The 60,948-nt window shown below is 35.0% G+C and overlaps 2 protein-coding genes and 1 non-coding gene across 4 annotated transcripts; 1 reads left to right on the top strand and 2 right to left on the bottom strand.

Moving 5' to 3' along the window:
- Positions 1–302: 302 nt before the first annotated feature.
- Positions 303–14,158, top strand: Uts2b (urotensin 2B). Its single transcript, XM_070028696.1, has 5 exons — positions 303–423; positions 4,858–4,956; positions 7,316–7,353; positions 8,575–8,665; positions 13,905–14,158. Exons 1-5 carry the CDS (start codon positions 327–329, stop codon positions 13,928–13,930), a joined length of 351 nt encoding a protein of 116 aa, XP_069884797.1. The 5' UTR covers positions 303–326; the 3' UTR covers positions 13,931–14,158.
- A 2,349-nt stretch (positions 14,159–16,507) lies between these two features.
- On the bottom strand, positions 16,508–55,864 carry Ostn (osteocrin). Of its 2 annotated transcripts, XM_070028694.1 has the most exons (5): positions 55,748–55,864; positions 40,291–40,389; positions 38,663–38,877; positions 21,356–21,448; positions 16,508–17,196 (listed from the first exon to the last, which is right to left on the bottom strand). In XM_070028694.1, the coding sequence occupies exons 2-4, from the start codon at positions 40,387–40,389 to the stop codon at positions 21,364–21,366; spliced, it is 399 nt and encodes a 132-aa protein (XP_069884795.1). In that variant the 5' UTR covers positions 55,748–55,864; the 3' UTR covers positions 16,508–17,196; positions 21,356–21,363. The 2 variants fall into 2 exon arrangements, with proteins under 2 accessions (XP_069884795.1, XP_069884796.1); XM_070028695.1 differs by lacking the exons at positions 40,291–40,389; positions 55,748–55,864 and adding an exon at positions 38,968–39,011.
- Positions 36,854–36,960, bottom strand: LOC138832747 (U6 spliceosomal RNA). Its single transcript, XR_011373676.1, has one exon. It is a non-coding gene; the product is annotated as a U6 spliceosomal RNA (small nuclear RNA).
- Positions 55,865–60,948: the final 5,084 nt, after the last annotated feature.

Here is a 60,948-nt window from a genome sequence, read left to right as displayed (position 1 = left end):
TATGTTTCAAGCTTTTGATCTTTGCTTGTGCCCTGTGTTTGAGAGCTAGGGCAAGGGAAGAATGACTGCTCTTAAGTGAAATGGACAGGAATGAGAGGTATTGATCAGTTCTTTCTGCCATTGATTGTGTAGCCAACTGTCATTTCTCCAAGTAGTGAATCATGTTGACAGGATGCATTACATTTAATGCATTTTTCTGTATCTAGAAGATTTGTAATTGAAGCACGCTTGCCCTTTAAGAGGAAGCTCTGCTGTGTTCTACAGCCATTGAAATCTTTATCCTGACTGGGAAAGTTAGTGTCTCTGCTACCTAGAGAGATTTTAACATGAAGCTCTCAACTCCTCTTTGCTTTGGACTCCTGACATTTGTATCTGGGATGATCTTTCTAGAATCAGTGCACGGACGGCCATATCTTACCCAAGGTATGTACACAAAAATCTAAAATACTACAGGTGGGCAGATGATCCTTATCTTACTATGTACATCACTCTGATTTTTCTGCCATTAGTGAAGTAAGGTTCTATGGCATTAATATAAGTCAGTTGCCAAACATTATTTAAGTAGTTGTTCTAAATTAAATGTACTCTCCTCAAGTAAATTGCACCAAATTAACTTGACCCAATATTGTATTAAATTATTCCCTAGTATACTTTTTTCCCCCTAATCATGACTAAATTGCTTTGAACATTTCTGAATAAAGATCAGGAATGTATAAATAGTAAAATAGCCAGTCATATAATCTTCGCATATTTCAAAAGTATATCTTGATGAAAGAAAAAAAAGAATTTTTATTGGATAAGAATATTAATGAATACCTGTGAAATGAGAGCCTCTTGGGGACTAATAAACAAAGATAAAAATATATTTGCATAGAGATGAGGGTAATAATACATGGAGAAAACTCCATGTAACTAACCTTCAGGAGGGCAATGCTAGCACCCAGCTTAAATACTCACTAGATTTGGCTAAATTGTAGCAAATTCATAGTACTTACATTATACAAAATATTCTGATCAATCTATAAAACATAAACTTCTATAAAATTAGTGAAATTAAATTGTTGCTCTTATTACAATGTCCAAATAATTTCTTACAATTATCAATGCTCTCTACAGTAGAAGTAGATCTTAATGTAAGATGTGGAGTTAGTATTTGTACTAATTCATTATAAACTAACAATTTAGCCACATTGAAACCTGTATACATTTTTTATGTTTTAAAAATTGTGACTTAAATTAATACCCCTTCTACGCTGAAATTCTGCATTTTTCGCTGACTTTTTTTTACTTTCAATTTACAGAAGGGATCTTAATGGAATATAATAAATCTTGTTTGAGTTACACTAAGTAGTAAAAAGGATCAAGCTTCCCACTTTTGGATGGAATTCAACCTTATTAGGCTTTGTTTCCTACAAAGTGGTTTTTATAAGTTAATGTCTGTCATTATGCAGTGGAAAGAAATTTGCATGGACTTCATTATTTATGGTCAGGGATCATCTCATTGAAAGGCGAATCATAACAGAAACCTAAATAAAAGGCTGGACTCAAAGAACCTGAATTTGTATCCATGACACCCTTTGTTCACACACCTCTTTGTTTACTCAAAAATTAATGCACTTGGTAGCGCTCTTTTGCTATCTCTGCAGGAGATTTTCCCAATGCTTCTAATTCAGTATTAACTTGAGAGAAAGATTATGGTTATTTGCTGAGGACTTTGCAAAATTAGTATATGTTAATAGCAATTGTAAAATTAGTATGTATTAACAATTGTGATTTCACATGTATTTGTGAAATAAAAAATAGAATTCCAACTATAAAGCATTTGCTTGATTATAATTAAATCACCCTTCTGAACTCAGAATCCCAGTGTTTTACTTCTATCATTGGCAGCTAAATAGAAGTATTTTTCTTCCACTGAGATCCTGCTTGATCTCATCATATACAAATGAGATGATTTCAGATCTAAACTGTTTAAGACTAAAGAAAGCTTCTCTACATGCACACATTTTTTTTCAAAGCTATGAATTATTTGATTTTAGTTTTTTAAATAAGCATATATCTTTGGATAGACTATAAAGTTGGAAATGTCTAAACATCCCTCAGTATGGCATATAATATCCAAGACATATAATTCAATCCTGTTAGCTTTTATCTAAAAAGGGCCACTCTCTGTGGATAAGTCTTAAACTTGGAAAATAGCTTAACACAAAAAAATGGAAGAGAGAATATCATAGCCAAGAAGACTGGAAAATTTATATTTTGCTATACTATTATTTGGGTTATCTCTATGTTTCTGATAAAACTTCTTGTTTCTCTTTAGTTAAAAGTGTCTCATGTAAATGAAAGGCTAAACGAGAAGTTTGCTAAAGTTTTGTGCCTTGAGTAATAACGAATCAATGTTTTCTGGCAGTTGCTTAAACAATCACTATTGGTTGTATGAGTAGTGCTACCATTCATGCCAGAGATAAACCTAAATTTGACATTTAATATCGCCTCCCCTCTCAATATTAAATCTGTTCAAAGATAGAAACATTAAAGGTAAAAAGTGTGTTTTTTCCTTAAAGTTATGTTGTAAATTAAAAATGGAGGCAAGAAACACAATTATTTTCTATGATTTTTTCCTTTAGCTGACAATTTACTCTAGCATTGTGAAGTTTAAAAAATGTTGAAAAAAGTCTTTTCTTCAATGATGATTATATAAAGATGTCTTTCTTGTATAGCAGTGGAAAGAATTTGTGAGGACATAATTATGCAGGAATAATCATAGGAAGCAAAATTGATAAAGGCAAATAATTCATTGTCTTAAAAATGTTCCACATACATATGCAGAGAAATTGGCAGAGAAAGTAACTGTGTATTAAGCAAACAAATTTCAGATTTCTAATTTACTAGTTAATTTCTTCCAAGTCTTATCACTTCCCTAAGATAAATGAGTTTGGTTTTCTTCTCACAGTGTAATATTCTCTTCCGGAAGCAAGAAAATAGAACTCACTGTCATATACCCTTTTCCCTCTCAATGAAAACATCTTAAAGATTCAAATTTTCCATTTTAATGAGAAATTAGAATAAAATTGCAAATCATATCTTTCTCTTACATCAAATTATATTATGAGAATTTGTTATATAATCCATACTGAAAGCTATTAATATTTTAAGTACTCAAAAATGAAAAAGCCCACGCAGACCATTTCTATGTCTATGATCCAAAGAAATTTCAAGACCAGAAGAACAACAAAGTTATTACTGATAAGTGAAGAAAGCTTTGATCCTGTCTGTTGCCCCAAATCATCATTTTTTTCCTTCAGTCAGAAATTTAATTTAATTCAGCAACTGTCATGTTCCAGACACAGGGACAGATGATTTAAAGGAAGAGTCTAGTCAGACTTTGAGGCATTACTCTGCCTGCAACCACAGGTCTTCCACTCCTAAATTTGATCCTCCTTAATCTAGCTTCTGACCACACTGCCAAAGCAGGTATGGAGAGTGAGGGAGGAAAATTGTCTAATAGAAATGGTGTAATAAACTTCTAATTGCTGGGTCACCTTGTTAAAGTTTATTGCATTGTACTAATTAGTATTTCAATGTTGTTAATAGAAAAGGGTCATTGCATTTCATCACTTGAATACAGCTAGTTTTTCCAGTTTTTCTACTCCAGTGTTGAGAGAGTTGGGGACCTGAGCAATGAAAGGCTGGGATGTACACTGAGAAAGATGGAAAGGTGTCAAATGGAAAAAGTAGGCAGCATTCCAGTTCTCCACAAGGTTTCTTCAGAGACTTTGTAATCTCTGGAATACATATTGACTCATATTTAAATGTGTATCAAATAAAATCACAAAACCAAATGAGGATCAGAGGAAATCTCTTGGGAAAAATAAGTTGTTTTCTTTTCTCTCCCTCCCTCCCCTTCTTCTCCTCCCTCTTCTCCTTCCCCTCCCTACCGCCCTCCTTCCTGCCTTCCTCCTTCCTTCCTTCCTTCCTTCCTTCCTTCCTTCCTTCCTTCCTTCCTTCCTTCCTTCCTTCCTTCCTCCCTTCCTTCTTTCCTTCCTTCCTTCCTTCCTTCCTTCTTTCCCCTCTCTCTTTATTTCCTTCTTTCCTTCTTTCCTGCTACCTTGCTTTTCCTTCCTTCCTTCTTTTCTCTATCTTTCTCTCTCCCTCCCTCTGTCTCTTTTCTTTCTTTCTTTCTTTCTTTCTTTCTTTCTTTCTTTCTTTCTTTCTTTCTTTCTTTCTTTCTTTCTTTCTTTCTTTCTTTCTTTTTTTTTTTCTTTCTTTCTTTCTTCTTTTCTCTTTCTTCTTTCTTTCTCTCTCTTTCTCTCTTTCTTTCTCTCTTTCTCTTTCTTTCTCTCTTTCTCTCTCTCTTTCTCTTTCTTTCTTTCTTTCCTTTCTTGTGGTAGAACTGTAACTTGAACTTAAGACTTTGAGTTCTCACTTGGCATTATCATTCAAGTTTGGTGCTGTTACTTGAGCCACTCCTCCAGTTCCTGTTGTTTGTCTTTCATGATCTCTTTCCACATTGATATACATTCACTGATTATTTTTTAATTCTTCTCAGTACTGTAGCTTGACCTCGGAGCCTCACACTTGTTAAGCCTTTTCCAGTTAAGCCATGTCTATAGCCTTGGTTTTCGATGGTTATATTTGAGATAGGGTCTTGAAAAGTTTTCTTCCCTAGATGGCATCCAATCTTGATCTTTCTTCTGTTTCCTGAGTTGCTAGCCACTAGTTGTTCATTGATTTTTATAATAGTGTATCTCTACATCTCTTTAATTGGTGAATACCTGTATTGCTAGTTGTTTGTAAAACCTAATTAGAACACTTTCAGTGACACCGCTTGAAAATGGTGGTATTTGATTACTACAGGAAGTAAATTATTTCCAGATAAAGAAGATTCAAATCTTGAAGAAGTATTGCTGGCTCTACTGAAGAAAAATTTTGATTTCCAGAATCCTGCCAACATTGGTGAGTGAAGAACAAAGTCAAGCTTTAGCTATTAAAAATAATGGAGCCCATTCCATCTCCAGATCTGGTACTGGAGTTTTAGGCACTAGTAACTGGATTTGAAGTCCAAGCTCCCAATTCCTGGATTCCATATACCAGGTCTGGTCATTCAATCTAGTATGTGAAATAAAGAAAAAACTAACGGTGAGGGTCAGAGAAAGGAAACTTAATGTGGCATGAGCACACTAAGGGAAGAGAAGAGGGACAATTTCCAATTACATCCCTTATACAGACATTTGCTTTAAGTTTAAATAGGAGTGGAAGAATTGGAAGTGAGAGTAAGAAGGCATACATGCTCATTAAACAGTTTGTTAGGAGGTGCTCTAGTGGTCAGAGATGTCAGCGACAGGTACTCTGATTGCTCTTAGTTTTGTTATTAGTCAGGCAAGGCATTGTTACACTGGGACTCATGGCTGTCTAGTTGGGGTTAGGAGGTACCTTGTCTTTTCTTACAGAATGTTATCCATCATCAGTCTTGTTCTTTTGGATTCCAAGAGTCAGAGTGAAGGAAACAGATATAAGACTGAGTTGGGATGCCATGCTTTTCATTTACTTTCAATTTACGTGTGGACCCAAGTTGAAAGCCAGTGTTTCTGAATAAAAGCAGCTTTTGAGTACCTGTCGTAGATGTGCTCTTTATAACTTCAATTTACATTAAATAAAACAATAACTATTCTTTCGGGTGACACACTGAGAGCTTAAATGTTTTCCTTGGTACATATTCGTGCAAAAAGTCTCATAGGTATTAAAAAGCATTAAAAGCCTATGTCATTCAATTTGAGAATCCTAATGGACTGGTAACTATGAAGCTGAAAAATAGTTATTCTTACTTATGTTTTCCTTTTATGGAAGAGATGAGACTCTACAGTCCATGGAATAGTTAGTACTTTTTTTTAGTAAATTTTTTTTTTTTTTTTTTTTTTTATTGCCGGTTGTGGGGCCTGAACTCTGGGCCTGGGCACTGTCCCTCAGCTCTTCAGCTCAAGGCTAGTGCTCTACCACTTGAGCCACAGTGCCACTTGTGGCTTTTTCTGCATATGTGGTGCTGAGGAATCGAACCCAGGGCCTCATGCATGCAAGGCAAGCACTCTACCACTGAGCTACCTTCCCAGCCCAAGAAGCTGGGTCTGGGTAGCTTATTATATGCAACACTAAATGTTATTTATTTATTTATTTATATACTAATTGAACCCAAGGCCTTGCAGATGTTAGACAAACTCTAGCATACTGAACTACATTCCAATCCTAATATTGTCTTTTAACAGATATTTTGTCCTATAAAGGCAAAGCTTTTAAAGTGCTTCACATGTTGTCTGAAGTATTCTACAAACCCAAAAAATTCAATTGAAAATTGGTTAGCTTCCCTATCAGAATTGGTGAAAATTCTAGCAGAAATTTATCAATACAATATTCTTAAAACATTTAGTGGAGGAGTGTCTTGGCGTATACGTATAATCCTAGCTATTCAAATGATGGAGGCAGGAGAATGGCAGGTTTGAGGCCAGACTGGGTAAAGTTAGTGAGACCCCATTTCAGAGAGAGGAAAACAAAAGAACCAAATCAAAATAAAGATAACCTCCATCTCCAAATCTTAATACTTAAAAATAATTTTTAAAATTAGAAATAAGATATTTGAGAGAAGTGAAATTATAGAAAGAAAAATTCAGCTGTGTGCTGATAGCTTATGCCTGTAATCCTAGCTACTTGGGAGGCTGAGATATGAGGATTGCAGTTCAAAGCCAGCCTGGGCAGAATAGTCCCTGTGAGACTCTTATCTCTAATCAACCACTCAAAAACCAGAAGTGGAGCTGTGGCTCAAAGTGGTAGAGTGCTAGCCTTGAGTAAAAAGAGCTTAGGGATAGTGCCCAAGCTCCAAGTTCAAGCCCCATTTCTAACAAGAACAAAAATTCATAGACACATTATAAAATTTAGAGAATTGCTACTAATATTTTGGGAGATTTTCTATCTTCATTGAACTATAGGAACAATTTGTATCCTTTTATAACATTTAATATTGCTTCTTGGGATTTCACTATGTCAGTAAAAATGTAGTTGCTTCTTTCCAAATAACAGTATGTCTTGGTGCTATGACTTACCTTAGAACACTGCTTATTGTTAGAAATAGGTATTTTCTCATGATCTACAGATTGTGTTTCAATATGATGAACAATATAAAATATATTGGAGGATTTACATAGGGATGGGCAGGTCATCTCAAATCACCTGAAAAAAACCTTTGCCACATAAAATCATAAGTATTTTATCTGAAGTGAATATTATTTTCAATGTACATTGTTCACCTGACAAATATTTCTTGCAGATGTTGGACTGGCTCACAAACTGGAAGAACTAAATCAGGTAAGAATGAGAACCACTTAAATTCTCAATTTTACTCTTACAAGGCAATTTCTTATTGATACAATGATTAAAAGAGTCACTAATACTCCAAGTGAAACTTCCAGTCCTGCTAAAGAAAGAGTAATTTGCTACAAAAAATTAAATTGTACTTGAAAAATAAAAACAAAACAAAACTATGGCTGATCATATTAATCACCCAGCAAGGAGACCTTGGGCCAACTAAAGGTATTTAAACATCTTATGGTGCTTTTTGAGAGTTACCTTTAAATAGTGGAAATCTTCCCCCCATCCACACACTGTGTGGTCTCAACAAATGAAGTATGTGACAGTGGAATTACTCTGCTTCAAGCAGATGGTTTGGAGAAATTGCAAAGCTATCTTCTTGACAGGAAGCCCGAATGTGTTGTTCTCTGTGTTGTTCATTCTTTCATATTCTCTAAAGTATATTTACAAATGTTGAATTACATGACTGCTAGCCTCCTTCAAATAAGTTGGATGCTAATCTATTGTTCTATCATTTGGGAAAAGAAAGTATGTTTATTATTGTCTTTGAGCAACAAGAATAAGAAGATATGGAGTATTTCAGGTAGAGCACTCCCTTGGTAGAATTGGCTCTTCAGGGGGTAAAGAGACATTGTCAAGTTCCTTGGAAAGAACTACTCTTCCTTGTACAAGAAATAAAATCTTCTCCTACACAGCCCACATTTACTGGCTCTTTATGAATTTACACCCAAACGTTGAGTACTTTTGTCAAAATCTTGTTTCTTTTTTAGAATTTTTGATTGGGGCTGGGAAGGTAGCTCAGTGGTAGAGTGCTTGCCTTGCATACATGAGGCCCTGGGTTCGATTCCTCAGCACCACATAAGCAAAAAGAAAAAAGCCAGAAGGTGCGCTGTGGCTCAAGTGGTAGAGTGCTAGCCTTGAGCTGAAGAGCTGAGGGACAGAGCCCAGGCCCAGAGTTCAGGCCCCATGACCAGACCCCCTCCCTCTCCCCCAAAAAAGAATTTCTGATTGAGTCATGTAATTTTCCAGCTAGCCTGGAAATGTATTTTTCTGTTATTATTTATTTTTGTTTATTTTCTCATTCTTTTTTTTTACCCTTGTCCACTCTGTCTTCCATCTTTCCTCTGTGTTTCTTCTTTTATCTTCCTTTTCACCAATAGAGAATAGAACTGATGTTATGGAAGACTAATTTCCATTTAATGTTTTTTTTCATATCAGTTAGAAAAACGAGACCATTTTATGGAGGCCAAGGATGCTGAGATGTCCTATGCTATGGATGGGCTAGCCTCATCCCATCCAAACAAAAGAGGTAGGCTTTCATTTCAAATTTTGAAATTGATCAGAAAGATTATTTTTGTGATCATTTCTGAGATGGAAAAGATAAAACTACAAGTTTTAGCCTTTATGAGGTAGAAGCAGGAAGATCCTGTGTGAAGGCCAGCCAACAAAAAGTTAGCAAGACTCTACCTCAAAACTAAGCTAGAGGGCTGGGAATGTGGCTCAATGGTAGAGTGCTTGCCCAGCATGCATGAAGCCCTGGGTTCGATTCCTCAAGTGGTAGAGTGCTAGCCTTGATCAAAAGAAACTCGAGACAATGTTAAGGCCCCGAGTTCAAGCCCCAGAACTGGCAAAAAACAACACCAACAACAAAACAACAACTAAGATAATGAAACAGTGGACTAGGAGGTGTAGCTTAAATGGTAGAGTGCTTACCTCCCAGGGATGAGGCCCTAGGTTAAATCACGAGTAAAGCAAAAAGACAGTATTCAACTACCTCAGTCCAAAAGTGGCACATGCCATTTCTAGGGGAGTCTATTTGCCAGAAGTAGTCATAGGTTTCCATTAACAGATTGACAAGCCAGATTGGTAAAAAACAAAACAAAACAAAACACAACAACAACAAAAACACACTAAGGAGCATTCTTCTAACAGGGTCAATCCTTTGAGCTCCTCTAAAATAATAAACAAAAACAAAAGACAGCAAACAAGCAAAACAGAAGAACACATTAGACAATACTAATGCCTTTCTTAAAGAAAAGGCTTTTCAGAAAATGCTGACTAGTCTTCTTTACATTGTTGGTTGGGAAGGGCTCTCCTTAATACTTTTGCCCAGGCTGGTCTGAATATCTGTCTCTTGTATAACTGTGATTACAGCTATATGTCATTGCATCCAGCTGAGAAAAGTTTGTTGGTTAGGGCCTACTAATTTCTAAGAATAATTAGTTTGTCCATTGTATTGTTTTGTTGGAGACCTCTCCAACTTGGAGGAACCATTTTCTTCATTAATTGCACACTTTTCTCAGGTCTCTCAAAATATTTACAAAGTTTCTAGTGCAAGTTTATTTTGTCTCAAAGTTCCCAATACGTTTTTTACTCTAAGACCCAACATTCTCTTGGCAATGGCACTTTTCAAAAATTTGGAAAAGCTCCCAGGCACCTGTGGCTCATACCTGTAATCCTAGTGACTTTGGAGGTTGAGAAATGAGGACTGTGGTTTGAAGCCAGCCAGGGAAGGTGCATCCTTGAGGCTTATCTCCAATTAACCACAAAAAGCCAGAAATGGAGCTATAGCTCAAGTGGTAGAGCACTATCCTTGAACACAGAAGTTCAGGGACAGCACCCAAGCCCTCAGCTCAAATTCCAGGACTGGCATAAAAACAAAACAAAATGAAAATTGGAAAGATTACCAATTGTTTTCTTCACATAAATGTTTTTAGTAACACATTTTTGATTTATTTAAGACAATGTGTTAACTATATAACCCAAGCTGGATCAAACATTTGATTCTACTGTCTCAGCCTCCTGTGTGCTGGAATTATAGGTGTGCACTACCATGACTGGCACTCAAAACATTCTAATTATTTGTTTTTCACTCCAATAATATCAGTTTCCTGGAAAAAATGCCTAGTCTGAATTTTTTCTGGAATTATTCATTCCAATTGATATTCACTAAACCTCTGTTTCCTAACACATCTAATAATCTCATTTCATGGTGTTAAGTATTTAGAAGCAATTAGCTCTTTCAGTCTTTTTGAATTCTATTATTATTATTTTTTAATATGAAATCACCCTTTCCTTCCTGAGCTCAGCAAACTCTTGTTATTCTTTTTAAAATCTAACTCAGTGCAACTTTAACTTATTTCCAATTTTTCATTTTCCAACCTTCTAGAAATTTAAGAGATAGCTGGTCCAAAGTACATAAGTGTTTTAGGTGCCAACTCTGCCACATTTGTTACCATCTTGTAAAATGGTTACATATTTTCCCAACTTGTAGGAACAATTTATTATCCCACTAATGAGCTGCTTACACTTCTCGGAGTAGCAGCTCACTTTGATTCATCAATTTGCATATTGGGATATGCTTGGCCGATGACATTGTCAAAAACAATCTCAAAATCTCTGTGGTGTAGCTTCCTGTGTTTTATTTTGAATTTATATGAAGCTGGGGTATACTGATTAGTTTTTACTGCCCTTCTTGCATAAACTATGTGGAACACTTGGTCTGCTTTCCCCCTGGCGCGATAGGAGAGGCTTAGAGGATGTAAGCTTATCTTCTTACTGCTAAGTACATAATCTCAAATTAAGTGTGGTTGAGGGCACCTAGGAAAGGTAATGATGGTTACTGCAGACCTTATGGGCTTCTTACAGCCTGCACAACACAATCCCCTTTGACTTGAGAACACCTTTGGGCGTACAACTGGGAGTCTGAGAAGCAACACAGATTGGAAGTATAAATTTGACATATGTCAGCATCTTCATAGTTGGCACTGTGAGCAGATAGTTTGAGGAATGACTCCAGATAGAGATAGAGAGGTAATATATTCAAGGACTGAGATTCAAATCACTCCAGGGTTAGACATTAGGAAGATGGATGGAGAATTAGCAAAAGGGGCCAAATAGGAGCAACTAAGAAAGGAGGCAATGAAGAAAACAACATACAAAATCAAGTGAGGACACCAGTTTGGATGAGGTAGGAACCAAGTAAGTATCCATGACGATGGATATGTAGAGTAGATGGTTGGTTCTGGTCATGAAAACAACTCACATTACTGTAAAGTTACTGATAGTGGCCAAAATAGAACTTGATCACCATAAACAATCATGTTTGAAAACAAAATGGATTCAGAAACCCAGCTGAATTCTTAATGCCTTATTAAGAATTTATACTTACTGTGAGATACTATAATTCTCTGTCTGTCTGTCTGTCCGTCTGTCTGTCTGTCTGGTCTGTCTTTCTGTGTGTGTGTGTGTGTATGTGTGTGTGTGTGTGTGTGTGTGTGTGTGTGTGTGTGTGTGTCCTTGCACTAGGGATCAAACTCAATATTTTGGCACTGTCCCTGAGCTTTTTGGCTCATGGCTGGATCTCTGTTTGAGTCACAGCTCTACTTCTGCCTTTATTTTTTGGTGGTTAATTGGAGATAAGGGTTTTGTGGACTTTCTTCCTGGGACTAGTTTTGAGCCACAGATCTCAACCTTCTGAGTAGCTAGGATTACAAGAGTAAGCCCCTAGCACCCAGCTCGTAATTTTCTTTAATCATTTAGAGTATAATCAATAAATCACATTCAATACTATGAACATAGCCATCCATACCCAGCATTGGGCTAAAATCAGGCTTTATGGGAGGAAATTGAACAGACATCAAGGGGCACCAAGATACTAGCTGCCGTTTTGTTCATGTAAATGATAAACGGTATGCAAATTATGGGAGCTAACTGTTGGCAAGACCACTTGGAGTAGTTCCTTCCAACCAGGTCCAGAAAACTCTAAACTATGTTCCATTGCACATTCCATTAAACTGCTCATGTGGCGTGCATCCTGGTGATGTGGGGGCTTATAGTTTTCTGCCAGACAAAGATATTCAAAGATAGCTGAATAACAGCATACTCAGTGATGGAGTAGTTCCACAATGCACTAGAAAAAAGAAGATTGGATTAGTGGACCAAGCACTTTTGCTCCTTGTCTGAAAATAGACTTCTGCTTTCACAGCATGTGAGTGTGGTTTTGGGTAAGGAAAACTGTGGTTCTTGTAAAAACGAGAAGTCGATTCTGAATGTGATCCTAACAATCTCTGCATATGTACTGATAGGCAGTGAGGTAACAGTTTAAAGAGAGCCTTTATTTGGAGAGGGAAAGCTAATAGACTTGGGTATTTATTTATTTATTTTTATTTTGAAAATGTATTTAATTCTAGTCTTAAACTCAGGGCTTCTCTTGCTCAAATTTGGTGTACTTATTTGTGAGCCACAACTCTACTCCCAATTTTTTTGGGGAGTCCGGTCGTGGGGCCTGAACTCTGGGCCTGGGGGCTGTCCCTCAGCTCTTCAGCTCAAGGCTAACACTCTACCACTTGAGCCACTGCACCACTTTCGGCTTTTTTCTTTTTGCTTACGTGGTGCTAAGGAATCGAACCCAGGGCCTTAGGCATGCAAGGCAAGCGCTCTACCACTGAGCCACCTTCCCAGCCCCTCCCAATTTTTTCTTTGTAGTTAAACAGAGATAAGAGTCTCATGGCATGAGCTATCTGCACCTGGATTATTTGTTTATCATTTATTTTAACTATAATTTTTTTCTCTTTGTGCTAAGGTATTGCTATCTACCTCAGGCTTGGCCTTTAACCGCTCCTTAGGCTACTAAGGGCTGGGATTATGAACAGATATTACTATATCTAACTCAAAAGATTTTAGTTTTCATAAACTATTTAGATATCAAATAGTTATAAGTAGTTAGATGAACCTGTTGTAAATTAGATGGAGTAACTGTGAAGAGACCTTGGAATGGTGGAAATGATTTACTTACGTATCAGAAAGACTGAAATGCTGTTAAATTTGGTTTGATTTGTCTGAAACATTATTTTATGACCAGATTATGAGGACCCCATGTTGTTTGATGATTAGTTTTAGTTAACTATCAAGTGCTGGTTTGCAAGATGATCTTTAACCTCTGTTTCTTTCCCTTTCCTCAATAAATAGAACACACTTCTCATTGTCTTTATTTATGTGACTTCCTCTTTCGACTTTCTGCTACCCCACGAGTAAAATAGAAGGATTGGTCTGATAGGTCAACCTGCTGTGTTCTCTGGGGGTATATTATATGAATAATAATGTATAATGGTGCTGTACAATAAAACCTTTCTATGACCTGATCATTTTCTAATTTCTGCTGTCAGCACTGGTTAGAGGCATTTTTGTGCACTTGGTATGTAGCTAATATGGTACAGAAGATAAATTTCAAATTTGTTAAATTTTAATCAATCAATTAATTAATTAATTTTCAACTTATTTTCAAGTAGTGGTAGAAAAGAGTTTCACTTCAACATACAATTGCATCTTGATTATTGTCATCCCTTCCTTCATTCTCCCTCATCTCTCCCAAGTCCATCCTCTTAAGTTAATTAAGGATCAATAGAAAGCTAACAATAACCATCTTTGAACATTTTTCAACAAAACTCTCTTTTCCTTATTCAAGAATATGTATATATATATTATTCAAATGTAAGTTTCCATAGAATATACTTCTAATAATGAATTTGTTTTGTTTTCTTCTTTAGCTTGCTTTTGGAAATACTGTGTTTAAAGCTTTTCATCTGGATGCAAAATTGGAGAACATTATACACACATATGCATATTATATACACTCTATTGCTGAAAGATGGTAGGTGTTTCAAGCATAAAAAGGCAGTAACACTTATTCTGAATGCTATTTTTCTCCCTTTGCTAACTTGTTGCCATGCAGATTACAGTAGGCTTAATGTTTAAGTGTGAATAATTGAATAGACTAGTTGCAGTTTTGAGTGGCATGAGACTTTCAAAATGATATTTGAGCTTGAGTTGAGAGTACTGTATTGTATAATTCCAATAAATTCATTGTCTATATACAGTCTCATGGTGATGATGATGTTATCGAACTGTCAATTAAAATATTTTAAAAAGCATCTTGGATGGTGAAAATAAAGTATAATGTCTCCATTTGTCTGGTGAGTATGTATCTTTACTCACTCTCTTTTCTATAATGTTGTTGTCAGCTTTTTTTTTTTTGTTAGTTAGAACACGTGTCCTTGAGACTAATATAGAAGTTATTGGAATCTGAGAGAAAGAAATAATAGATATCTAGAAATCCAATGCTAAAAAAGCTTATTATAAAATTCTCATGTTTGCCTTCCTCACAATGTCAGAAACAGAGATGTTCCATATGCCTGCGAGGGGCTAGGCTTGTGCTAAAATCTAACAGCAAATCCCCAAATGTCTTGGTGTTTCCTTGCTATGTTTTAGTTTTAGGTGATGTTCTTGCTATATTTGCACAAATTTATTTAATCATCACAAGAATGTAGTTTAACTTTAATTCTCTCCATCACCAGTGCTATCATAAAAGTATTTTCAAGTGTCTTTCTTAAAATTATCTTTAAAAGGCTTAATAAGGAGCTGACATTTTAATGAAGCAGTTTATGAATGAAATTCATCTTGATCAGTGAGAGAACCATATAACCTTAGTTTACTTCACTTAATATAGTTTCCAGTCTCTCCATTCCTTACAAATAGTAAATTATCATTCAAATAGATAAGTAAAATTCCATTGTGTATATATAGTACATTTTCTTAATCTATTTGTCCATTAAGGGGCATCTGGGCTGATTTCATATCTTGGCTATATCAAATAGTGCTGTAGTGAACATGGTTGTGCTGATGGTTTTACTGTGTAAGTTTGTTTGTGATCTATTGGATAAATGCCCAGAATTAGTATTGCTAGTTCATAACAAAGTTTTTATGCTTAGTTTTTTGAGGAACCTCCATACTGTTTTCCAGTATGGTTTGCCAAGTCGACATTCCCACAAACAGTGTAAGAGTTCTCTTCGGCTGCATCCTCTCCAACATTTTGTTATTGTTTCCTTGACAATGGCCACTCTGACTGTGGTGAGGGAGAATCTCAGTGTTGTTTTGATTTAAATTTTCCTATGGTCAAATATCTTTATAATAAAAAAGGTTAATGAGAGTACATTTATATACATTGTCTTATTTACAGCATAGGGAAGAAATGCAGATTTAACTACACAATATTAATTGTGTGGTGCTTAAAAATACAGTGATATCATGACATTGAATGAACAATACTGTTTAAACTAGAGAGTAAAACATATATGTATTCACATATATTGAATATATTGCATATATTGAATAACTATTTCAACCAAAGCACTTTTATATATACACTCACACACACACACACACACACACACACACAGTGACTAATTTAGGAAACATGCCTTCAGTGTTTCCTATGTTTGTTTAGGAGTAATTCATATGTACATAATAAATATTAGCAATGTGATAATGTCTGACAATATTTCTATGGATTAACACAAGTTTTAAATACAAACACAAAGGTATTGTAAAAAAGATGAAAAACTCCTGTTTTCATCATCTCATGTGGACAATTTCAAGTCTTTTAAACCATTAGCATAAGGGATTATGCCATTCAAACAGCTTCTAATGTCTGTTTTTTTCAAAAGATTCCATTAAGTCCTTTTAAAAAATTTCACTGTAAGAAATTTGATTCTCTAAAGCTACAAATGGGTTAATTAAAATTTTGAGCATACATTTTTATGGCTAATGTAGTTAGAAATGAATGTCCTTCATGAAAAGTTAGCCATGTAAAGAACTCAGAAAGTAATAACCACATGTTCATTTGCTTTACAGAGTTCTATATAGGAACAATGAATAAAAGGTAATGTGTTTTTGAACAGAACAAAAAATTCATTCCAGTTAGTGGATTCCCAGTAGAGTATAGTGGATTTATTGATAGTCAACAAATGGAACTACTAAATGAGATGAGTCGTCATCTTCTGATCAGAAATTATGTTTTAATTTACATTAAAGAGACCCCTTTTAAAATAGTATATTGCTACCTTATTTGCTGTTCTTTATAAAGCTGTGAGGAAACTGAAATATGTAACAAAACAGTTATAAGAGAAGAAAAATATTTCAGATTGCTTTACTGAAGTTTAGTCCACTTTTTTGAGGTAAGCCCATTTCCCAGTGGCATAGAGCATACATCAATATATTGTGTTCTATTTAATTAAATTGATTGTTATAGTCTAATTTTGAATAAAAAGTAGGAAGTAAATTTGTTAATCTAATTTATTTGCCAGAGAAACTTTTCAGTGAAAGTAGATTTTAATGTCATTTGTCAAAGCACAACGCAGCAATGAATTGATTAGATACTTGAAAATACTCAGTTGGGAGAAAAAAGTAAAGTAATAGCTTTCAAGAAATGAGAAACATTTTCATAGTTCATCAGAAAGTTAGGGAAAGACAGAAAAGATAGATAATTACTTTTTAAATAATTCTTTAAAACTCTGAGTCCTGCAGGTAACATAATTATCAATCTAACACAAATTTCTGAAGAATGTTTTTGGTTATTTTTTCAATGTTCCTTTCTCTTTGCTACAGTCTCTACTACAATTATAAGGAACATTTATTTATTTATTTTTTAACATACACTTGAAGATTCTCAACATGTAGATGATTTCCTATAGAAGGTAAGAAATGACATATAAAGTCATTATATATTCTAAGTAACATACATGTACATTTTTTTCACTTGAATTAATCAGATCATTAAAAAGTGGGTTTCTAAAAAGCATTATGGGTAGCTGAAAAACATGATTTTTTTATGAAGGTCAATTATTTAAATTCAAGAGTTTTCGGTTTTCATCTGATGCATTTTCTCCATTATTATGTTTGGCAGATGGTCAGTTCCTTAAAAGTTTAATCATTAAGGGGTATTAAAAGACTTCATGAAGCATCTTCCATATTTCTGTGTAATTTCAGACAAGGAAGTTGCACCTGCAAAATCAAAGGTTGAAATGATTAAAAGTAATTAAGACCTCTAGAGTCAGGTGAAAAGCCCTCTATTTTAGTAGAAAAGACTTAAGCTTCAAATTACATGTTGGCACATTAGAGTTTTCATTTATATGTCCTACTTTCCTTTTGAAAATAATAATGTAAAATGATAATTTCATATCAAGATAAATTAAAACAAGTATTTTTGTTTATTAACATACTTAAATACTTAAAACAAGTATTAAGCTAAGTGTTTATGCTCAAATATAAACAAAAATTATGACACGTCTTTCTCCTTTCTTCACCTATCTATTGTAAAATGTTTTTATTGGTTCAAGGCCATTTCCATGTCAAAAAGAAGAATGGTAAAGAAAAGTTGTATGTTACTTTCTGTTGATAATTGTTTTATAGTTTTCTCATGTTAAAAGAATCCGGCCACAAACTGCTGTTTACATGTGCTATTCCTGATGCATTTCCATCATATTAATTCCTATGAATGATAGTGTCAACATTTCCTTAAGGAAAAATATTAAATGGATAGAACAGGTAATGTATGCCCCATATTACTAAATGAATAGTCTTCATATACATTGCCATAAGAACAAAATCTTTAGAGGTCAGTTTTCAAATTTCATCAATAATATCCTGATTTCAATGGTAGAGACATTGCTTTAAGGAAAGCTGTGACACTCTCCACAATCTATTTCTTTGTGTCTGAGTTCATGAGAGAAAAGGCCAGTTAAAATCTCAAAACATTTGTACAATATTAATGATTTGGAAAGGAGAGCATATAGATGTCATGTTATCATCCTTTCTAAGGAGAAGAGACTGACATGAGTTTGGAAACTAGCTAGCACACAGCAGCTGTGCCTAGGTTTGACCTCAAACCAAACCATACATCTATGGGGAGGTACTAGTTTCACTTTGAGTGAGAAGTCTCAAAATAAAATCCAGAAGGTGAAAATTTACAACTGAACATGATGAAATAAACAATATTTTGACATTCACAGAAGTAGAACAAAGATTTCCAGAATTCTATTTCTATTTGTCTCAGAAATGTATGATCAGGGATGTTAGTACACCACAAGGACAATTTAGCAATAGCACCTGACAGGTTATGATAGGTTATGAAGAGGATGTTGGTGTAGAAGCTTAAAGGCCCTGGCCACCTAGGATCTGCTTCAATTGGCTGAAAATTTATAAAATTTTGGGTAAATACATTTTCTCTCATAGCACTTGTTTTCTGAATTTTCATGTTCATTGAAACCAAAATATGAGAACAGCCCAGATAACCCTTGATGGATGGATTAAGAAAATGTAGTATATATATATATATATATTATAATTTTACTCATCCATTAGAAAGAATAGTATTGTACCGTGAGTAAGGAGAAGGAAAGAATTATATTAAGTGAATTGGAGTCAGACCCAGAGAAACAATGGTTGCATGATTTCTCTCATTAGTGGAAGACACAATGTGCCTAAAATTCTGTAAGCAAACATGCTTGGTGGAATGCAAGCAGTTCCAAATGAGTTAGCTGAACTATAATAAACACTATGGAAAGCACAAATAGTACAATTATTTTAGACAGACAAAGTCAAAGCCCAACAAAATAAGCATCAAGAAATGGGTATTTACAGGGAGCGCGGCCAAGTGGGAAGAGACGATGAAGTGAGGATCAGGGGAAGGATGAGAATTCATGTTATATACTACAAAATGAGGAAATGTAAAGCAAAGGGTGGGTCGAAGGGGGATGAGATTTTTGAAGGGGGAGACAGAACCAGATGCATTCTATTCATTCACTGCTCTGTTAAATGATTTCTTCCTTATACAACTACTTAGAGATAGTTTTAGAAAAGAAATTGGGATTGAATTAAATATGTTTTTGATAATTAAATTTCTAAATACTTAGCAATGAAAGGTATAAACATTATTAAATATTTCAAATTTTGTCTAGTAGGGCACATATTGCATTTATATTGTGTGTGTGTGTGTGTGTGTGTGTGTGTGTGTGTGTGTGTTTCCATACTGTTAGGCTTGAACTTATGGCCTGGGTACTATCCCTTAGATTTTGCTCAAAGGTAGTACTGTACCCCTTGAACCACACCCCACTTCATGCATCCATGTTTGATTCCAAGGGTACTGTGATAGTAGGAAAGAATACAGTACAAAAAATTTGAAAATTTGAATAGCAATCAAAAGAATTTTGTGGGGTTTGTTATTTATGTAAAAAGAAAAATTTCACAAGAAATTTAAAAAAACTCAAAGAAGTCTTGGTGAAAATGTGATAATAATGAGTAGAAGCATATTGGTTGAGATGCTGAATGCACAATAATTGACAAAAGAGAAAGAATGTTTATAATGTTAGATTCTTTTCTTTTTTCTTTTTTTATTGTGAAAATACCATACAGAGGGGTTACAATTACATGAGCAAAGTAATGAGTACATTTCTTATGAAGCATTGTTGCCTCCTCCTTTGTTTCCCCTTACCAGATTCTTTTCTAAACTTACTTTTCAATGATAGTACTGTCTTTAGGTTTGAATAGTGTAGACAGTAATTGTCAAGAGAATCAACCAAGTCTGTTAAGCGAGGAACACCATGCTTATCTTAGACTCCATACAAAATTATTCTGAATATTTTTTCATAGTTTAATAGATTTCCCTGGATTTTAGGATCTAAGAACAGAAATCATGAGTATTCATGTAAAAATGAATGTCCTTTGTAATTTGTTTATCAAGCTTGTTTTGTTTGAGTTCATAAATGTTAAAGAAGGTTAAGCATGGTAAAAGTATACATATATATAATTATATTTATAAACTTATTCATTTACTATTTTTTGTGCTAGTCCTGGGCTTGAACTCAGGACTAGGGCATTGTTGCTAAGCTTTTGTTGCTCAAGGCTAGCATTCTACCACTTGAGTTACATCTCTACTTCAGGCTTTTTTTGTGCTTCATTGGAGACGAGTCTCTTGGACTTTCCTGTCTATGCTGGCTTTGAACCGAGATTTTCAGATCTCAGTATCCTGAGTAGCTAGGATTACTGGTACCTGACTCAAACTTACTCCATTTATTGCGGAGTTATAGTGTTAAAATGTCAATAAACTGGAAGATGTGGCCCTGATTTCAACAGGTTATAGTTGTAATTAGCTAATTCCCACTTAAATGGCAATGCTTTAACAATCTCAAATAGTTACTTACACTTACTATATTTCTTGAAAGGAAAGAAAAATAGCTTAATCTGATTTTTTCAGATGATACTCTTCTAATGGTAGATTCTTCACAGAATTCAATTCTCCTGTATTTACTGTCATTTGAAAATGGTAGAATATCATTAATGAACAAATCCCTGTATTATGACAAAACATTGGCATTTCTTTATAGCTTTAATGCATTTGAGGAGAAAGAAAAACTTGAATTATTTCAATTATGAGAGGATCAGGCTAATATGATGCTTTTCGAGTGTCTGTATTAAGGTCCGGAGGTCATCATGAGAGAAGCAAAGGGAGAGTTATCTTTTCTATAGCATGAGAATATTAAGGCAGTTCCAGTGTGTTGTAACTACTGGGAATGAAAGGTGTTGAGAGGAAATACCAAAGGGATTGGTCTACATTCATGTATATTTATGAAGAAAATTTATTGTGTTGTCATTTCAACCCTGACTTGCATATAATGGTCAATAATTACATAGTCTGTCCCAAATAACTAAATCTGAGTTTTTATTTTTGGAATGAAATGTTAATGTGAATTTTTTAAAGGATAAGATGCACTTTGCTTTCTAAAAGTTTCTTTTTTTTTCTTTTTTAATTTTTTTGTTGTGGGGACTGAACTGTGTGGGGTGCTGTCCCTCAGCTCTTCAGCTCAAGGTTAGCACTCTACCACTTGAGCCACAGTGCCATTTCCAGCTTTTTCTGCTCATGTGGTGCTGAGGAATCGAACTCAGGGCCTCATGCATGTAAGGCAGGCACTCTACCACTAAGCAACCTTTCCAGCCCTAAAAGCTTCTTAGTATCAGTATACCAATTGAATAGAGAAATGTTTGAAAAGGTGAAATGTAAGATAATAAACCAAAACAGAGATTTATAAGTAAATTTCTGTCAACTAGTCTATTGTGAAATGTAAAATCGAATACAGATATTGCTACTTATTCAAATTGTACTCACAATTGGACTCAGCCTCTGGAATTTGAGAGCCGGTTTCTACCAATCCGATCCATGGGGATACCAAATCGCTTTTTTGGATGATCTACTACTTTCCTGAAACAAACCAAGAAGAACATTTTAAAGATAAAGTCCAAGTTATTTGTCATTAGTTTTATTTTTTCTACTTCAAGTAGTTTTTCAGGAGTTGAAATAGTTACCATTCTCTAGTTGCCATTCTTGGACTTTGGACATTTGTAGAGAAAACTAAAGCTTAAAGAAGTCAGCATTCAATGTTTTTTTATTTGCATTTCTTTTATGGCTAGAGAAGTTGAGCATTTCTTTATGTGTCTATTGCCCATTCTTATTTCCTTTTCAGAGAAGTCTCTAAATCTTTAGCCCACGTATTAATTGGGTGGTTGTTTCTTTGAGGATTTGTTGTTGGGGGATTTAATTTTTTGAGTTTTAAGTGTATTTTAGATATGAGGCCCTTGTTCGTTGTATGGTTAGTGAAGATCTTCTCCTAATCTGTGGACTTTCTATTGATCTTGCTTGCTATGTCCTTTGCCAGGCAGAAGCTCTGCAGTTTCATGCAATCCCATTTGTCCCATTTGTTGTGTTTCTGGGTCTTTTTTAAAGAAAATTTCAACCTGTGCCAAGGAGCCCTAGAGTTTCTCCTATTCCTTCCTGTAATGTTTTCAGGGTGTTTGCTTTGACTTCAAGGTCTTTGATTCATTTGATCCATTTAGAGTTGATTCAAGTGCAGGGTGATATATGGGGATCTAGCATTAGTTTTCTACAGGTGGTTAACCAATTTTTCCAGCACCATTTACTGAAGAGGCTGTCTTTCTTCCATTCTACATCACGGTTAGAATTGCTATCATCAAGAAATCTAATAACAACAGATGCTGGAGGGGATGTGGCCAAAAGGGAATCCTACTGCATTGTTGGTGGGAATGTAAACTTGTTCAACCACTTTGGAAAGCAGTATTGAGGTTCCTCAAAAAACTCCACATAGAGCTCCCCTATGACCCAGCATCTCACTTTTGGGCATTTAACCCAAATGATCACAAACAAGGCCACACTAAAGCTACCAGCACAATTATGTCTATGGCAGTGTTATTCACCATAGCTAAGATATGAAACCAACCCAGATGCCACTTAGTAGATGAATGGAAAGGAAATGGAAAGAGTTGGAAAAAATTATGTTAAGTGAAGTAAACCAGTCTCAAAGAAACCTAGGTCCCATAGTTTCCCTTATCTGCAATAACTAGTATATGTCTAGGACAAGCAGAAAAGGTCAAAAGCTGTGTACATATGACCATATAACTTGATACTAAACCAAATGAACCCCAAGATAGGGACACAAAAGGTTTTATCTTTGTTGCTATTCTTTTAAATATACTTATAATGTATTATGTGATTTTTTTGTTTCTTTTTATGTTCATCCCCCATGGTACAACCCCTGTTGACACTGTATTTGATTCCGGTGCCCTGCATCTTGTATATACATTTTTCTAATTAGTGGAGGTGAAGGGAAATAACAAAATGCTGAAATGAGGATACAGGATGACCCATTGTAACAATGAGATGTACAAGACAGTATGTTGAAAATGAACTTCACAACATTGCATTGGGGGTGAGGGTGAGAGGAGTTGGAGAGGAAAGGGATGGTAGGGGAAAAATAAAGGAAGGTGTAGCAATAAAAAAATTGTTTTAACAAAAAAAAAGAAGTCAGCATTCAAATTTAAATAGAACATAGGAAAACCCAGGTCTATGAGCCTAACTGCTTGATTAGGTAGAATTATTCAAAGGTTCTGAAGACCATAGAGAAAAATGGAAATATAAAGGGCTTTTATTTCCAGACTATACATGTACAATATATAAGCATTGCTTAATTTATTCAAAAAATTATTGATCTGAAGCACACCTACCTGCCACCTGCTGTGCTGAGTGTTGTGCGTACAGACATGATAAAAATAGCCATGGCACTTGCTATAGTGCTTACCCGAAATGTTTAGGAGTAAGTGATCTATATAATACTTTTTATATAAGGTAGCCTTCCTTTATTTGTTGGCTTACATTCACCGTTCATTTAAATAGGCTCTTTTTAAATTTATTTTCTTTAATTGTGTTTATATTGAAGTTTGAACTCAGGCTTTGAATGCTGTCCCTTAGTTTTTCTGCTCAAAGCTAGTGCTCTACCACTTGAACCATTACTCCACTTCTGGCTTTTTGGTGGCTAATTGAAGTTAAGAATCTCGCAGACTTCACAGCTAGGGTTGATGTTGAACTACAATCCTTATAGCTCATGCTTGTGAATAGCTAGGATTACAGGTGTGAGCCACCAACATCTGGCTGGCTCTTGGTCTTGATCTCATAAGAATTTGAGTCCTAGTCAGAAATTGGATTAGTTAAATATAAATCAAGGGAAAACCAAAACCAAACCAAACAAAAAACAGTTAAAGCATACTTCTACCATAGCTTTACCAATACTGCTCTTCAAACATCTAGAAACATACCCCTTTAAGATGTGCTTGTTGTTTGCACTTTTTTGGTGACTTTCTTTTTTTGTTTTCAATTGGTATTATAAAGGTGATATACAGAGGGGTTATGGTTACTTAAGTAAGGTAAAGAGTACATTTCTTTTTGGACAATGTCCCTCTTCCCTTGCTTTCTCCGTTTTTCTTTTCTCGTCTCCACAAGTTGTATGATTCATCTTCAACATAGTGCTTAGTGAGTATCACTACTACATTTGTTCACACTTTGTCCCACCATGTCTGTGTCCTTCCCTTACCCTCCCCCAAACAGATACATTTACATACAAAACAAGAAGTGCAGAAAACAAAAAAAGTAACAAAAACTTCTTGTTTCTATTTCTTGGAGTTCCCTCCTTTGGTCTCACTGTGTAAATATCTAGAGTCTGGTATAATTTATCACATCCTAGTGCATTTTTAAAAACCATCCAGCATGTTTACTTGTAGATTTATAGGCACATTCTAGTTACAACAAATGAGGGAAACCATGCAACCTGTTTCTTTGGATCTGGCTTACTTCACTTAATATAAATTTTTTTCCAATTCTTTCCATTTTCCTACTAATGGTATCATATCATTCTTTCTAATGGAAGTAGAATTCCATTGTGTATATATGCCACATTTTCTCCATCCATTCATCCATTGAGGGCCCAAGTTGACTACATAGTTTGCAAATGGTTAATCAGATGGGAAATGTGCAATTTGTAAAATTAGCTTAAAATGAATGATTAAGAATCATTAACAAAACTAGGCATGTGACTCATGCTTTAAGTTCTTGATGTAAATAGAAATAATGGCTGTTGGGAAATTAAATCTTTATTTTAAATAATTCTGAATTGAAGCAGTTATTTTTCTGTGGTAGTCAGAAGAATGGCTTCTCCTGATGTCCATGCCATAATTCTTTCAATTTGAACATATGTCCTTTCACACAGCAAAACTGATTCTGCAGACAGGATTAGATTTGAGATCCACGAAGTAAGAAGATTATTGTGTTATTATCCGAGTGGATCCAATCTAGTTACTAGAGTCTTTAAGAAGAGATGATAATACGATTTTTCTCCAAGTGATTTTTGTGTCCAAATATAATGGGGCTAATATATAATATATAGTGGGGGTTTTAACCCTCTAATTCATTTTCTGAATATTTTATCATTATAACTACAAAATGGGTAAGGCAAAAAAAGCCACTTGAGATGGAGGAGAAAGTTCAAGGGTAGACTTAGTCTAATAGGAAGAGGAAGTGAACCACCAAACCTTTCCAGGTGGTTGAAAGACTTAAAAGAGGAACAAACAGCAGCTGAGAGATTGTGTATGTTATCATTTCAATAGATGGTGCCATGAAAAATAATCATTTTACTTTTTAAAGAAACATATGATGCGCTTACAAACTAGATAGCTCAAAGCACAATATTTTATTGGTTCCTAACTACCAATTTATTTTTTTCAAAATTAAGATTAAAAATAGTATTTTTCTTCTTTTGCTTTACAACAGTCAGATCTTTCAAACTCCAGCAAATGAAAGGCAGCAGTTGTAGTGTTGAAGGCAGAACAGCAACTTCCTACCATCTCTTCCTTTCTTTTTCTCTTCTTTTCCCTCTGTCCTCATTTCTTTTTTCCCTCTTTTTTCATTCTAGATATTGTCTAAAAAATTAGGAACCAGGAAATGTAGTACTCAAACTGTGATGACCGTCATTTTGATCTGCAATTCTGTCATTCTAACTTTCTCTATCCTTCTTTTCCCCTTCTTCCCTTTTTCCTTCCCTTCCATTTCTCCCTTTCTCCTTCTCTATCTCTCCCTCCTTCTCTCCTTCCTTCTTTCCTTTCTCCCTTCTTCCCTCTCTCCCATCCTGACTTCTTGCTTTCTTGCCTTCCTGCCTTGCTGGCTTTTTTTTATTAAAAAAAAACCCCAAAACTACTATTTTCATCTTTTAGGGTGTTATTCATTTAGCATATTTATTTGTTACATAATATTTGAATGTATTTGTGCATATTTGTACTTATTTTGGTTATACAGTGATGAATAAGACAAATATTACCTCTTAAAGTTTACATTTTACAAAGAATAGAGTGAATGAGGTAATATACTTGAAGATATTTTATACATTTTAACTGATAGCAGCCCAGTCCAATTGTATTCAGATAACTAAGTTTTCTACAACCCGAGAACTTTATAATATCTAAAAAGTTCAATGAAGTGTCCAGGTATATGGTTTTCTTTCTTTTTCTACATATACATTTACATTTCCTTACAGTAGAGGATGGCAAAGTGGGTAGAGAATTTGGCTGGGTGTGGCTTTAGTCTAATAATGAATCCATAATTACTTTGATTCATATTATCAGATTTGGGATTATTTACAAGTTTGTAGTATCTATATAGTGAACTTGAAAAGCACATATTCTCACACATATAAATCCACTCATCATTTAATTTTTTGCACTAATATGGAAGTAAAACAATTTTTTCCATAAAACAAAATCATTGTAGCTCTTAGTAATTTAAAACTTTTTGTATCATGTTAATAAATTCAGAAACAAAATAACTAGCTTGTAGTTGTTTCAACATTTTTGCTGATAGGAAATGTATAAATACACATGTAATATTATGTAAGACATGCATGAATGAGAATATACAGTGTGGAAATAGAGGTTAAAGAAATATTTCTAAGATCAAAAGTGAAGCATTCTGTACATTCTGACTATTTAGTCCCTCTTGTGACAAAATGATGGTATGACATGGTTAAAATATAAGCATTTTCATTAAAAAATATTCTGCATGTAGTTTAAAGGTATAGCCTATTAAACTGAGATGAACAGAATGGTTAGATTGATTGTTTAAAATACAGTGTGGACTTCCTGTGTTAAATAGGATTTTGTTTACTGTTTATGTTCTTGGGTAATTTCATTATTCTAAAAAGTCTGTTAGAAAAAAATTGTATTTCAACATTTTGAAAATCATTTCACATATACAAAAGAGTATGCATTTACCTGGGTTCAGATTGGAGAAAGTAAAAGGGAACATTCTTGTTTATAGCACGAGCATAAGAGATAGAAAATTGGCATGCCTTTAGAAATCCTCCTGTCCTCTTTCCCTAGTGCCTTGCTCTTGTGGCTCTGCCTCAGCAACTGAGACTTAGTCTAGTCATATCTTCGCTTTCCTCATTTTATAATCTATGTGATGATTCTTGAAAAACCTCTTATTTGGTTTAGGCAGCATTAAAGTTGTACTTAAAGTGTATCATGTACTGAAATCCTAATGCACAGCAAGATGACAGTAGCTAATATTAATACCCTTAGTAGCAGTTGTACTAATAATTCTATACCAATAATAATATAGTAATATTACTATGTTAATCATAATACGACAATAATATTACTATTACAATAATTATAATACTACTTCTATAATATATGATTGTACTATTGTATATTATTATATAGTAATATATAATTATAATTATAATAGCAATAGTACTATAGCATTACTACTATATCAATCATAACACTATGGTAATAGTAAGATTACTATAGTATGATTACTATAGTAATAGTAAGATTACTATAGTAATATTAGTATATGAATTAATATGACTATAATAGTAATGTTACTATATTATTAGGGACACAGGTTAATATTTTTAGCTATATAAACCATGTCTGTATGATGTGTTTTGGATATTTAAATTTGCTGAGGCCAGATTTCAAGTGATCTGATCATGAAAAAGGCAAATAGTTGTGCAAAATGATAGGTGTGTTAATTTGTTTGAGTGTGGCAATAATTTCAAAATGTGTACACATCAAATGCTGTTATATGTTCTACATATAAAGTTTTTAGTCAATTATTCTTCAACAAAGATGCAAAAGTAAGAAGATTCATGCATGTATTGCCTTCATTTCAGCAAATATTGTGTAGTCTGAAATTTCTTGATATTGACATGTGTGCAATAGATGAAAATTTAATGTATTTTCTTTTTATTGTTGTTATATACTGTAGCAATAAAATTTTTTTAAACATGGCTTTGTATTCACTAAAGGTTTACTATTACATAGCAAGTTATTTTCTAAATTTGTGCTAATTTACTATTTGTAACTGCATGAGATCAATGTATAATGATTTCTATGATTTCAAATCTATACCAATACTTGCTGTGTTTTTAATTTTGACCATATGATGCCTTAGTAAGCATCCTATTTAAGTTTTTATTGATATTCTCTGAATTCTAGTGGCATTGTTTACCTTTACGTTAGTTTGGATCTTTAGTTTTGGAAATGCTTGTTTCAATTTACTGTTTTTCTATAAGCATGTATTTCTTTTGAATATTGAGTTGTGGGAGAACTTAGAACACTCTGAATGTTAGATTTTTGTCAATTACATAACTGCAATTAATTTTTCTTACTGTGTAATAAATCTTTAATGTTTTAACACATCAATAATTTTGCTTCTTATTTCAGAATCATCTCCATCCTAATAATAGATTCAACTCAAATTTCATGGAAATGTTGTTGCAGTTTTGGCTAGAATTGTCTTGATTCTTAGGGACAAAATAAGTATATGGAAACTCAAATCTTTATGATATTGAGTCTTACTATCAAAATCACTATCATTTATACAATCTTTAAATACACTGTTTTCTCCACAGAGATGATCTTAGCTTGCTTACCAAACACAAGGCCATAAGTCAAATCTAAATATGCCCCCCCCAAAGAAAAACAAGAAAGAAAATAAAAGCAAGAAAGCCAAAGAGAGACAGGAAAGAGAGAGAGAGAGAAAGAGAGAGAGAGAGAGAGCAAAGGACCTAGTTAGATTTGTGGTAAGTTTAAGAAAATGTGTTGTTGGTGTTTTTAATAGGTGTCCTTTACTTGACTACAGAAAGCCCTGTAATTGATATTAATGATAATAAGCTTGCTTTTGTTATTAATTTACTGAATACTTTTTCTCTACTTATTGAGATATTTAGCTTATTTCTTTGGTTTGTTAATTCCATTACTTTTCTAAAGTATGCCAACATTATGTATTATTTTTATGGCAAACCCATGAATATACATTGCCTTTATAATATATTAATGGATTTTCTTTTGCTACCTCTTGTAGAAATTTTATACTTAGGATTATTAATGTTGTCAAAGTGTAACTTTCTTTTCTTGGTGTGTGTGTGTGTGTGTGTGTGTGTGTGTGTGTGTTGTCCAAAAGGAGAAGCAGAGTGCTGCTAATACAGAATGTTCCTTTCACTGGTTCAGTAATTTAGTTCAGGAAATCAGGGAACTAGATAATAGTATAAAGTGTATATGAGGACATTAGCAAAGAATCAGATTCCAGTATGGCCATAATCCTGCCACAATTAAGTCTCCTGGACAGAGCTGACAGTATAACCAAGAATGCTGTGGAAATGACCGCAAGCAAAGAAATAAAAGCTGTAAGAACTTCTACCTAGCTTTGTTGGGTCATTAGCTGGTGGAAGAAGAGAGAGGAGCCAGCGGCCATTTCCTAAGTACAGTCTAACAACCTTATAAAGCAATTTACACAGCAAAGAGAGGAGCTCCTGCCAATAACCAGTGAGGAGCCCAGATTTGGAAGTGGATACTCCATCCCTAGCAGAGTATTCCAATGACAACCGCCCTGATAAACAAATTCATCGTAACCCTAGAGTAACGCTATGATAATAAAGAATGCATACAGTTGTATTAAATTACTCAGATTTGTCACATAGTATATGTGTAAGCCAATTAAAATGAAAAAAAATCTCAGCAAGACCTTGCAAAAGATAAGAAGGAAATAAACTCCACAGAATGGTAATTAAATTTAAAGTAGACTATTAGATTTTGTGGTGTGTGTGTGTGTGTGTGTGTGTGTGTGTGTGTGTGTGTGTGTGTGTGTGTGTGTGTGTGTGTGTGTGAATTATAATCCCTAGGAATGGACCATATAAACAGTCGTTCAGAAAGAAATCACCAGCACTGGAATAAAATAATGAGATCTAAGTAACTATTAAGGAACCTGGGGCCAGGTTCACTGAAGATGCTACAGAGTTGTAGTATAGTACAGAAGGGACATACATTCACTTGGCTCATGAACCTACTTGAAGATCTTTGGGAAAGTTTTAAAACTACTATTCAATAGGTGGGTCTAGACAAAAATACTTTACAGACTTTTCCTTTTGGAAGATGGGTAATATGCATTATAATCCTATGTATGGAATCCTATGTAATTTCTCTTTTAGGAGAATGTTTTAAATTTATTTTCATCAATAGGTTGGGCAGGGGGAAAAGGTAAAAGAACTGTCTCATCAGGTGCTGCTGAACTGAGGTGAGGAGAGGTTGGCAATAGCAAGTAGTTTTTACTGGCAAGAATGGCCTGAGATCATTATGCCTAAGGGCCTTTCCCATTGCCTTGCCAGGCTTGTTAACTAAGAAGAAGGAGGCATGCAAAAAGGGCACCCAACTCTGAATCCTTTCCTGCCGTTCACATCTGAAACAGAGCCCAGTTTGAACTACCACCTTGGGGCATTGCAAATAAGGTCAGTGAAGAATGAACAAAAACCATGAGATGTGCAGGCTGGCCTGGCTGCCATGCTGCTTCACAGAGAATTGAAAGGAAAAAAAATGTTAAGGTTTTTGTCTTAGTCTTTGGTATTGTCATCATGAAAGACAATTATATCTGACAAATTGAACTTGATACCACTATTCTCAAATGTGTCCTGATAAGCATCTTCATAATACAGAATTTTAAATTCTTTATGGGGAGTAGGTTTAAAGGGGAAGTTATTAGACTTGTAGTTAAATGATTTGATGTATACTTTGTGGGTAGAAGACTCAGGGAATGCCTTTTATCTCTCTGAGGATACACCAATAATGAGACCCATAGCTGAGAACTATGGCTCATACCTGTAAAGCTTGCTACTCAGGAGGATGAGATCTGAGGATCATGGTTCAAAGCCAGTCTGGCAGGAAAATTTATGAGACTCTTATCTCCAATTAATCACCAAAAGATCTGGAAGTGGAGCTATGGCTCAAGTGGTACTGTGTCATCCAGTGGTACTGTGTCATCCTTGAGCAAATAAGCTCAGGGACAGTGCATAGGCCCTAAACTCAAGCCCGAGGATCAACACCAAAACCAAACTAACAACAACAGAACAGGGATTCATAATGCCTGTGAGACTAAGGAGCTGTGAAATTGAAAAAAAAGAATGAATCAGAATGTTAAAATAGGATTTTCTTTTTTAAGTTTTGGTGGTGTCTAAAAAAGATCAGAGGAATTAAAAAATAAGTCACTAGTTGCATCCTTATGTGTGATGCTAGGTCTATGTGGTATTTGAAAAGGAGTTGGCTACATGTTACTTTTTTTCCCAACCCTAACTCAATAAGGTTGATGTTGCCCAGGTCACGATAAAGGAATTTCTTAGGATCTTAGAAGTAGGTTATTATTTAAGACCAATGACATTTTTCTTCTGCATTTTAACTGGGAGTTGGGGAGTGCGGGAGAGTGGATGGCTTCAAACAGACTACTGGGGACACCTGACAGACCTGAGAAAATAAATACTGTCTACAAAATCCAATAGGCACTGAGCTGTGGAAATGTAAAGAGATGACCACATAAGGAATGGTTTTATTCTGAGCAACCAAAGCCAAAGATATGGGGCATGTGAATAGCCTGGGCCTATCTTAATCCTAATAGGGACCTTGTCACAAGGGCCAGTGTGGTGGATGGAGTGAACTTAGTAGGACTCTGATATTGGGGCAAAATTTTACAGAAAGAAGCCAAAAAGACAGCATGAAGATGTAGGGCACCATAGCCCTGTCAGAGAGGCAGCTGCTGGGGGCCAGGGTGCTGATTACAATGCTCCCAATGGAAAGGAAGTGATGAACACAAAACATGTCATGATAAAAAGTCAGCTTTGGATATTAACAAGGGGCCAGTTCCTACCTAAAACCACATCACGATAGGAAAATAGTAACACGTAAGGTAAAATTTTACAGTTCAAACATTGCAGCTGAGTAAAAGGTTACACCAGTGCCAGTTCTGGAGGAGACAAAAGGCAGACCCCTGCTGACAATAAACTGGCCACAGCCCCCTGCCCACTGAAATTTCCTGGTTTTAAATGAGCGCGAGCTGAGAAACCAAAAGCTTGAATAATAGTCGTGGTTTAGGCTATAAGAATGACCAATTACTGAAGTATGGTTTATAGTGAGAAAATAGATTCTTACAATTTTCATGTATCTAATCATCCTTCAATGATTTGTTTTTCACTTCATTCAAAAACTCGGTAACAACTCCTCTCCAGCTGGATTTGATAACTTGTGGATGGGTATAGAATTGTTCCTCTAGATTAGTTCTTATGGCTTTTTTCTATTTCAGTTAAGTGGTTGAACTAGCAACAGGTTGGAGCTAAGTACAGGTCTGTACAATGTATATAAACCTGTTGGCTGTCTTCCATTCGCTGTACAAATTTATCTGTTTACCTTTTCTCATCCTACTTTTGACCCCAAGAGGATGGTATTTTTGGATCATATAAAAAATTCCTATCTCCTGGCTTGGGTTAAACAATAGGCAGCCTTGGCAAGAGACTGGTAGTGCTGGGTATAGATGGCTCATGCATACACTAATGGCCACTCAGGAAACTGAGAACCAAAAGATCATGGTTTGAAGTCTATGCAGGTGAAAACATTTCCTAGATTTCACCACTGAACTAATTAGCAAAGAGCAGAGATGGAGATGTGGTTCAAATGATAGAACAACAGCCCAGCAAGCATGAGGCCCTGAGTTCATACTACTCTAACACCCCCAAATCACAAGAGAGAGATACTCTTAGAATACTTTTTTCCTTCCCTCCCCAGCTTCCTAAGATACCATTTCCAGTCAGTCATACTCTCTATGAAGCCTCAACTACTTCTCAAGGCATGTCACTCTTGAGAACTTTCTGGTTTCCAGAAACTTTTATACTGATCATTGCTTCAGGGTCCTTCCTTCAGTGTTGTGGCATCCACTTCATGGATTCAACCCTTCTCAAAGTTCCTCTGTCAGAAATGCCTATCTGTTTTCTTAGAATGGAACTCTGACCAATAGATTAATACTCTCTTTTCTTTGCAGACTTCACAATATTAATGGGAGAACTGAAACAACAAATTTTGGAATTCTTTCACAGTAATTAAATTCACATTTAGAATATTATTACTGTTGTTTGTTATTTGCAGCATCAGTATTATGTAAGAAAAGATGTTTTAGAAAAGTTCGAAGCCAATCCTCCTTAAAGGGTTATTCAGATATGCGATACAATTTTGCTGTGAATATAATCATACTTGCTTCTACTCATCTGCATAAATGGGCTGAAGATTCTTTAACTTCAGATACTAAACAAGTGAACCAAATGAAAAAAATATTTTAGACTTTAAAGTGTTGTCAACTTTCACCCTGAGGATTACAGTAATTTCCACAGGTATCTGACAATAAACCTTGTGCCATATTTATATGAAAATGCAACCTGCTGTGTTATTTAACAGTTGGTCATTTCTTACATCCTTTTAATATGGTCTAGGGTAGATTGTGCCCTGTTAAGCTTTCTGTGTTTCTAGTCATTCATACTTGTTTTCATCTCTTCGTGGTTCTTTCCAAAAGTAGATTCAAGTTGTTGTTCCTTCCTGAATATCTCACAGTAACTGAGTATAAAGTAATACACTTTTATGCTGGTAATTCATGATGTTTTCATCTGGCATAAATCAAGGGTCTATTTTTTTTTCTTTTTCTTTTTTTTGGGTCTGGTCATGGGGACTGAACTCTGGGCCTGGGCGCTGCCCCTTCAGCTCAAGGCTAGCGCTCTACCACTTGAGCCACAGCACCACTTCCGGCTTTTTTCTTTTTGCTTATGTGGTGCTGAGGAATTGAACCCAGGGCCTCAAGCATGCAAGGCAAGTGCTCTACCACTGAGCCACCTTCCCAGCCCCAAATCAAGGATCTATAAATGTGGTTGGGGAAAGGTTACACCTTTAGTTTCATTAACTGGCATGAAGCTCACTTCAATTATGAATGGAGGAGAGAAATCGTGACAGGATTAGCTAGACCTGGATGTTTATCATAACTAGAAATCAGAAATACTTTCAGGCTACATTTCGGTTTGCTGTAGATAATTTGTATTGTTTTTCCTGTTCTTAAAGTTGTTGTTCAGTAATCATTATTGTTTCCATCCATCTCTACATCTTTATATATTAATAAAGAAGCACATATGTTAGTATATAACAAATTAATTTTTTCACATATTTTGATAACTCTGTGACCTGTTGGTGATCTGTGAACTTTTAAAAATAATATTCTGAAGCCAAGTACTGTTTGCTATAAACCTAGCTATAGGAAGCTGAAATCTGGAGGATCTAGGTCTGAAACCAACCTGAGAAGAAAAGTCCTCAAGATCCCATCTCAAAAAAAAAAATAGTGTAATCTATCTCCAAAATAATCAGCACAATAATTGATATGCAGGTATGGTGCAGGTATGGTGCAAGAATGGAGTTCAATCTTTAGAACCGGCCTCCTATGGGAAAAAAAGATTTTTTTCTGAGAAAAATGATATAGGCTCATCAAATGCCACTATGACTCCTGGCACAGAGAAAAGTTATTGACAGACAAGTGAGTCAGGACGTAGAAAATAGATATTGGATTGTTACCTTTCCTCTATGAGTAATAGGGCAGTCTGAAAAGGAGGAAATTTGATGAGAAACACATGAAAATTTCTTTTCTTTCAGGCTTTTACAGCTTTAGTATGTCCAAATTATTATGCTTCTAAATGTATTTTCTTGACTAAGTAGATTTCTAAATTGTAGTGGAAGAAACAGGCATTAATTTTTGTTCCTTACTTTAACAAACCTCTGGTATATTCCACCATCAATAACAGATAGGCTTTGGGCCGAAATAAACACGAAAACACACACATACAGGTAGATAATATTAAGGAAATATCTGCCTGTTCTCATTTTGATGGTTCTTACTTCCAATTACTGGCCATAAAACAATACAATAATTTCTAATGCTCATTTCACTGTGCTTGAGTGTTTGATTAGTTATGTTTTTAAAAATGTTGCTGTCTTCCTTCAAGATACCCCTTTACTTAGCTTTGGGTAATGCTTAAGATGGCATTTCTCAAGGCATTTGATATCTGATATCTGATACTGCTCATAGAATGGTATTTACTAAATTGTTGAATGTGTGTGCTAGTTTTAAAGACTCTATGTATGGATATCTGTTGTGTACCAGTGGTTCATATTTGTAATCAGTGCTACTCAGGAGGCTGAGACCTAAGGATCCTGGTTTGTACCCAATCTGTGTAGGAAAGTCTGTGAGACTTTGATCCCAATTTACCACCTACAAGCTGGAATTGGAGCGCTGGCTCAAGTGGTAGAGCTCCATCCTTGACTGATAAAGCTAAGAGACTGTGCCAGGCCCTGAGTTCAAGCCTCAATACTGGCATACACACAAAATTACCAATTTTTCTTTATTTCTTAACAACAAAGTTTAATAATATACAGATCGATCAACTGATAGATAGGTAGATATAGATATACAGAGAACCATATAAAATCTGCTAAGGTAATCTCCCTCTGTATAACACTTCCTAAATAAATTATTAGGGTAAAATTTCAATGTAGATTATATACATATAAATATAATTTTGCAATTGATATTTGGTATCCATGTTGTCTCTTCTAATATAAATCATGTATGAATAGTTATATAGAGAATTTGAATATTGATTCAGAAGTGATTTGACCATGATAGAAGAGCTATGAGAAAAGATATGAAATTTATTTTAAAAAGTACAATTTTTTTCTTCTGAAATTCTACTTGTTGCTTGGATAATAGCCTTCTTTATAGATTGCTTTATAATCATGCATTTCTTCTTATGTCTTATTTCAATCTATTTTAACATTTCTATTTCTTATTAGTATTTTATTTTTTGAGAGATATGCTATATATTTCTTTTGTTTCTCACAAGACTCCAACATAGTATCTAGAATGTAAGTGGAACTAATCTGCAATCATGTAATTAGAGTCTGTACTTTCCAAGTACAGGTTAGATAAATTATAATATATGGTGAATAGTCTTATTCCTAGTATAGCTTTGACAATATCTTAAAACAGAAGACTGGAAAGTTGATTTATGTGTCCCAATATTCAGTGAATGTAACCAATACATGGAACCACAAACCAGAATGACAAACCCCCAATCCCCAAGTAAATCAAGTCATCCTTGGCACAGGATATGCAGATGATCAAGTAAAAGTGAGGGTCAGGCCATGAGATTCTTTGCAAAACTTGTTAAGGCTTTTGACGTATGTATTGTAAGCAATGAATAATATTTCATAGATCATGCTTCATGAAGAGGATGGTGAGAGTGGCAAAGGTAGAGAAGAGGAAAGAAAGAAAGAACAAATGTGAAAAAATAATCTAGGACAGAATCAGGAAAGTCATAATGCAGGAAGATCTTCTAGATGATATAAAAAATAGGATTTAGGGAAATTAGTGAAAACTAAGAAAATGAGTAAGTGAAAGGCATTTTAGTAAATTCTTAAGAGATTTCAATACTGTAATCAGGCAGGATTTTGTGTCACTACTAATATGAAATATACGACATGAGGAATAGATAGTGAGGGAGAGAAAATGAATTAAGTTTGGGATGGCTGCTTTACGGTACTTTGGTTTTTCAGTAATTCTTAATCCTTCATTAAGGGAGAGATGTTTATTCTCATTCTGTTATAATGATTAGCAAATAACAAAGCATTTCTGATTGATTATCTCATTTGATATTTATATTTTGGTCCTGGTCATAGGGCTTGAACTCAGGACCTGAGCTATTTAGTTGAAGGCTAGCACTCTACCACACAAGATACAGTTCTGGCATTTTTGTGATTAATTGGACATAAAGGTCTCACAGACATTCCTGCCTTGACTGGCTTCAAACCTCAGGCATGAACCACCAGATATTTTTATTATTTTTTATTATTATTATTTTTAAATATGGAATGCTTCATGAATTTGCTTGTCATCCTTGTGCAGGGGCCATGCTAATCTTCTCTTTATCATTCCAATTTTAGTGTATGTGCTGCCGAAGCAAGCACACACCAGGTATTTTTATAGTCCAATAATTACAACCATGTTATAGAGAAGTGAGCTGAATATCAGTGAAGATAAGATAATTTGTACAAGTCTAGAAAAGAACAGCTATTTCTCTTAAGCACACATTATATTCAGAACATGTCATTCTTTTTTCTTTTTTCTTTTCTATCAGAACACTTAAAATTATCTTTAAGTAGCTGTATAAAGGAGTTGCCAGGTGGGTGCTGGTGGCTCATGCCTGTAATCCTAGCTACTCAGGAGGCTGAGATCTGAGGATCATGGTTCAAAGCCAGCCAGGGCAGAAAAGTCTGTGAGACTCTTATCTCCAATAAACCATTAGAAAACTGGAAGTGGCGCTGTGGCTCAAGAGGTAGAGCGCTCGCCTTGAGCTGAAGAGCTGAGGGACAGTGCCCAAGCCCAGAGTTCAAGCCCCACGACCTAAAAAAAAAATGGAGTTGCCATTTAATAATGCAGTTTATGAATAAATACATCTGGGTCAATGTCATTCCTTTCATAACCTCACCTATCCTTCTCTCATCCGTCCTTCTTGCACTCTTCTTAATTTTGTAGGGTATACATTGGATTCTTGACTGCATTCTTCCCCAAATCTCCTCTTCATTTGTCTACCCCTTTTCTCTTGACCCCAACCCACTCCTTTCAAGTACCCAATTCCTGGTGTTTTATTTTGTTGATTGATTTTGCCTTTCTAAGGCACCATTTAAGATCTCTCTTGAATATACTGTATTTCAGTTAATACATTTGTATGCACTTGCTTGCCACCCAATGTATTCACTTGCAAAATTTTAAGCTAAATCTAGCTTCTACATATAAGGGAAAACATGGATCATTTATATCTCTGAGTCTAGTTTACTTCACTTAACATAATTTTCTCCAGGTCTTTCTGTTTCTCTACAAATGATACAATATCATTCTATCTACTGGAAGAGTAATACTCGATTGTGCATATACAGCACATTTTCTTGATCCATCCATTCATCTATTGAGAGGCATCTGGACAGATTTCCTGTCTTGGCTATGGTGAATAGTGCTGCAATGAACATGGCTGTGCTGGTGGCTTTTCTGTATCTTAGTGTGTAATCTTTTGAATAAATATTCAGGAATGGAATTGCTTGATTATATGGTAGTTCTGTTTACTTTTTTGAGGAACCTCTATACTGCTTTCCAGAGTGGTTGAACATGCTTAAATTCCAGCCAATATTTTATTAGGGCTTTTTTTTTTTTTGCTGCATCCCTGACAGCACCTGTTATCATTTGTGTCTTGATAATGGTCATTCTAACTAGGGTGAGGTGGAATCTCAATGTTGTTTGGTTTTACATTTCCTTTATGTTCATAGATGGTGCATATCCTTTACTACTTCTTGCTATAGGAAAATGAATTGAGTTACATTTTGCCAAGCTCCATTTTAAGGATCAAACTTAAAATGCTTTACCACTTATGCCCACTGAACAGAATACTCTTAGCCAGATTATCTCATATGGCTATTAATACTTCCCCTGATTCCACATGCAAAAACATCTTTTAGTTACTGTTTTTAAGTCTATACGTAACAAGATCTTCCTTAGAAAACATTATGACTGAAAGAAAATGCAAATTATAGCAGCCATGTCACTCTCTGAGGCATTATGCTCAACAGAGTACAGAATAAAAGAATTAGAGAATACAAATTTTCCATCTCCACTTACCTCTGTTTCCCTTTGTGTTCGACAGAGCCAGCTGAGAGCCTGTCCAGAGGAGAGCCAAAGCCAGAGAAGCTTCTCTTCTTCTTTGTCTCAATCACATCATTCTCCAGGGATACTAGTTCATCAAGCAACAGGAGCTTTCCTGCCAGGTCGGTTGCTGGTTTCTCTTCCCTGAGTGTGGGTGGTGACTGTACATCTGTGAGTCCAGAATCAAAAGCCTATAGGACATAGAAAGATTCTTTTAGTTTAGACAAAGAAATGCCCAATACCCGTAATCATCTACCTTAGGCATTTTTTAGATGGCATACATTGTTCAACATTTTATAATGTCTCATGCAGTTACATTTCAGAGAGAAAGATAGATTTGGGGGGACTAAAAACAGCAGTAGAGTATAACTAAGAGAAAATCTAAACACCACCTCCAGATTGAGTTTGTTTCAAGACTTTATTCTCTGCTTATTCTTTCAGACTTAGCCCCTGTAACAACTGCCTCCTTCCTTCAGCTATAAATCTTTCCTCATGCCACTCATTACCTCTTACCTTATGCTACATTGGTTACAATATATTTGGATTTCTTATGAGATTATAATAAATTGAGGACAATGGCTGTCTCATTAAGCTTTTATTTGCTCCATTCAATACCTAGCAGAGTGTCTTGCTGAAAGTACTCAATAACTTTCTGATGAATATTGCATAAGTTCTGAGACAATAACCCTAAGCTTAGCGCTATTTTTGAGTCACCACTCATATCCATTATTTATTGACACAAGCCCCTAAAAACCCACCATGTGTTAGCTCTGCATTAGATTTAAGGGAAGGAAAAATGAATAAATCCAGTCTCTGTGCCCAACAAACTTAACATCTCATCCATTTATGTGATTTATTAAAAATATTCATGAGTATCTAAAATGTGAAAGAGCTATCCCAATATCTTTATTGTCCCAACTAAGTTTTCTTCTTTGTTAGTAATATATATTGTCACTGTGATTTATTCAAGTCATAAATGTGTACATGTCCAGTTTGTAAAGTCTTCTTCTTTTCCTAGGCTCAATAATGGAATTTCTAACAATGGCTCCTCTTAACAATCCTGATCATTTTGTAGTCTAGGAAATACTGCTTCTTTTCTAAGATCCTGAGATTATTCCCACAGGAAAGCTAATATGCTAGGCAATTCTTTCTTTGTTAACCACATTCATCCATAAATCACATTGTTGCTCTCAACATAGAAATTGCAGAAGGAACAATGCTCCAATCACTAGAAACAACCCTAAAGAGCAGGAGACTAAACTTTATCTCCTAAAGCACTGCTCAAAACCTAATGTACGGGCTGGGAAGGTCACCCGGTGGTGTGGTGCTTGCTTTGCAGTCATAAGGCCCAAGGTTCAATTCCTCAGCACCACATAAGCAGAAAAATAAAGCTGGAAATGGTGCTGTAGCTCAGGTGGTAGAGTGCTAGCCTTGAACTGAAGAGCTGAGGCCCAGAGTTCAGGCCCCACGACCGACAAAACAAACAAACAAACAAAACCTAATGGACTTTGTTTTACCAAGACATTTCCTAGTTGTCTGACTCTGGTAGAAATGGCTTATGTTTATAAAAGTATAAACGTGGTCAGATAAGCTGGTTTTATTACCTCTGTTGCTACTTCCATTGAGAGGCCTTTTGCTGAACTCCACAGCACCACAGTCACAGCCAGGATTATATGTGCATTTGCCAATCTCCAGTCCAGCATCTAGGGTTCACATACATCAGGATTACCATAAACTAGTCTGGAATATAAAGATGCAAAACAAAAGCTCCAGCTGGGGTCCAGTGGCTATTACTGTAAACCTAACTAAACAGGAGTCTGAGATCCAGAGGACTGAGGCTGAAAAATCTGTGAGACTCCATCTCCAACATAATCAGCAAAAAACAGGCTGGAAGTGTGGCACAAGTGGTAGAGCACCTGGTGTATCAAACAAGTTGGAGGTGTGGGTTCAAACCCTGGTACTGTCAATGTAAACACATACAAATAAACACATATAAACACCTAAACCCATAAAGAAATCTTATTAGAGGCCAAGCTTTCCTTCTACCCACAGAATGCTTTTCTACAAACCTGAGTATGACAATAAAAGCTGTCAATCTTCCAGAATAAATTCTATGAATTGTTTTTATGGAAACCTAGATAGTTTTTGTAAGCTATTATTATATTTTATCAAAAATGAATCCAGTGTGTGAAAAATCCAGTTCATATAACCTTATGTTTTTTTTTGTCTTATGTAGTGAGTACTACCTCCTGCTCCTAAGGGAACATATAAAATTGTCAAAGCATAGAGAGAATAAAGCTTGGTAGGATCTGAGCTGGAAAGAATGAGGTACATATAAAAATAGTTTTAAAAACCCTGAAAACATTACATATTCAATAGAACACCTTGATATTCTTGTCTTATGTCAGGATTCTTTAAGCAAATTTGAAAGGTAAAAAATCATGGGGCTGGGGATGTACTTCAGTACTAGGTTCCTTGCTACGTGTATAGGGCTGGGTGAAAGCCCCTGCACTACAAGAAAACCAAACAAAAGAAAAGGCAAGGAAAAAAAATCAGGTGAACATCCTATAGAAGAAAATTGTCAAGTTTTCATTATCTTTAAACAGTTGTACAAATGGATTTTGACTCACCATACCATTTATGAGTAAAGAGCTTCTTGATGAATGTCACTCCTTATGTATGATAAAGACACAGTAAATGAAGTAGGGAAGATACACATTCATAAAAATAAAACAATGGTATTTTGACCATGTCAGTAAGTATAACAAATAAAAATGAGCCAAAGCTATAAATAAACATTTCATAGAAAAGGAGGAACCTGTATGGAAAATAACTTTCACAGTACATTGTGAGCTATTTAATGCAAATGAAACCTGAATGATTGTTCTACCATTCTAGACATAGCATATGAAACACTAGCCACCATTGCAAATATTAGGATGGTATGAAAAAAACAGAAGATAGAAAAAATGTTGATGGAATTGACAATGGATACAATCATTTGCAGAAAATTTTGTAATAAGAGAAGAATGGATGTGCTCACGTTCTACCAATGACACACATGCTTCATTTCTAGTTATATATCCCTGAGAAACCCATAATGTTCTGAGGAGATACGCGTTTAAAAAGGCAAAGCCTCATTGTTTAAAAGAATCAATCCATATGATATATTCATGAGATAGTAGATTTTTAATTGAGGCATATTTAAACTATGGACTTATAAATATTAGTGTATTTAATGTCAGAATAAATAAATGTACATACATATATAATGTGCAGATTTTAAGAAAGCAGATTTTGGGGATAGATAGGTAAATATAGAAAATATGTGACTAAATCCATTTATCTTATTTGGAAATGGACAAAGCAATTCCATGTATTTTGGAATATATACATGTAACTAAAAAATAAACCAGTAGAACTTGATTCATGATTATACCTCTGAAGAAAGAAAAGTGAATAAAATTATACAGAAAACATAAAAGTAGTCAATATGCAAAAATGTGATTCTCAGCTCTTTCCCAGGTCTCTCTCTCTCTTTCCCAGCTCTCTTTCCTTCCCAGCTCTCTTTCCCAGCTCTCTCCCCCAGCTCTCTTTTCCCAGCTCTTTCCCAGTCTCTTGGAGGGCCAATGTGGCCTGGTGCCAGCCAGAACCATGAATAAACCTCCCCCTTACCTGAAAAAAAATATGATATTGGTAACTGATTGGCAAATGCAAGGCGTGACTTTCATAAATTCTAAGCTTGTTACATTAGAAAAATATTAGACATCTATAAAAATAATTTAGGCTTGCTAATTGTCAGTTTGACCATTAAACCATGTGTGTGTGTGTGTGTGTGTGTGTGTGTGTGTGTGTGTGTGTGTGTGCGCACGCTCGCACACCATTTCTGGGCCTTGAACTCTGGGCATTACCCCTGAACTTCTTCACTCAAGGCTTGGTGCTCTACCACTTGAGCCACTGCTCCATTTCTAATGTAGTGGTTAACTAGAGATTAGAGTTTTATGGGTGTTCCTGCCTGGGCTGGCTTGAAACTACTATCTTCATGTATCAGCCTCTTGAGTAGCTAGAACTACAGATATGAGCCACCCAGAACTTCTTTTTTTTAATTTAATTTAATTTTATTTGTGAACATACTGTACAGAGGGGTTACAATTACATGGGCAGGATTATGCGTACATTTCTTACCAAGCATTGCACCCTCCTCCTTTGGTTTACCCTTCACATCCCTTCCCAGCCTCCCCCCTCCCCCCAATCCCAATCCTTCTCCTTCCCCCGCCTTCCCCGCCCCACACCGACGTTGTAAAGCTCTTTGGACATGACAACTTGTACTTCTCATTGTTGCAACAGGTCCACCTGTATCCTTAAACAACTGGTTTTTCCCCATCTCCTCCACAAGTTATACTGACATCAAATATAGTGAAAGCAGGGATTATACTGTGGGGGAGGGACATACAAAGCAACAAAGAGATAATCTTATAAATGCATTAGAAACACATGCATGAAAGAATAAAACATTAAAATACATATCTACATATCTAAGGGTTCATTTTCCTGACCTCACATCATCTGACCTTTTCTGCTTGACTCATACATATACTAGATATTGCAAATAAGGGAAACCATGGGACCTATGTTTCTTTGGGCCTGGCTTACTTCACTTAATATAATTTTTTCCAAGTTTTTCCATTTCCTAACAAATGGGGCAATGTCATTTTTTCTGATGGAGGCATAGAATTCCATTGTGTATATATACCACATTTTCTTGATCCATTCATCTGCTGAGGGACATCTGGGTTGGTTCCATATCTTACCTATGGTAAATAATGCTGCAATAAACATTGTTGTGCTGGTAGCTTTAGTTTGGTCTTGTTTGTAAACATTTGGGTAAATGCCCAAAAGTGGGATTGCTGGGTCATAGGGAAGCACCCAGAACTTCTTAACACCGCATAATAAAAGAACAGGCTTACTGGTGAGGACCACCGTTATGGGTTTCTATTTCCTTAAAAAAAGTCAGAAGGGCTTAGCTCAAGAAAAAAGAAAAAAGATCTGAAGGAAAATCGCTGGGGCAAGAAGTAGGGGATTAACAGCAGTTAATGGAAAGAATTGGTTTTGAGCCACATTTTGCTTTAGTTTTGCTATGATATTATCATTTGACCCATGTAAACTTTCTTTTCCTTGTTTGTGAAGTAATTCTTACCTCAGAAGAACAGGATTGAATGGAGTGATGCAATGACCCTTTTATGTCAGATAGTGTTTATAATGTATAAGTGAAGCAACACTAATGTGGTGTTACTATTTCTTTAATACCTATATACAGTTTGATGTGACCTCAAATTTTCTTTCTGGCACTTTCTTAAAAATTATTACAATGAAATTTTAATGTAGATTTTAGTAAGCAATGTCATATGTCCAAAATATAAAGAAACAAGTCTTTTATATACATAGGAGCATCTGTGTTAACTATGCTACATATGAGTTAAAATGCACTCAGTAATATTGTCTACCACATTTATTTTAATTTTCACATCATTTAGCCTAAATTATTTGTTTATTCAGGCCCTCAATTAGTCTATTTTGTAATCACGTCAAATATGTCCATTAATCATTACATCTCTGTGTCCCATTGTTTTTCGAGGAGCTGTTTAATACTATGTTCCTTTTGTTAAAATCTTATTTGTGTGTGCATGTGTGTATGCATGTGTGTGTGTATACAGTACTGTGGCTTGAACTCAGGGCCTCACATTCTAACTTAGCTTTTTCACACAAGGCTGGTACTCTACCAGTTGAACCATGGCTCTACATCTGCCTTTCTCGTGGCTAATTGGAGATAAAAGTCTCTTGGACTTTCCTGTCAGGGCTGGCTGTGAATGGAGATCCTGACATCACAAACTGTTGAGTAGCTAAGATTAAAACAAACATGAGCCACCAGTCCTGGCTAAAGTGATATTTCAGTTGAGATTGTCAGCAGTTATCAGGAAGAAAAAACCATGAGTATGTCCCTACATAGAGAAAATACACAAATCTGAAGAAATACTACAGCTGTTATTATTTGGTAAAGATACCTAATGAACACTGCATTAGCTTTTCTTTTTGGAAATCAGCCCCTTCTTCAATAAAATATTCTCCCGATTTTTGCTTATATTTCTTTGACTTTTTTCCACATAAACCAAGATATATTAACCAAACTGTACTTTCAAAAAGGAACTCATATTTCTTACATCTTTTAAAAATAGCTCTCATTTAATCAAAGATAAACTACAATTGTGCTGTTTTTTTTCCTTCCTTGTTTCTCATATTAAGTTAAAAATAGGTTGCAAAGGGCAAAATTGCCCAGTTTTATCAGCCTTTCCATGTGGATTTCCTTTTACTATTTTTATGCACATTTCACTAACTGGGTCTCCTTTCATCTCTGAAGCTTTCCTTATAAATGGCTCAGGATGATGGGTGTTTACAATATTGATGATTATGTCTGAAGCATATATTTTTATGCTTGGGTGTAGATAGGAAAAAAATGTCATAATATATCATCTAACAGATAACCACATCCTGATTATTTAGAAAGGGAGATGTAAAAATAAATGGTGAGTTTAAACACATGCATTTAATGGTTTAAAGCCATCCATGCCATCAGTAAACCAAAAGGCCACGTTCCTAAATATGGCGCTTGGTGCACAAATGAAAACAAGCACCATGGCACCTGCTGCACAAAGAACGTTTGATTAACCAGTTGAAACTTGATTGCTACAAAATTAGAAACAGAGGAAATTATAGGGAGGAAAGGAAAGACCAGGTTTAGCCCCATTTCTCTATTTTGTTGATAGTGGATAAATATAGATCATGATTTACAAATTTCCTCCACTCCCTGTACACTCCAGATCATGGAAAGAGCCCTGAAAGAATGTCAATTCACCAAAGAGAAAGTGTTTACACCTTTTCAATCACTCTTACTGAATAATTTTTGAGCCGTAATTCCTCTGGGTGGTAGTGAATTTCATAAGTCATGGGATCTGTCTTTTAAGAAGATTTTGTTCACATTTCATTTGTTTTTAGGCCCTTAGATTATTACGTTTTCACATGTCCATTCCTTGTACAAGGGGGACTTCACTGTAACATTTTTTCATATGCAGAAGTGCACCAGCCACATCTTCTCTGTGTTCCCCTATCCCACTCCACAAACCTTTTCAACAAGTGAAGTTGTTCTATTTCTGCACATGCAAACCAGTGCTCCTCTATGTTCACTCCCCTCACTAGTTTGTTCCCCTCCAAGTGCACTTACCCACCACTCTCAATGTAGCAGCCCCACTATATTATTTAATGTTTATTAACTGTACCATGATGTTTCAGATATGTGTATACTAAACCTTGATTTGAACAACCTCTCTCCCACCTTCTTCCTGGTACTCCCAAAGCCATTGCTTAACAGCTTTCATTAAGATTCTTTATCCAAATAAAGTATCCAAAATACATAGTACCATGTATCTTGAATTTAATCTTTCTTTTGTCTTCCCATCCCTCATTCTCTTATATAGTTCCATAGTTATAGTCATGAAGTATGTATGTATACGTATGTGTGTATGTCTACATATGTGTGTATAATTGTATATGTGTTATAGGTATGCACACACCCAATAGTATGTATGTCTTCTACATGTAGCTGCTTTCATTATGAAGGGTCATTATACCAATGAGTCATTGTTGATGTAAAAAAGCATTGTCTTGAGTGTTTTAGGCAGACAATAAAACTGAGAGTCATTATTTGGAGAAAAGAGGAAAAAATACTGGAGTGAAGGGAAGAGCTATACTAAGAAATGATTAAGGTGAAAGGAGAGGCAATGTGAGCCAGAATGTGATCTAACACACTTTTTAAATAATAAAACTTTTAAATGACACCAGGCCTGGAAGACTGTTTTTGAAGAAAACAAACTACGTAAGTGGCTAGAAATTTCTCTTCAATCTGATTTTATGAGTAACATCTTAATTATGAATAATTGTCCCAAACATTAGAAATTAAGAGTATTCCATTGATGGGTGAATCTGCTATCGTCTGGGATTATTTTATTTTGCCTGATAATCTTGATTGCAAATATTCAGAGTAGATAAAATTCACCTTTGTGTTCAAGAAAAATTTATAACAGAGAATTAATGATAAAAGGTTTATGAACTAATACAACCTTTACTTTTAGTTTGCCATTTTATCCTACTTTGATAGAGAACAGAGATTCAACATAATGTTTTACAGTGAAACCCTCGTTTTGGCATCATGAAATGGCTTAGTATGTCTGGCAGCCACACTGCCTAGGGGCTTGCTTCTCTAGAAATGAAGGTGGTCTTCAAGGCAAGAGGTGAGTCAACATGGCTTTTTGTTAGTTCTGAAATGTTCCTCTGACCCTACTCAACTAAGTTATAGACATGCAGGTCCTCATGATAGGAGAGAAGAGCTTTGGGAATAGAAGACAAAAAAGTAGTGATAATTTTTATTTTAAATTAGACCTAACTGGGCCACTGGCTCAAGCCAGTAATCCTAGTTGCTCAGGAGGCTGAAATCTGAGGATCGAGGTTCAAAGCCAGTCAGGGCAGGAAAGTCCGTGAGACTCTTATCTCCAATTAACCACCAGAAAACCAGAAGTGGCACTGTGGCTCAAGTGGTGGAGCTCTTGCCTTGAACTGAAGAGCTCAGGGACAGTGCCCAGGGCCAGAGCTCAAGCCCCACAACCAAGGAAAATAAAAGGCATAAAAAGAGTAACACTACACATGAAGTCTGTGTGGTTCCTTGTAATAGAAAGAAGACCTGGTTCAGGAGCTGTGGGATGTCTGGCTCCTTATGGCTCTGGTGATATTTAATAAAGTGATGTTGGGCTAATTCTTTCCTCTTTAGACCAGATAAAATGGGGTTGGCTTAACAGAACTCTGATGTTACTCTGTTTTTTTTTTTAAGACCAATTAGAGAAGTTGGCTTTTTCCCCCGCTTTTGAAATCACAGAATTTGTAAGTAATGATGATCTTTGGTGCAGATTTAACTAAAGAAAAACTTTCTGCTGTCCTTCACATGAACTGGCATCTATGCACAGGATTGCATGTTGGTTGTGACATATTCGCTATCTTTTAATCATTTCTGGAGAAAAAGAAAATGCCTCCAAATCTTTAATTTCACAATGATGTTCATGTTAAGAGTTAGTTAGTTTATTTATCAGTCCTGATATTGGAACCCAGGGGCCAATCTAGTTTACTACTCTATTACTAACCTCCTTCACCTAAGAGATTCTGTTTTTTAAATGTGTTCAAAGTAGGAGAAAACATTGTTATGCATTAAGTTGTGACATTCTATCAAGCACAAGACTCATTCCAATTTTGGCAATAGTCGATGTGAGGCAAAATTAAGTAGACAGGACTTAATATAGTTACTTTCAAATGTTGTTTGTGACTTTCAAAAACCTTTCTCTTGTTTTGATCATGTGTAAATTGTTAGCCACATTTATATAGCATCAGATCCCTCTTTAGGGCTCAGAGGGAGTCAAGATGGTATGGTATTTAGCTTGATGATATTAGCTTGATAATATTTAATGTAAACTTCAACTTTGCTTTGTTTGTTTTTGTTTTTTTGCTGGACCTGGAGCTTGAACTCAGAGTCTGGGTGCTGTCCCTGAGACTCTTTGTGCTAAAGGCTAGAACTCTACCGTTTGAGCCATAGCACCACATCCAGCTTTTTCTGAGTAGTTTACCTCCTTCCTGGGCTGCCTTCCAGCCTTGATCCTTAGATCTCAGCCTAGTGAGTAGATAAGATCACAGTCATGAGCCACCTATGGCCGGGCAACTTGGCTTTTCTTATGATAAAATGGGGCTGGGTTGGGAATTGAACTCACGACCCTGAACTTGGTAGGCAGTTGCTCCCCGTTTGAGCCAGTCCCTCAACCCAATATTTTATTTTTTAATTATTTTTAAAAATTTTAATTTATTGTCAAGGTGATGTATTGTCAAGGCTACAGTTACATACCTAAAATAGTGAATACATTTCTTGTCGAATTTGTTACCACCTCCCTCACTTTTTTTCCACTTTCTCTCCTCCCCCCACACAGTTATACAAGTTGACTGAATCCTATTCTTTGTTATTTTGGATTAACAGTCTATGAAGATAAAATGGTTGAATGCTCTCTCAAAAATCACTAATTTTAGTGGATACAAAAATACTGGATACAGTATTTTTGAAGCTTTTTTAAAAAAATTGTATAAGTTCTATAAAAAATTGTGTTTCACTATGACATCCCAGCACATAATTTAATATATTGTGTTCATTTTCACCCTGCTATTATGCTTCCCTGTCCCTCCCACCCTCCCACTCACCTCCAATAGGCAGTCTTCTACTTTAATATTGTTCTATTTTTTGGTGTAGATTCTGAATTACCACAATGAAATGGTATTACTAGCCTATGTTAATTCAAAAACTCAAAAACTTGAAAAGAAATAAAAAAAAATGAAGGAGTTTTTAGATACTTGAATCCTCCATTAACATACTCTTATACCTACATAAGTACATACTTTTCATATAATGTTACTCCATACATCTTGCTTGTGAATTAATACACAATTTAAAAATAAACCTGAGTTAATAAATAGATATTCAACAATATCCTAAGGTTATTTCTGTGATGACCAAGAAGACACTCAGGGGACTGGGAGTGTGGCTCAGTGGTAGTGTGCTTGCCTTGCATGCATGAGGGCCTGGGTTTGATTCCTCAGCACCACATAAACCGTAAAAACCGGAAGTGGCTCAAGTGGTAGAGCACTAGCCTTGAGCAAAAGCAGCTCAGGGACAATGTCCAGGCCCTGAGTTCAAGCCCCAGGATTAGCAAAAAAAAGAAAAAAAGAAAGAAAAAGAAAACAAGAAAAGAAAAAACACTCAGGAAGATTGGGTTAATTAGTGTGCCATGCTCATCATTGGCTTGTTGACCTTGAGTTAAGTGATGGAAACTAGTCAAATTCACTTTATGTATTTATTGCCAGTATCGGGTCTGCGCTGTCCCTTCACTTTATCACTTAAGTCTGGCACGCTACCACTTAATCCACAGTTCCCTTTCTGGCTTTTGGTTAATTGGATATAAGAGTTTCAGTGTTTACTGGCTTTGAACCTGGATCCTTAAATCTCAGTCTCCTAAGTAGCTAGAATAACAGGCATGAACCACTACTTCCTGGCTAAAATTCACCTTACTAATGCACAAAATCATATTAGTTTAAGTTATTTAATTAGTTTTATAAGTAATGAAAGTCATGCAATGAATTTAAGGTTGCCGCATTAGAACAAGAAATTTAGTAAGTCATATATAATTTACTAAACATATAAATACCTAAATTTATGATAAAACACTTTACCTCCTTTTAGTTTTCTTGTTTGCTCATGGATAAAAACTTTCACAATAACTCTAAGATGTGCCTGAAAACATTTGGTACATTGTGAACATAGTTGTACGGTATAAAATTGACCTTTGCTCAATGGAGGGAATATCTCTGAAGCCATGATTTTCCCAAAAGCATGACATTTACACTCAATAGCCATGTATGGAATTTAAAGCCACCGTAGAGGTAATCTGAAAAATATCTTAAAGAATCATAAGGGTATCATGCAATTTGTCCTTAGATAATGTTGATATTTCAATGCACAGCAATATTTGAATGGAGAGTGAAGCAAGTAAATGGGTGAGATTCAGTGTGAATTTTGTATTATTTGGGTTGTGACTGGAATGGGGATTTTATAATCTTTGGTGAATTTGACCCCCATTCCCACCCAACAAGACAATTAAATATAGATGTGGTACTCAGAACTTTAGAAATAGAGTTGGTTTCAAATCCTCAGTAACTCAAATAAGGGTTTTAGAATCATGGAAGAGCAACTGAATTAAGAGCAGTTGAATTACAGGTGACAGATCCCATCCCTAACACATTTTGTTTATATTGTTTTCACAAAAATACTTCTAAGACCTACTTAGCCATTTATTTAAGATTGTCTTTATGAAATTTAACTTTTAAATACCTTCTGCGATGGGCAAGTTGCTTTATATTTTGGCAATAATTCTGAATAAAAGGGCAAATTGAGACTGAGAAATCCTTAATAATTTGTTTAAAAGGTAAAATATCAATAGTGACTTTCCCCCCATTTCTTACATCTTTTCAATTGGCAGAAACAGATTTTCCACAGTCACAAAGATAGTTAGAAGAGCCAGAGAAACAACATAACATTTTGAGAGTCTCAATTTTATGCTCTTTTAAGTATAAGGTATTTGTGTCAGTATAAAATATTTTTCATCTAAAACAAACTTCGCATTAAGCATGATTTTATGGATGATATACTCTTAATGTGGTAAGCAATTATATTATAAAAATGTCTTCTAAATGGTGCAAATCACAAAAAGAATGATAGTTTATTAGTGTACATGTAACACCTTTTCACACAATTTTCTTCATTTTACAGATATTATTGCCTTTCAGAATCTCAAAAATATTTGTTAAGTACCTCTATTCTCTCCTCTCTGTCTCTTTGTCTCTGTCTCTCTGTCTCTGTCTCTGTCTCTGCTTGTCTTGCATTCTTTTCGTATCAGTTCTGGGGTTGAACTCAGGGCCTTATGCCCTTGCTCAGGTTTTTCTATCTAGGCTAGCACAGTACCATTTGGGCCACACATCCACTTCTAACTTTTGCTGGTTTACTGGAGATAAGATTCTATCACAAAATGCTTAAATAGGAATACAGGTTGACCCATTGTAACAATGAGATGTATAAGACACTATGTTGAAAAACAAACTTCATAATTTAGGTGTGGGGGTGTGTATAGTTGTGGAGGTGGGAGGGATGGGATGGTAGGGGAAAAACAAAGGAGGAGGTAACAATGCTTGATAGGAAATGTACTCATTACCTTGCTCATGTAACTGTAACCCCTCTGTACAGTATTTTTACAATAAAAATCTATTTAAAAAAAAAAGAGTCTATCAGATCCACCACCCCCTCCCCCAACCCAGGGCTGGTTTCAAACTGTGATTCTCAGATCTCATCCTCCTGAATAACTAGGATTACTAGTATGAGTCCCAAAGCCAAGCTCTCTGTACTATTGTTTTATTTGAAAACTTCAATCCTGCTTTCAGTAGTCAGAAAACTATTATATAAAGAAATATATATTATATAAAGAATATACATATATATGATATAAAGAATATATATATAAATATATAAAGAAATATGCCTTTAAAAATAATGACTTCTTTTTAATAAAGTTTAGTGTGGCTATAAAGTCTTCGAGGGCAGGACACTTAAAGATGTCCAGTACTTCTTTGAGGTGTTTTGCCTGCTTTATTTCTACCTAGAGTGGCCTGAAATGATGATCCCAACAATCTCTGCCTCCTATGTGGCTGGGATTACAGGCCTGAGCCACTGGCTCTTTCCTTGATATTACTATTCTACTGAAAGCAACATACATTTGTTTTCCCAATAATCATTTTTCTAGAGTTTAACATTCTAGATTAAGCATTAACTCATGTTTACCTGTAAATATGAAACAGTCTTGTTTAGATGACACAAACTATGTTACAGGATTTTAAACTGTGTTTAAGTATGTTTAACAGGATTTTAGGCAATTCTCTCAAGGAAATTTCTCATTTAGTTCTAATGCTCGTTCGTGGAATAAAGGGAACCTTTAAAAGTATGGATAGGGAAAACATGATAGATGGTTGGCCATTTGATGCACAGGTAACTTTTAGGTGGTATAAAAAGGCTTTCAGAGGGTATAGTTACACAAATGAAGTTAAATACAAGATATGTAAGCCTCAAGATAATGGTGACACTGTCGCATTTATCCTTTATCCATGCATGAATTATATTTTATTGTTATATTTACTTATATATTTACATATATGAAAGGATATACACACATATTTTTATGTTTATACATATATATATTACATTTACCTTACATTAAACTAGCCAATATTGTCAATGAAAAGTATTCTTTAAACTATAAACTAAGAAAAGAAGTATAGAGTTTCTAGGGCTTATAAGCCTGTATATCAGGCTTATAGAAGTGAGTAAGATAATTCTCCCTCTCTTCAAACTGGTCATTGGATTACTCTTGGAAGAACAATTTCTTCCTGGAATGTTTGTATTTCCTTTAAGAATAATTGTAAATACTTCATGAAAAACCTGTTTCTAGAGCATTTTATTTTAAAGTTACTTAAATAATTAAAATTATACTTATAGCACTCATATTAAGTATTATGACTCTGTTTTTTAAAATTAATGAACCAAGATAATTTGCGTTACTGAAGAACCCTGCTCTCCTAACAGCTAGTAATGCACACATAACTTCTTAAACTACAAAGTTGATTAGCAGGAAGAGATTAGCCTTTAAGAGATGCAGACCTTAATGTGAATCCTGATGAGGCATGTTTTGCCTTTGTATTTTTACATCTTTGTATTTTCACATTAGTAAAATAAGCCAGAGTTATTTTGCAGGTTTTTTGGTGAGAAATAGATAGAATTCAGGTAAAGTGGCACAAATCAGGTAATAATAATAGTTATGCTTTTAGTGCTTTCTATATGTTGCAACTTTTCAAATACTTATTTTTATTTTCATAAAAATATAATTATTAATCCTTCATTTTAAAGAACATTCAAATGTCATAGAGATTATTATGACATAGTGATATAAAATACAATCGTGAAATAATTTTGAGGAACAGAGAGATTTGACTAAGAGTTGTAAGTAGTGCCCACTCTTAACAATTGATGCAGTATTATTTTAGTAATAATAATTCCATAAAAACATTATCACACAATTTTAGAAACATCCTCCTCGACAAAAACAAAACAAACAAATGGACAGAGAGTTCAGCTATATTCAATGCATAATTAATCTTCCATCTCTAATATATTAAATAAAGTGAACTTTATCATTTTATACAAATTTTCAAGGTTAATTTTCACATACTTGGACTCTTACAGACTATAGGCCTACAGGATGTTAGAAAGGGGAGGGCATTATTAGCAATTGCCAAATGTAACATTCTCAATCAAGACACAGAAAAAAATGAGTCCCAGAGAGAATGGATGGAAGGGAGAAGTATTAAGGGAGGAATAAAGTAGAAAATGAAGGAAGAAATGAGCAGAGAGAAGATAGGATGGCCGAGACATTACTACTGAAGGGTGGAAGTGCTTGGTTCTAAAACTTGGCATGATCAGGGTGTTTACACAAAACAAGGGGCATCAGTGAGTCCAAGCCAATCCAGGCATTGGCTAATGATGCCAGTCATTGCTCGAGAGAGGTGCCTTGAGATTTGGAGAAAGGAGAGCAAGAGCTCAGCCAAAAAATATCCTAAATTATAGACATTATCTATCCTAAAGGTAGTTAGTGTGTTTAGAGCGGTGCCCGAGTTTGATGGGAACCTGCTCCTACACTATACTACCTCTCCTGATTCTTGTTTTACTGATGGAAAAAAAAAATCCAGGGAGGCTAAAAGACTTGTTGAGGGTCACAAAGTTGCTGAAGTCAGGACTGGGGATAGAAGTCTGGTTTCCTCTTCCCATAGCTTGTGTTTCTTTGGCTGCACCATCACATCTAAATAAAGCGTCTGGTGATAGGAAATACCGTAGAGGAAGGTTCACAAAGTGGTTAAATTAGATCATGGTTGAAGATGAGCCCTAAGATTCTCTAATGCTGTGTAAGTTCTTAGTCTCGAATATAGAAAAAAAAACCTGACTGATAAGGGAACTTTCCTTGATCATTCTTCCATTCCCTATTCTTTATTTCAATAATAAAATATTATAGAGACCCAATTTTAGTGCTTAATGCTTATAGCTATGTGGCAGAGCTAGTAAAATACTTTGGGAAATTGTTCCCTTTGGGCAAATGTAATTAATTTAATATTATTAAAATGTCCAAATCATCCAGAGTATTTGATCAAGAAGTTGAAATTATACCTTTGAGGTTTCTATACCTATTCAACTACAGCTATCTGCTGCCCCATGAATGGATCATGATTCATTATATAGCAATCAGTTCAAAACCCTGAGAAATTATAAGTAAAAATGTCTACCTTAAGTACTTACTTTAACTTTGTGAAATTACTTATAGAAAAGGGTTGAATTCATGTCCATATAAAAACCTTAGAAAATGTTCTATTTGAGTAGCAAAGAGAAGCTACAAAATATGCTTAATAGTTTGGGATAGATCATAAGCTATGACATCATCAATTCTTTCATGCCTATCATTACAATGGACATTAAAATAACTCCATTTCTAGAGGCATATTAATGAATAAGTAATCATCTTATTACTAAACCTTGAGTCTATTATTATAATTTGAAGAAACAATATTTTGTTCCTTTGTTAGAGATGAATTGTTAGAGATGAAATTTTGTATGCATTCTTAATGTTTCTGCAGATCAAAACCTGAAACAAAATTTTAAATCTGCTCTCAAGTGGAACTCAAGGGTCTATTTCAGCTTAATTCAATTCAATCAATAAGTGAGAACACTTCAAACCCTGCAAACTCTTCATGATGTAAGTCATCTTGAACTCTTTTGTTAATACCAGTTGATTTTCTTAATAAGAAAAAGAAGATGCTTTAAGCTTTTATAAATAGAGAATACAGAATTTGATTACTTTAGTGGTATTTATCGGATGTGATTTTGACATAAATAAATATTAAACCAAAACTTGTTTATGTGGATTATTTCTTTTACATTAAAAATTGCCCTGATAGTACTATCTGTGCTTAAAGTAATATTATTAACATAGCACAGAATCTTTCTAATGAGTTCCTTCTTTATTTTGAAATTAAATAAAGCACAGAGAAATACTTAAATATGAACTATCTGAACAAATATTTTGCTTCTTAACTTTACATTACAAATTGACTTAGATGTTTAAAATTTATTTTAGAGAGCGAAAAATTATCAAAAACATTTCTAATTTTAAGAAAGTCTAAATATACACAAAGTATTTTAGAAGTAAGTGAAAGTAAATAGCAAGGTTAAAAGGAAAACAAAACCCACAAGATCTCTATTGATTTTTGCATTTAATTTACCTTGTGAATATTCAGGAGATCCTGATGTAAGAATCCTGTCTGTGCAGTTCCTCCCAAACTCAGCCCTGATGGTGAGTTTGCTCTCCGAGTGAGTTTTTATAGTCTCTTTTAGGCACCCCTTACTCCAATCCCTGCCTTTGCTCTCTCTTACATCACTTCTACAGATTTTCCACTGAGCATTTCCCCATGCTTCTCTTCAATCTCTCTCCCTTCCTCGCTCTCTCTTTTCTCTCCCCCTTTTTATTTCCCTTCTCCCCCTCCTTCCTTTCCTCCCTAACTCCCTCTACATATTTATTTTATCTATTGCTTTGCCTATGGTATTTAAGTAGCAATGGGAGCTGGGCTCTGGAAAATTTAAGTATACATTTTAGTATTGTGTTCAGCTTTAGACCCATCACCATTTCCTGAGGTTTTAGACAAGCCCCGAGTACTGAAAATCATATTTCAGAAATTAAATACACTTGAAGATTTGTGAAGTCACCAAGGCATTTCAAAGTAAGACTTAGCTTATCATCAGATCCAAATTGTTCCTCAGATGTTTTTTTGGACTCTTAAATTAAATGATCAGCTATGAAAATGATGGTGGATGGTTTTAGCCGCAGTCAGGTGAACTGCTTTCTCAGTGAAACCAACAGCTACTTCACAATTAACATGGTTATACTAGGAAGGCCATCCCTAACAAACCTATAAATACTAGGCTGTGTGACGTGTGGGCTATAAATGCAGAGCTTGTAGTCATTCTTATCTTACTCTTGTTCTCCAGTGTTTTAATTTCCTCTCAAATGAGACATTCCTGCCTCTCTCTGAAGGTTCCTTACACTCTCATCCCTACTAATCACATTTATTACTAACACATTAATTAATAATAAATGATTAAGTTTGAAAATGTATTAAAGGCATATGCTATGTCACTAGAAGATGACTTTTATTCACTTGTGAATCCCCATTAAACAGATACAGAGTCTGAAGATGAGGTAAACAGAGTGACTTTATGAGAAAATACAGCTGGACTGCAAATCCAGATCTTATTTACATATTCTATTCTTTGCCAGTGGTTGAATTCTGTCTCACTGTTTAAAAAAGCCAGGGAAGAGAATTCCAAACCAGATTATATTTTTTGCACTATGAGAAATACATTGTTCTTTTTGGTTTTGCTTTAAAGCTGTGTCAAATACTACTCACTACTATTGAAATTATTACATGGTTAATTTGAAACTAGATAGGAGAACTGAATTGATGGGCCAGTAAAATGCTTCAGTTTTATGAAAGGTTTCCAGGGATAACATATGTCTCAACAAGCTTGAAATTTGAGTAGTTGATGGCAGTAGTTCACAAGTCAAGATAAAAATAAAGCCTAATTGTAGACCCTTGTTTAGACATTACTGCCATAAAACAATTCTGTTAGCTTGAATGATGGAAAACTCTCAATATAGATTTAAGGTGGTACATCACCATGTTCCCATACCTCCCCCTTTTTTGAAATGCTTCTCTTAGCATGCTGACAAGTGATATCTGTGGCTGATTTATTCCAGATCTGTCCCTGCTTAGACAGTCCAAAGATTCCACCCTATTTGTGGATTTTGTTGACCTAATTCAAAAATTTGACTTAACTGTTCTTCAGCAGTAGAAATAGCAACAGTTTATTCCAGGAACACAAGCATGGTACATTTAAATCTGTCATACAGGCTTCTGTATGTTATATACTTCTGATTGATTTATATGTGCATTTATACATGAGAGAAAAATTTGAAGGCCTTAGAAAAGAGAGGAGAAATCGGAGCATGTTAAGAAATAGAAAGATATAGAAAACAAATGTCCACTGAGAGATGAAGAGAAACTAAGACAAGGAAGGGAGAAAAGATTAGTGAAAGCTTTTCAGCTAACATGTGATTCTTGACTTCTTATAAGAACCTTGCCAAGGAGGTATTATTCATATGTAACAGATGCAAAACTCAAGCTCAATGCTGTTAAAAGAATAGCCCAGTTTAAATAGCCTAGTTTAAAAATGACTGGACCAGGGGTTGAACATTTCAACTTATTAGTTAGGAGGCTGGCATAGAAAGAAGGCACATTCAAAAGGATCAAACTGAGGAATATATAATTTTGGCAGTGAAATACAACCAACAAATAATAGCCAGACATCTCTAGTCTTGACCTGTTAAAGGTGGTTACCGGGACCCAGAGATAGAAAGATACAGGTAAAGAAGTTTTCTGATGAAAGCGTAATTTTTACATCAAAAGCCACACTGATCAATAAACTCTATTCACAGTAGCCTAACTATGGAATCAGACTAGGGACGCATCAATGGCTGAATGGATGAAGATGATATGGTATATAAACAATGAAATATTATTCAGACATAAAAGAGAATGAAATCATATTGTTTGCAGCAGTATGGATGGAACTAGAATTGATCATGATAAATGAAATAAAGCAGAGTGGCAAAGATTAAATGTTTGCTGTCACCCACACAGCCTAGAAAATAAAAAGACATGAAAATTGGAGAGGTCTAGTAGAGAAGAAGAAAATTGTTGAACAAAATGAAGGGAAGGATGGAGAAGTCAGATCAAAAATTTGTTCATCTTTTTGCCCTATAATCTGTCAATTTCAAACATGCTATTGGTGTATTTTGAGTGTTGGTTTGTTAGTAGTTAATGTAATTATTATACAGTTAGATGTATAACTACTATATGGTTATTATCTGTAACTACTATCATTTTGTCACATCTGTTTCTTGTTTCCTCTTATTCTGCTTTATTTTGGATTTTTATTTATACATCTGTTTCACTTTTTAAATTGTTGCTATAGGTTTTTAATACTCATAATTATATCTTCTTCATATGTAATCCAGCCATAATTTTCTACTCAGCAAGTAATGTAACAATCTTTCAACATGTATGTCCATTTTTCTCCCTTTCATTTACTACAATCATCATATCTGCATTTAATTTTAACCTGTTATAATCCCATAATTAATTTTTCCTGCTTTTTCTTCACATGTGTATATTTAGTGATACATAAAATTTAACAATCTTTCCTGATTTACTATAGTTTACTCTTGCTGATGGTAGTTTTATGTGTGTGTGCTTTCTTTCAACATTTTCTAAATCTCTAAGTGTTTAATTCATCATAGTTTTTTAATTTATCTTTTTATTTTACTGATTATAGAGTTCTGATGCTTTCTTCTATTAGTATTTTAAACTTTGATTTTCTCTTTCTCTTTCTCTTTCTGTCTCTCTGTCTCTCCTCTCTTTCTGATACTTTAATTACATGTATATTTGATTATTTGATTTTGTCCCACATCTTTAGAAAGGTCTGGGTAGGATTTTAAATACTCCTTTTCCTATCTCTATTTGAGGTTCTATATTTCGTCTAGTTTCAAATAAATTCATAACTTTTTATTTTAATTGAGTCTCTGACATTTGTATTTATGTATATATTATTTGTTCAGTATTGATCTGGAAAATAAATGTGGATTTCCTTTCTGTCTGGACCTTCAGGAATTCTAAATCCTCTTGCAACTTGAACATTTAACTTTATTTTAACATGGTTTGACCATCACCACAAACAACAGGTGATAAAATGATATGTGTGCCTCCTTCCTACTGAAGAGCTAATAATATTAGAAATGTGTTACCTATGGGAGTCTAGTGACCTTCCTGATGGGCTCAAAATTATGTTTTGACACTTTTTTTTTTTTAGAAATTGAGTGTTGGTTTGTTAGTATTTATTATACAATTAGTGTACTTATTATACAATTAGGTGTACTATGTACTAAATTGAAAACAAATCTTCCTAGTTTTTGTTTTTTCCCCTGTCAGTTGTGGGGCTTGAACTCAGGGCCTGGGCAGTGTCCTTGAGCTCTTTTGGTCAAGGCTAGCACTCTACCACTTTGAGCTACAGTGCCACTTCCCTTTTTGAGTAGTTTATTGGAGATAAGAGTCTCATGGATTTTCCTACCTGGGCTGGCTTTGAGTCATGAACTTCTTATCTCAGCCTCCTCAGTAGCTAGGATTGCAGAAAAGAGCCATTGGAGTCTGGCTCTTCCTGGTATTTTTTGTTTATTTTGAAGTATAGGAAAATTTTGATAATCAATTCCCATTTTTTTGTGATAGTGTGGTTATTATCATCTTAACTTTATAGATATGAATGTAGATTTGGAGCCACTCATATTATATAAATAAAGTATGACTTTTAGCTCTACCCTACTCTTTCTACTGCATTTGTCTGTGTAGAAATAATCCCTCTAGTAGCAGAATTCAAATGCAGAGTGAAAACTGCATTTGCTAGTCTGCTTGTAAATTTTCTAGGAAGTGAAGTGAAATTCATAAGTAGACATTTTACTTCATTCTGATCTTACACATAAGGAGACTAATTTCTACCTCTGGACTAGTATAGAACTCCACACATTATTCTGATTTTACACTGATATATATGTACACATACCACACACACACACACACACACACACACACACACACACACATACACACACACACACACACACACACACACACACACACACATATGCCAAGAATGCACATCATGCCTATGGAGTTGTGGGGTTTTTTTTCCATTACAGGTTTTCAGATGACCTTTGAGTCAAAGCACATTAACCTTCACCTTTATTTTTATAGAGGTAGAGGTTCAGTTAGTCTTGATAGCCTTATTTTGAAACTGTTTTTAAAGCCACACTATTTGCTGACCCTGGTGGAATGGCCTTGATATCTGATACCTCCACCCTTTATACCCTTTCCCCAGTAAGATCACTCCAATGAGCTACATGAACTACAGAACTGTAGCCATTAAATTCAGTAGCTTGTTATGACTTTCATGTACAGGATATGGACATTCTGAGAACACCAAAAAACACTGCCATATAGTTCTGTTTTTGTGTGTGTGCTGGTCCTGGGGCTTGAACTCAGGGCTTAGGTGCTGTCCCTGAGCTTTCCTATCTATTTTTTTCTACCACCTTTTGCAAGGCAAACACTTTAGCACTTGAGTCACAGCTCTACTTTCTGATTTTTGGTGGTGATAATAGTTTCACAGACTTTCCTGTCCTGGCTGTCTTCAAATCGTGACACTCAGATCTCAGCCTCCTGAGTAGATAAGATGACAGTCATGAACCACCAGTGATTAGCATATATAGCCCTAATTTAATCATGCAAACACACATAGAATGATGAAATACTTACACACA

Source organism: Dipodomys merriami, unplaced genomic scaffold (genome assembly GCF_024711535.1).
Source record: "Dipodomys merriami isolate MVZ:Mamm:240054 unplaced genomic scaffold, mDipMer1.0.p SCAF_2, whole genome shotgun sequence".
Taxonomy (NCBI): Eukaryota; Metazoa; Chordata; class Mammalia; order Rodentia; family Heteromyidae; genus Dipodomys; species Dipodomys merriami.
Note: the sequence above shows the minus strand (reverse complement) of the source record. Positions and strands in the feature narration are given on the sequence as shown.

Coding starts and splice junctions, on each gene's coding strand:
- Ostn (XM_070028694.1), bottom strand. CDS start 40,389: ATGCTGGACTGGAGATTGGCAAATGCACATATAATCCTGGCTGTGACT. Junction 38,878..40,290: donor CAATGGAAGTAGCAACAGAG/GTAATAAAACCA, acceptor TATGTCCTATAG/GCTTTTGATTCTGGACTCAC. Junction 21,449..38,662: donor GAACACAAAGGGAAACAGAG/GTAAGTGGAGAT, acceptor GGTTTGTTTCAG/GAAAGTAGTAGATCATCCAA.
- Uts2b (XM_070028696.1), top strand. CDS start 327: ATGAAGCTCTCAACTCCTCTTTGCTTTGGACTCCTGACATTTGTATCT. Junction 4,957..7,315: donor CCAGAATCCTGCCAACATTG/GTGAGTGAAGAA, acceptor TATTTCTTGCAG/ATGTTGGACTGGCTCACAAA. Junction 7,354..8,574: donor AACTGGAAGAACTAAATCAG/GTAAGAATGAGA, acceptor TTTTCATATCAG/TTAGAAAAACGAGACCATTT.